The following is a 69326-nucleotide window of genomic DNA, read 5'->3' as shown; positions in this document are numbered from 1 at the left end:
GGCAAAGAGTCAACACAAGACTAAGATCGAATCCTACTACACCGGCTCTGACGCCCGTCGGATGTGGTAGGGCTTGCAAACTATCACGTATTACAAAGGGAAACCCAGCCGCGAACTGCCTTCTATGCTCGCTTTGAGGCAAGCAACACTGAACCATGCATGAAAGCACCAGCTGTTCCGGACGACTGTGTGATCACGCTCTCCGCAGCCGATGTACAGTATCTCACAAAAGTGAGTACACCCCTCACATTTTTGTAAATATTTCATTATATCTTTTCATGTGAAAACACTGAAGAAATGACACTTTGCTACAATGTAAAGTAGTGAGTGTACAGCTTGTATAACAGTGTACATTTGCTGTCCCCTCAAAATAACTCAACACAGCCATTAATGTCTAAACCACTGGCAACAAAAGTGAGTACACCCCTATGTGAAAATGTCCAAATTGGGCCCAATTAGCCATTTTCCCTCCCCGGTGTCATGTGACTCGTTATGTTACAAGGTCTCAGGTGTGAATGGGGAGCAGGTGTGTTAAATTTGGTGTCATCGCTCTCACACTCCCTCATACTGGTCACTGGAAGTTCAACATGGCACCTCATGGCAAAGAACTCTCTGAGGATCTGAAAAAAATAAGTGTTGCTCTACATAAAATGGCCTGGGCTATAAGAAGATTGCCAAGATCCTGAAACTGAGCTGCAGCACAGTGGCCAAGACCATACAGCAGTTTAACAGGACAGGTTCCACTCAGAACAGGCCTCGCCATGGTCGACCAAAGAAGTTGAGTGCACGTGCTTAGTGTCATATCCAGAGGTTGTCTTTGGGAAATAGACGTATGAGTGCTGCCAGCATTGCTGCAGAGGTTGAAGGGGTGGGGGGTCAGCCTGTCAGTGCTCAGACCATACGCCGCACACTGCATCAAATTGGTCTGCATGGCTGTCGTCCCAGAAGAAAGCCTCTTCTAAAGATGATGCACAAGAAAGCCCGCAAACAGTTTGCTGAAGACAAGCAGACGAAGGACATGGATTACTGGAACCATGTCCTGTGGTCTGATGAGACCAAGATAAACTTAATTGGTTCAGATGGTGTCAAGCGTGTGTGGCGGCAACCAGGTGAGGAGTACAAAGACAAGTGTGTCTTGCCTACAGTCAAGCATGGTGGTGGGAGTGTCATGGTCTGGGGCTGCATGAGTGCTGCCGGCACTGGGGAGCTACAGTTCATTGAGGGAGCCGTGAATGCCAACATGTACTGTGACATACTGAGCAGAGCATGATCCCCTCCCTTCGGAGAGTGGGCCGCAGGGCAGTATTACAACATGATAACGACCTCAAACACATCTCCAAGACGACCACTGCCTTGCTAAAGAAGCTGAGGGTAAAGGTGATGGACTGGCCAAGCATGTCTCCAGACCTAAACCCTATTGAGCATCTGTGGGGCATCCTCAAACGGAAGGTGGAGGAGTGCAAGGTCTCTAACTTCCACCAGCTCCGTGATGTCGTCATGGAGGAGTGGAAGAGGACACCAGTGGCAACCTGTGATGCTCTGGTGAACTCCATGCCCAAGAGGGTTAAGGCAGTGCTGGAAAATGATGGTGGCCACACAAAATATTGACACTTTGGGCCCAATTTGGACATTTTCACTTAGGGGTGTACTCACTTTTGTTGCCAGCAATTTAGACATTAATGGCTGTGTGTTGTGTTATTTTGAGGGGACAGCAAATGGTCGTCGGGTGAGGGTGAGGTCGTCGGGTAAGCTTGGCTTGGGTAAGCTTGGCTTGGCTTTATACATAGTTTGGGCTTTGTCGAGTAAGGCTTAAACTATGTATTTAGATTGTAGTTAGGTATTGTAGTTAGGTATTGTAGGTAGTTATCGTGGGTTGTTGTATGTAATTATTGTAGGTTAGCATTGTATTCGGCTGAGCCCGGTGTAGCACGAAGCTAGCTGGCTAACCCACTACCTAGCGGGTAGCTACTGGCAACTATTAGCAACGGTATAGTTGTTTCACGCCTGAGAGTGCCTGTAATTACGCCAGCTGGCTGCCTACAGTAATTACATACAATATTTGCCTACCATTCAGCTGTTTTCTAACCTCATTGTCTGAACCGTTAACGTTAGGTAGTAAGTGGCTACTGTGCTTGAAATTTAGCTAGCTTGTTGCTACCTGGATAGCAACTAGTAAACAATAGCTGGAACGACCTGGCGAACAGACGCGAACTGGCTGAGTCAATTCAGTGGCTAGCTTTGCACTTGGCTAGCTAACAGTAGCTGCTAGGGGTAAGTCATAACCTACATTTGTGTTTTATTTTTACATATTGGTAGCTAGAGTCGTTCAATGAATTCGGGACATGGGTGACTAGTTAACGTTAGTTTTACTCTCTCTGTGTGTTCGTGCCGTGAAAGGAGGGGTTTCTTCTTTGTCTGAAAGCAATGGCTAGCTAGTATGGTAACTATTCTAGCTAACTAACTGGCTGAATAAGTTGACGACGGACTCGCTCAAGCTGTCGGGACTAACACACAACGTTAGACACGGACACGAACGATCTGCTTGGCGTGTTGACACACTGGTAGTTTGTTGTGGCCGAGTATTGGTGCTAAACCGTGTTGTTGGAGTCCGGCATGCTAGCTGGCTGTGGCGTCTTATGACTAGGTGCCCTGGACGATTTTCACGGAAGAGTACTGTACCTAAACTAAGTTAGTCTATTCCTAGAAAACATTGAACCGCTGTAGTTTACAACAATTATAGTTTCTGAGGTGGAAGTTGGGAGAGTTATATTTTGGGTGTTGTGGTGAGGGAGGCCCCGCTCTCTCCTTTCCCAGATGTTTAGTTCATTTCATTCCGATCTCCTTTGCATTATTGTAGCCATTTTCTGCAGCCTGTCAACTATGCCTCTGCCTATCCCTGTTCTCTCCTCTCCGCACAGGCTATACAAACGCCTCACACCGCGTGGCTGCTGCCTCTCTAACCTGGTGGTCCCTGCACGCACCACCCACATGGAGTTCCAGGTCTCAGGCAGCCTCTGGAACTGCCGTTCTGCTGCCAACAAGGCAGAGTTCATCTCAGCCTATGCTACCCTCCAGTCCCTCGACTTCTTGGCGCTGACGGAAACATGGATTACCACTGAAAACACTGCTACTCCTACTGCTCTCTCCTCGTCTGACCATGTGTTCTCGCATACCCCGAGAGCATCTGGTCAGCGGGGTGGTGGCACAGGAATCCTCATCTCTCCCAAATGGACATTCTCTATTTTTCCCCCTGACCCATCTGTCTATCTCCTCATTTGAATTCCATGCTGTCACAGTCACTAGCCCATTTAAGCTTAATATCCTTGTCATCTATCGCCCTCCAGGTTCCCTTGGAGAGTTCATCAATGAGCTTGACGCCTTGAGAAGTTCCTTTCCTGAGGATGGCTCACCCCTCACAGTTCTGGGGGACTTCAACCTCCCTACGTCTACCTTTGACTCATTTCTCTCTGCCTCCTTCTTTCCACTCCTCTCCTCTTTTGACCTCACCCTCTCACCATCCCCGCCTACTCACAAGGCAGGCAATACGCTTGACCTCATCTTTACTAGATGCTGTTCTTCTACTAATCTCACTGCAACTCCCCTCCATGTCTCCGACCACTACTTTGTATCCTTTTCTCTCTCGCTCTCCTCCAACACTACTCACTCTGCCCCTACTCAGATGGTAATGCGCCGTCGCAACCTTCGCTCTCTCTCTCCCGCTACTCTCTCCTCTTCCATCCTATCATCTCTTCCCTCTGCTCAACCCTTCTCCCTCCAATCTCCTGATTCTGCCTCCTCAACCCTCCTCTCCTCCCTTTCTGCATCCTTTGACTCTCTATGTCCCCTATCCTCCCGGCCGGCTCGGTCCTCCCCTCCAGCTCCGTGGCTTAATGACCCATTGCGAGCTCACAGAACAGGGCTCCGGGCAGCCGAGCGGAAATGGAGGAAAACTAGACTCCCTGCGGACCTGGCATCTTTTCACTCCCTCCTCACTACATTTTCTTCATCTGTTTCTGCTGCTAAGGCCACTTTCTACCACTCTAAATTCCAAGCATCTGCCTCTAACCCTAGGAAGCTCTTTGCCACCTTCTCCTCCCTGCTGAATCCCCCCCCCCTGTGTAACGGAGGCTCTCCGCACTGCTAAAGCTAACTCTCTCTCCTCTGCTCTTGTCCTTCTAGACCTGTCTGCTGCCTTTGATACTGTGAACCATCAGATCCTCCTCTCCACCCTCTCCGAGCTGGGCATCTCCGGCGCGGCTCACTCTTGGATTGCGTCCTACCTGACCGGTCGCTCCTACCAAGTGGCGTGGCGAGAAGCTGTCTCCGCACCACGTGCTCTCACCACTGGTGTCCTCCAGGGCTCAGTTCTAGGCCCTCTCCTATTCTCGCTATACACCAAGTCACTTGGCTCTGTCATATCCTCACATGGCCTCTCCTATCATTGCTACGCAGACGACACACAACTAATCTTCTCCTTTCCCCCTTCTGATAACCAGGTGGCGAATCGCATCTCTGCATGTCTGGCAGACATATCAGTATGGATGACGGATCACCACCTCAAGATGAACTTTGGCAAGACGGAGCTGCTCTTCCTCCCGGGGAAGGACTGCCCGTTCCATGATCTCGCCATCAAGGTTGACAACTCCGTTGTGTCCTCCTCCCAGAGTGCGAAGAGCCTTAGCGTGACCCTGGACAACACCCTGTCGTTCTCCGCTAACATCAAGGCGGTGACCCGATCCTGTAGAATCATGCTCTACAACATTCGGAGAGTACGACCCTGCCTTACACAGGAAGTGGCACAGGTCCTAATCCATGCACTTGTCATCTCCCGTCTGGATTACTGCAACTCGCTGTTGGCTGGGCTCCCTGCCTGTGCCATTAAACCCCTACAACTCATCCAGAATGCCGCATCCCATCTGGTGTTCAACCTTCCCAAGTTCTCTCACGTCACCCCGCTCCTCCGCACACTACACTGGCTTCCAGTTGAAGCTCGCATCTGCTACAAGACCATGGTGCTTGCCTACGGAGCTGTGAGGGGGACGGCACCTCCGTACCTTCAGGCTCTGATCAGTCCCTACACCCAAACGAGGGCATTGCGTTCATCCACCTCTGGCCTGCTGGCTCCCCTACCTCTGCTGAAGCACAGTTCCCGCTCAGCCCAGTCAAAACTGTTCGTTGCTCTGGCACCCCAATGGTGGAACAAGCTCCCTCACGACGCCAGGACAGCGGAGTCACTCACCACCTTCCGGAAACATTTGAAACCCCACCTCTTTAAGGAACACCTGGGATAGGATAAAGTAATCCTTCTAACCCCCCCTTACCCCCCCAAAAAAAAAAAACATATTGTAAAGTGGTTATCCCACTGGCTATAAGATGAATGTGCCAATTTGTAAGTCGCTCTGGATAAGAGCGTCTGCTAAATGATGTAAATGTAAATGTAATGTAAATGTACACTGTTATACAAGCTGTACACTCACTACTTTACATTGTAGCAAAGTGTAATTTCTTCAGTGTTGTCACATGAAAAGATATACTCAAATATTTACAAAAATGTGAGGGGTGTACTCACTTTTGTGAGATACTGTAAGTAAGACCTTCAAATAGGTCAACATTCACAAGGCCGCGTGCCAGACGGATTACCAGGACACGTACTCAGAGCATGCGCTGACCAGCTGGCAAGTGTCTTCACTGACATTTTCAACCTCTCCCTGACCCAGTCTGTAATACCTACATGTTTCAAGCAGACCACCATAGTCCCTGTGCCCAAGAACATGAAGGTAACCTGAACCTAAATGACTACGCCATAGCACTCACATCTGCATTGCTCACATCAACACCATCATCCCAAAAACCCTGGATCCACCACTACAATTCGCATACCGCCCCAACAGATCCATAGATGACGCAATCTCTATTGCACTCCACACTGCCGTTCCCCACCTGGACAAAAGGAGCACCTACGTGAGAATGCTGTTCATTGACTACAGCTCAGCGTTCAACACCATAGTGCCCTCCAAGCTCTTCACTCAACTAAGGACCCTGGGACTGAACACCTCCCTCTGCAACTGGATCCTGGACTTCCTGACAAGCCACCCCCAGATGGTGAGGGTAGGCAACAACACATCCACCACGCTGACCCTCAACACGGGGGGACCCCTCAGAGGTGTGTGCTTAGTCCCCTCCTGTACTCCCTGTTCGCCCACAACTGCTTGGCCACGTACGACTCCACACCATCATTAAGTTTGTCGACGACACAACGGTGGTAGGCCTGATCACAGACGACGATGATACAGCCTATAGGGAAGAGGTCAGTGTGGTGCCAGGACAACAACCTCTCCCTCAATGTAAGCAAGACAAAGGAGCTGATCGTGGACTACAGGAAAAGGAGGGCAGAGCACGCCCCCATTCACATCGAGGGGGTTGTAGTGGAGTTGTTTGAGAGCTTCAAGTTCCTTGGTGTCCACATCAGTAAGGACTTATCATGGTCCAAACACACAGTCCAGCTCCGGTCAGCTGCTCCACTCCAGTGCCAGAGCAGTCTACTCCACCGGGGTCCAGTTCAGCTCCGGTCAGCGGCTCCACTCCAGTGCCAGAGCAGTCTGCTCCACCGGTGCCCAGTCCTGCTCCGGTTATCTGCTCCCTACCAGATCCGGGGCAGTCCACTTCACCGGTGCCCAGTCCGGGTCCGTCGTCTACTCTTCCTCCATGCCGGAGCCATCTGCTCCACCGGGGTCCGAGCCGGAACCAGACGTCAACCCCTCTCCAGGATCGGGGCCTCCCACACTAGGGTCCAGACAGGACTTGGTGCATCACGGGAGGACTGCCGAGCCGGAACCAGACGTCAACGCCTCTCCATGGTCGAGGGCTCCCACACCAGGATCCAGACAGGGCTTGGTGCATCGTGGACTGAGAGGGGAAGCATCGCGCCGGGGTCCAGACCGGACCAGATGTGCTACGGGGAGGCAGGAAAGGAGAGGAGTTTACGGTGTCCGGAGCCGCCACCGAGGCTAGATGCCCACCCGGACTCTCCCCTAATAAGTCAGGTTTTTGCGGCCGGAGTCCGCACCTTTGGGGGGTACTGTCACGCCCTAACCTTGATAGCCCTGTTATTTCTCTAGTTAGTTTGGTCAGGGTGTGAATGCTAGTTGATCTATGTTATATATTTCTATGTTGGCCGGGTGTGGTTCCCAATCAGAGGCAGCTGTCGATCGTTGTCTCTGATTGGGGATCATACTTAGGCAGCCATTTTGCCTACCTTAGTTGTGGGATCTTGTTTCAGTTTAGGCTTGTTGCTGTTAGCCTTTAGAACTTCACGTTCAGTTGCTTTTGTTATTTTGTCAAATATTTATTTAATAAATTAAACATGTATGCATACCACGCTGCACCTTGGTCCGATCCTTAATACAACGAACAAGACACTCCAACACAAACATCTTCACATATGCTGCTACTCTTTGTTTACTATCTATGCCTAGTCGCTTTACCCCTACCTACATTTACATATTACCTCAATTACCTTGACTAACTCGTACCCCTGCACATTGACTCTGTACCTTTACCCCTTGTATATAGCCTCATTATTGCTATTTTATTATGTTACTATTTTTCCTTTAGTTTATTTAGCACATTTTTCTTATTTACTTTTTAAAAACTCTGAATTGTTGGTTAAGGGCTCGTAAGTAAGCATTTCACAGTAAGGTCTACACCTGTTTTATTCGGCGCATGTGAGAAAGAACATTAGATTTGATTTGAATATTCTGTTCACGAACACTTGGGATGCAGGGGCAGAAACCAGATCCAGTGCCACAGGGCACAGCTTTGAATAAACAGCCATCCTTGCCTGCCAGAACTGGAGAGGTGACTCAACATGCCCCCCTTTACCTCTTCCAGGTATTTCCGCAGCTCACACAGGGCACTTAATGCCCTGCCAGGTTGACCCTCTGGCTGGACAGTGACCTCAGACAGAATCTTCGATGCGAGGAAGCTATATTTCTGAAGCACTGTGGTCGAGATGCTTGCTGGATTCATCATGCTGACATCTTCCTGGGGTCCTGCTGCGCAATGTTGAGACGGCACGGCACCACATCAGACAGCGACTGGCTGTCAGTTTGAAGTTGGTTGGTGTGGATTGCGAATGGCTCCAGCAACTTCACAACCTGTTCTAGCTTGTCCCAGTCACACTCTGTGCTCGCCCTCAGATTTCTTCCCTGTTAGCTGCCCACTGGGTTAAAACTATTTGAATCAATGCTATTTCCACGTCATTTCAACCGAAAAATTCAAAGTGAAGACGTTGAATCAAAGTGGAAATCTGATTGGATTTGCAAAAAGTACTCAACTGAAGGGGATTTCGTCTTTTTTTCACCTAACTTTTAACTTCAATCCAATGACAGGGTGATATTTTTGGTTGATTCCACGTTGAATTCACATTAGTTGAAAACTCAACCAAATGTAAATCAAAAGTAGACGTTGAACTGACATCTGTGCCCAGTGGGTAGTGATAGCTAGTGACAGTGATGCACAAGCTAGGCCTATTTGAAACATCTGCATCTACTGACAGCATTTATCCGCCAGATTCAGAAGATCGAAAATCCCATTAGATTTTTGTCTAAAGTTTAGAAGAAAAAAACTCTAACTAAACATAATTTATGATGGTTTTCGTTTTATTTAATTTTGCAGTCAAAGATAAGTGCGTAAAAATCATCTGTCCTCAGTTCCAAACTGTCTCTGGAAGCAACGTCATCACAATATTTCGCTGCCATTGGACTCTGGAGCAGTGGAAACACGTTCTCTGGAGTGATGAATCACGTTTCATCATCTAGCAATCCAACTGACTAATCTGGGTTTGGCGGATGCCAGGAGAACGCTACCTGCCCCAATGCATAGTGCCAACTGTCAAGTTATATATATATTTTTTTAAGGGGGTAGATCAGCTTAATATTGCAGATAGATTGTAACTTCCATCAATGTAATTGTCTGCATCACTTCCAATCCCCCATGTTTATATATATACAGTGGGGAGAACAAGTATTTGATACACTGCCGATTTTGCAGGTTTTCCTACTTACAAAGCATGTAGAGGTCTGTAATTTTTATCATAGGTACACTTACATTTTTACATTTACATTTTAGTCATTTAGCAGACGCTCTTATCCAGAGCGACTTACAGTTAGTGAATACATATTTTTTTTTATACTGGCCCCCCGTGGGAATCGAACCCACAACCCTGGCGTTGCAAACGCCATGCTCTATCAACTGAGCTACATCCCGGCCGGCCATTCCCTCCCCTACCCTGGACGACGCTGGGCCAATTGTGCGCCGCCCATGAGTCTCCCGGTCGCGGCCGGCTGCGACAGAGCCTGGATTCGAACCAGGATCTCTAGTGACACAGTTAGCACTGCGATGCAGTGCCTTAGACCACTGCGCCACTCAGGAGTACTCTCACTTCAACTGTGAGAGACGGAATCTAAAACAAAAATCCAGAAAATCACATTGTATGATTTTTAAGTAATTAATTTGCATTTTATTGCATGACATAAGTATTTGATACATCAGAAAAGCAGAACTTAATATTTGGTACAGACACCAGGTTTGCACACACTGCAGCAGGGATTTTGGCCCACTCCTCCATACAGACCTTCTCCAGATCCTTCAGGTTTCGGGGCTGTCGCTGGGCAATACGGACTTTCAGCTCCCTCCAAAGATGTTCTATTGGGTTCAGGTCTGGAGACTGGCTAGGCCACTCCAGGACCTTGAGATGATTCTTACGGAGCCACTCCTTAGTTGCCCTGGCTGTGTTTCGGGTCGTTGTCATGCTGGAAGACCCAGCCACGACCCATCTTCAATGCTCTTACTGAGGGAAGGAGGTTGTTGGCCAAGATCTCGCGATACATGGCCCCATCCATCCTCCCCTCAATACGGTGCAGTCGTCCTGTCCCCTTTGCAGAAAAGCATCCCCAAAGAATGATGTTTCCACCTCCATGCTTCACGGTTGGGATGGTGTTCTTGGGGTTGTACTCATCCTTCTTCTTCCTCCAAACACGGCGAGTGGAGTTTAGACCAAAAAGCTCTATTTTTGTCTCATCAGACCACATGACCTTCTCCCATTCCTCCTCTGGATCATCCAGATGGTCATTGGCAAACTTCAGACGGGCCTGGACATGCGCTGGCTTGAGCAGGGGGACCTTGCGTGCGCTGCAGGATTTTAATCCATGACGGCGTAGTGTGTTACTAATGGTTTTCTTTTAAACTGTGGTCCCAGCTCTCTTCAGGTCATTGACCAGGTCCTGCCGTGTAGTTCTGGGCTGATCCCTCACCTTCCTCATGATCATTGATGCCCCACGAGGTGAGATCTTGCATGGAGCCCCAGACCGAGGGTGATTGACCGTCATCTTGAACTTCTTCCATTTTCTAATAATTGCGCCAACAGTTGTTGCCTTCTCACCAAGCTGCTTGCCTAATGTCCTGTAGCCCATCCCAGCCTTGTGCAGGTCTACAATTGTATCTCTGATGTCCTTACACAGCTCTCTGGTCTTGGCCATTGTGGAGAGGTTGGAGTCTGTTTGATTGAGTGTGTGGACAGGTGTCTTTTATACAGGTAACGAGTTCAAACAGGTGCAGTTAATACAGGTAATGAGTGGAGGAGGGCTTCTTAAAGAAAAACTAACAGGTCTGTGAGAGCCGGAATTCTTACTGGTTGGTAGGTAATCAAATACTTATGTCATGCAATAAAATGCAAATTAATTACTTAAAAACCATACAATGTGATTTTCTGGATTTTTGTTTTAGATTCCGTCTCTCACAGTTGAAGTGTAGCTATGATAAAAATTACAGACCTCTACATGCTTTGTAAGTAGGACAACTTGCAAAATCGGCAGTGTATCAAATACTTGTTCTCCCCACTGTATGTATGTATGTATGTATATATATAATTTTTTATAAATAGTGGAAGATATCTGAAATCTATGATCATAGTGCCCTCTACTTGTGACAGGAAAAATTGAATCTGATATATTCTAGTGTTAATCTAGGTCCGTCTTCTGACATTTGAATTCAACATTGATCGTCCATGTTCAATGATGGGCTGCAATGTGAAAATTCAATCTCCAGCTTCTCTAATTAGTAACTATGGTTACAAAATTCTGGTAACTTTCCCAACATTCTAATGTAGGTGGATAATTGCCAGAATTGTTCAACTCTATTAGTAAGGGAAAAGAAAATAAACAGTGACATAATTGTATAAAAAGTTTTAATTTCAATTATTTAATTAACCCAAAAAACAGAAACCACAATTAACATGGAAAACAAAGTTAAAACTGCAGCCTCGGGAGGATAGGATAAAATAAAAAGTGATGCAAAATGAACTGGGAGATCAGGGAGAGGTATTTAAAATAAAAAACGGTCAGATTCTTTTTTGATTCTCCCTCGCCGAAAAAGACAGGTACAGAGGGGTGTACACATGTCGTCTTCACTGGTCAGGGGGCGATCTTCATCTGGACTGTTCAACTGAAATGAGAAAAGGTGAGAGAAGAGGGAGATGTTAGTTTACAGCATCAAACATAGTGTACCCACATAAAATTACTTGCAGATGCTGGGTACAAAAAATAACCTAAAAATAAAATGGATGCCTGCAGCATAACATAGCTATACAGACCACATATTCCCATGACTACGTAATAATCAAATGCTCTAAAGTGACTCAAAATGTCCTTTGAAGGTACAATTGCAAGCAGCACTGGCATTGCAAGCAGCACTGTATTAATGAAGGATCTTCCAAAACCCAAAGGAATAAATGAGAAGTGAAAACGTGGCTGTCTGAAATGGCATCCAATTTCCTATATAGTGCACTACTTCTGATCAGAGCCTATGTGGCTCTGGTAAAAGGTAGTGCCCTATATAGGGAATAGGGTGACATTTCAGACAAAAACCATGAAAAAGAACTGAGGCAGCACATGAAATCCAAATCAGTGCTAGACTAGTTTGTTGGATATAGCTTACTGTAGGTGGAAATGTCAATCTCTTCTGGGAGCTCTGCCACGTTGACCTCGAAGCGGTCCTGCACATCGTTCAGGGTCTTGGCGTCGGTCTCGTCGGACACAAAGGTCACGGCCAGACCTTTCGTCCCGAACCTGCCGGCACGTGCCACTCTGTGCAGGTAGGTGTCGGAATCCTCGGGCATGTCGTAGTTGAAGACAATGTTGACGCGCTCAATGTCCATCCCTCGGCCAAACAGGTTGGTGGCCACCAGGATCCGCCTCTGGAAGTCCTTGAACTGCTGGTACCGGGAAAGCCTGGGTGAGGAAGGGGGGCATTCATAGATTTAGAATGAGTAGAACAGGCATAATGCTTCCTGCTTCACTCCTGTGGGTACACAAACTGACCAACAAACATGTCTGAGTGAAAGTTATTGTTCAGTCCCTCCGGATAACAGCTTCTGCTATTATAGAAAACATGCACGTAAATGGAAGATTCTCAATTTGATTGCTCATCTCAGTCCTCTCGCCTCCTTTTGAAAAAAGGTCAAAAGTAACCGAGGGGAGGAAATGTGGAAACAAATGCGCTTGTATGAAAATGAGACTCCATCATTTGCGCGTCATCATGCAAATAATGTTTACAGGGGTGGAATGGCATAAAATAAACGTTTTGGTTCACCAGCCACTGTGGCAGGTAGATTAAAAAATCTACCAGCCACCCCCCCCCCCTAAAATGACACCAAAAAATAATGGATGAGCATGCTTTGTAATGTTTCTAAAACAATAAATGTATTACTAGTAAGAAGTAATGTGGTATATTGTTTAATTTCATTTTTTGTGACCCAAGTCTTTTAACCAAAATACCACAGACAAGACAACATGTTCACCTGCCCTTTTAAGGGCTGGAGGTTACCGTGGATACACAACTCAAGTCATGTTTGTGCCTGTGAGATTGAGTCTGACTAGCAATAGAAGAGTTGTCTGTTCCCTAGCAGTTGAAACTCAAACATAGAAAAACAACCTAGCTTGTGAACAAAACAATGTAAATAGCCAAGAAACCCAAGGACAAAGTCTCACTTCAGTAGACTTCAGTTTCAAGTAAATTAGACCAGCCAGGCCGTGTTGCAGTGCGAGGTGGAATAGGCTATATAGAATTCATAGTTCTTTGACTTAATTTACCAGCTATGAAACAAAATGGCAGAAATACTTTGAAAACAGCTACTGCAGCATTTATTTTACTATAAAATGTGATCATACTTTTAATTCACAAATGCGAGTGAAATGCTCACACTGTGGAGCCCTGACCACCCGCCAACGAGGCTGGTGAAAGACATCTTACCCGCCAATGCCAAATCTACCCGCATTTGGCAGGTGTTAATTTTAGGCCCTGGGTGGAATCCCAAATTAAACGTGTAAAGTAGTAAGACATTTAGTTAGTTGTGCTAGACATTTTATAGATAAAACAATAAGTAGCATATCGTTTTTAAATATGTGCATGCTTTTCTCCGTCGAGTAAACAGCTGATTCAAAGGGGGAGTGGCAAATCTCAAAATTCTTCCACGAAGGACACTTGTGCTTCCTCACGCCTCTGTTTGCCTACTAACTAATTGACACACTATTCGACCGGTTATCGGTTTACGGATGAGAGAGGAGTCGAGGAGAGGACATTCTTTTGCCCAAATCAGAATTTCCCAATGAAAGCAGAGACCCAATCCCAAATCGACCCCTAAACCCTACGCACTTGTTGAAAAGTGAGAGGATTTGAAGTGTACGCAGTATCGTAATATTTGATAGGGTAGGGGGATGTTTCACAATACTGCTTACACCAATCAAAGCCTCTCAGATTTCAACAAGTGCATTCCCCTCCATCAGAACCCACCTCTCCTCCTGGGCCATGCCCCTGTGGATGGCGATGGCAGGGAAGTTCTGCTCCACCAGCAGCTGAGACAGAGCCACACAGCGCTGCACTGACTTCACAAAGATCACCACCTACATACAGGGGGAAGAGAACGGCAGTAAGACAATGAAGACAAACACGGGCCACAAAACCCATGCTGCATCTGATATGGCACCCTGGCTTTACCCTGGTCAAATAGATGTACACTGAAGACGAAAAACATGGGGCATAAAACTAACACAGGCAGAAACCATGTCGGCTCATAGACTTAGTTAACTTGAATGAGTACAATTGTATTTAACGTGACTTTCAAATCCAGGGATGAAACACATTCAACTCACTCAGATTAAAAACAAAAATCAATGACGTTTTAGCATTAAAACCTCTGAAAATATCAATTTTGTCCGTACCTGGTTGAACTCGAGCACGTCGAGCAGGTCGAAGAGCTTGCGGTTCTTCTCGCTGTCCTTCAGCTTGCAGTAGTACTGCTGCAGGCCGTGCAGCGTCAGCTTGGTCTCATCGTCCACAAACACCTCCATGGGCTACAGGAGGAAGGAGATATTCATTAAGCACCAAACATAACAGAAAACAGGGAGAGACTACCTGGACTTTCATTGCAAACGTGTGCCCTAATGAATACAACATTGGGAAATCGTCACTAGGTGTTCCAGTTCTATAAACCTAGCTACATTAAGTGAATACAGGAGTAAACCACAATCTGTGTTGGTGAATGAAGAACTACAAATGTGATTTTGTGAACGTCAATTACTAGTACTAGAGTCTGGATGGAACTTTCTTTTCGTTATAGAAGAGTTCTGTTATAGCTTTAATGCAAGGACAGTTCCTCCCGAAAATGTCCAGAGGCAGGGGTAGAGCCCCAGACCCCGGTTTTAAGAGATGGTAACTCTGCACCCCTGATATGGCCACTTGTGACACAGACAGTCACGAGCAGGCAAAGCTTAGAGGGGCTTGACTGGAACTTCATACTTGGATATTAAACCATATCCAAAATCACTTAACTACCCCTCAGCAGTTTCCACATCCAAATGCCTCATGAGCTTAGTTCAACTGTCGTAACCCATCAGAAGCCAAAACATAAGCTTGTTTCACTCCAATGTTTGTAAACAACGCAAACTATATATATATATATATATATACACAGGTAAAAGTCAGTAAATTAGAATATTTTGAAAAACTTGATTTATTTCAGTAATTGCATTCAAAAGGTGTAACTTGTACATTATATTTATTCATTGCACACAGACTGATGCATTCAAATGTTTATTTCATTTAATTTTGATGATTTGAAGTGGCAACAAATGAAAATCCAAAATTCCGTGTGTCACAAAATTAGAATATTGTGTAAGGGTTACATTTTGAAGACACCTGGTGCCACAAACTAATCAGCTGATTAACTCAAAACACCTGCAAAGGGCTTTAAATGGTCTCTCAGTCCAGTTCTGAAGCCTACACAAACATGGGGAAGACTTCAGATTTGACAGCTGTCCAAAAGGCGACCATCGACACATTGCACAAGGAGGGAAAGACACAAAAGGTTATTGCAGAAGAGGCTGGCTGTTCTCAGAGCTCTGTGTCCAAACACATTAATAGAGAGGCAAAGGGAAGGAAAAACTGTGGTCAGAAAAAGTGTACAAGCGATAGGGATCACCGCGCCCTAGTCAAGATTGTGAAAAAAACCCATTCAAAAATGTGGGGGAGATTCACAAGGAGTGGACAGCTGCTGGAGTCAGGGCTTCAAGATCCACCACCAAGAGACGCTTGAAAGACATGGGTTTCAACTGCCGCATACCTCGTGTCAAGCCACTGTTGACCAAGAAACAGCGCGAAAAGCGTCTCACCTGGGCTAAGGAAAAAAAGAGCTGGACTGCTGCTGAGTGGTCTAAAAGTCATGTTTTCTGACGAAAGCAAATTTTGCATTTCCTTTGGAAATCGAGGTCCCAGAGTCTGGAGGAAGACAGGAGAGGCACAGGATCCACGTTGCCTGAAGTCTAGTGTAAAGTTTCCACCATCAGTGATGGTTTGGGGTGCCATGTCATCTGCTGGTGTCGGTCCACTCTGTTTCCTGAGATCCAGGGTCAACGCAGCCGTCTACCAGCAAGTTTTAGAGCACTTCATGCTTCCTGCTGCTGACCTGCTCTATGGAGATGGAGATTTCAGGTTCCAACAGGACTTGGCGCCTGCACACAGCGCAAAATCTACCCGTGCCTGGTTTACGGACCATGGTATTTCTGTTCTAAATTGGCCAGCCAACTCCCCTGACCTTAGCCCCATAGAAAATCTGTGGGGTATTGTGAAAAAGGAAGATGCAGAATGCCAGACCCAACAACGCAGAAGAGTTGAAGGCCACTATCAGAGCAACCTGGGCTCTCATAACACCTGAGCAGTGCCAGAAACTCATCGACTCCATGCCACGCCGCATTAATGCAGTAATTGAGGCAAAAGGAGCTCCAACCAAGTATTGAGTATTGTACATGCTCATATTTTTCATTTTCATACTTTTCAGTTGGCCAACATTTCTAAAAAAATCCCTTTTTTGTATTAGCCTTAAGTAATATTCTAATTTTGTGACACACGGAATTTTGGATTTTCATTTGTTGCCACTTCAAATCATCAAAATTAAATGAAATAAACATTTGAATGCATCAGTCTGTGTGCAATGAATAAATATAATGTACAAGTTACACCTTTTGAATGCAATTACTGAAATAAATCAAGTTTTTCAAAATATTCTAATTTACTGACTTTTACCTGTATATATAAAAAACTCTGGAAAAAATTAAGAGACCACTGCAAATATTTCTTAAATCAGCATCTCAACATGTATGACAGCCAATCCATTCCAGTGTCTGTTGAATTCCAACACAGGCACACCTCATTCTACTGAATTAGGTACTGATTAGGTGATCACCTGAACCAAATCTTATTTAATGAGGAAAAGTATAAAAACCACTGCTGTGGTCATCACTATCCTCTTGCAATAGGACCAGCTGGATGGCAAAAACAGTGCTAATAGTACCTCAAAAAGTAATATTAATAAATAAAATAACTATTTACCATGCCAAAAGAGTTGAAAAGGAAAGTTTTGAGTGAGGAAAAGAAGGGTTCAATTCTGGCTTTACTGGCAAAGGGATACAGTGAGCGTCAGGTTGCTTCCATCCTTAAAATTTCAATGACGGCGGTTCATAAGAACAAGTTCAAGCAGCAGACATTGGGGACAACAAAGCTACAGACCGGCAGAGGGCGAAAACGACTCTCCTGACCGGGATGACCTCCAACTCATTCGAATGTCACTCAACAACCGTAGGATGACATCAAGTGACCTACAAAAAGAATGGCAAACGGCAGCTGGGGTGAAGTGCACGGCGAGGACGGTTCGAAACAGGCTCCTAGGGGCAGGGCTGAAGTCGTGCAAAGCTAGAAAAAAGCCCTTCATCAATGAGAAGCAAAGAGCCAGGCTGAGGTTTGCAAAAGACCATAAGGATTGGACCGTAGAGGACTGGAGTAAGGTCATCTTCTCTGATGAGTCCAATCTTCAGCTTTGCCCAACAACTGGTCGTCTAATGGTTAGATGGAGACCTGGAGAGGCCTACAAGCCACAGTGTCTCGCAACCACTGTGAAATTTGGTGGAGGATCTGTGATGATCTGGGGGTGCTTCAGCAATGCTGGAATCGGGCAGATTTGTCTTTGTGAAGGACGCATAAATCAAGCCACGTACAAGGTTGTCCTGGAAGAAAACTTGCTTCCTTTTGCTCTGACATTGTTCCCCAACTCTGAGGATTGGTTTTTCCAGCAGGACAATGCGCCATGCCACACAGCCAGGTCAAATCAAGGTGTGGATGGAGGACCACCAGATCAAGACCCTGTCATGGCCAGCCCAATCTCCAGACCTGAACCCAATTGAAAACTTTTGGAATGTGATCAAGAGGAAGATGGATGGTCACAAGCCATCAAACAAAGCAGAGATTCTTGAATTTTTGCGCCAGGAGTGGCATAAAGTCACCCAACATCAATGTGAAAGACTGGTGGAGAGCATGCCAAGACGCATGAAAGCTGTGATTGAAAATCAGGGTTATTCCACCAAATATTGATTTCTGAACTGTGTTGTTTAAAAATGAACATGAACTTATTTTCTTTGCATTATTTGAGGTCTGACAACACTGCATCTTTTTTGTCATTTTGACCAGTTGTCATTTTCTGCAAATGAATGCTCTAAATGACAATATATTTTTTTGGAATTTGGGAGAAATGTTGTCAGTAGTTTATAGAATAAAACAAAAACTTTATTTTTACCCAAACACATACAGTGAGGGAAAAAAGTATTTGATCCCCTGCTGATTTTGTACGTTTGCCCACTGACAAAGAAATGATCAGTCTATAATTTTAAATGGTAGGTTTATTTGAACAGTGAGAGACAGAATAACAACAAAATCCAGAAAAACGCATGTCAAACATTTTATAAATTGATTTGCATTTTAATGAGGGAAATAAGTATTGACCCCATCTCAATCAGAAAGATTTCTGGCTCCCAGGTGTCTTTTATACAGGTAACGAGCTGAGATTAGGAGCACACTCTTAAAAGGAGTGCTCCTAATCTCAGCTTGTTACCTGTATAAAAAAAGACACCTGTCCACAGAAGCAATCAATCAATCAGATTCCAAACTCTCCACCATGGCCAAGACCAAAGAGCTCTCCAAGGATGTCAGGGACAAGATTGTAGACCTACACAAGGCTGGAATGGGCTACAACACCATTGCCAAGCAGCTTGGTGAGAAGGTGACAACAGTTGGTGCGATTATTCGCAAATGGAAGAAACACAAAAGAACTGTCAATCTCCCTCGGCCTGGGGCTCCATGCAAGATCTCACCTTGTGGAGTTGCAATGATCATGAGAACGGTGAGGAATCAGCCCAGAACTACACGGGAGGATCTTGTCAATGATCTCAAGGCAGCTGGGACCAGTCACCAAGAAAACAATTGGTAACACACTACGCCGTGAAGGACTGAAATGCTGCAGCACCCGCAAGGTCCCCCTGCTCAAGAAAGCACATATACAGGGCTGTCTTAAGTTTGCCAATGAACATCTGAATGATTCAGAGGAGAACTGGGTGAAAGTGTTGTGGTCAGATGAGACCAAAATCGAGCTCTTTGGCTTCAACTCAACTTGCCGTGTTTGGAGGAGGAATGCTGCCTATGACCCCAAGAACACCATCCCCACCGTCAAATATGGAGGTGGAAACATTATGCTTTGGGGGTGTTTTTCTGCTAAGGGGACAGGACAACTTCTCCGCATCAAAAGGGACAATGGACAGGGCCATGTACTGTCAAATATTGGGTGAGAACCTCCTTCCCTCAGCCAGGGCATTGAAAATGGGTCGTGGATGGGTATTCCAGCATGACAATGACCCAAAACACACAGCCAAGGCAACAAAGGAGTGGCTCAAGAAGAAGCACATTAAGGTCCTGGAGTGGCCTAGCCAGTCTCCAGACCTTAATCCCATAGAAAATCTGTGGAGGGAGCTGAAGGTTCGAGTTGCCAAACGTCAGCCTCGAAACCTTAATGACTTGGAGAAGATCTCCAAAGAGGAGTGGAACAAAATCCCTCCTGAGATGTGTGCAAACCTGGTGGCCAACTACAAGAAACATCTGACCTCTGTGATTGCCAACAAGGGTTTTTCCACCAAGTACTAAGTCATGTTTTGCAGAGCGGTCAAATACTTATTTCCCTCGTTAAAATGCAAATCAATTTATAACATTTGACAAGTTTTTCTGAATTTTTTTGTTGTTATTCTGTCTCTCACTGTTCAAATAAACCTACCATTAAAATTAGACTGATCAAGTCTTTGTCAGTGGGCAAACGTGCAAAATCAGCAGGGGATCAAATACTTTTTCCCCCCCCTCACTGTACCTATAAATAGTAAAACCAGAGAAAATGATAATTTTGCAGTGGTCTCTTAAATTTTTTCCAGAGCTCTGTGTGTGTGTATATATATATATATATATATATATATATAAGCCTCAAAACGATAATTCTGATATCATGGATGGTCAGTCCTTGCATCCATAGCTCTACGAATTTGAGAGTGGTTACATTTCTCCAGACCTATCCCTCAGCTTTTTACTGAAAACAGGGGCGAGGAAAACGCTTCATTATTCTTTCTACTGCTGATTGCCGCTTTAAAAGTGCAATTTAGGGAGACTGGTTAATCTGTGTGTGTAAAACTGCTACTTTAAGATTCAGAACATGTACATCACTTGTGGTTATTGAAACCCCTTCCAACTTACATCCTGCATGAACTTGCGGCAGACAGGGCGGATCTCTTTGCTTAGGGTGGCGCTGAACATCATGCACTGCTTCTCGTGGGGTGTGAGCCTGAAGATGTCCTGAACATCACGCCTCATGTCTGAGGGAGAGACGATAGGAAAAGAATGTCAGTCACAAAAAAGTCAACACCCTCAGCCTGAAATCTGAGTACTACATACAGCAAAAAAAGGTTTAAATACACTATTGACAGTCTACGTTTTGGCTAAATCCTTACTTAAGTCACACCATCTATCACAATCTGTTCCAAGATCCACCACTACTTAGTATGAAACAGTGAATTAGATGTCCATTCTAAGTGGTATGTACAGTACCAGTCAAAAGTTGACACCTACTCTTTCAAGGGTTGTTCTTTTTACTATTTTCTACATTGTAGAATAATAATGAAGACATCAAAACTATGAAATAACACATATGGAATCATGTTGTAAACAACAAAAGTGTTAAACAAATCAAAATATATTTTATATTTGAGATTCTACAAATAGCCACCCTTTGCTTTGACAGCTTTGCACACTATTGGCATTCTCTCAATTGGGATTGTGGAGGCCTGGTCATCTGATGCAGCACTCCATCACTCTCCTTCTTGGTAAAATAGCCCTTACACAGCCTGGAGGTGTGTTGGGTCATTGTCCTGTTGAAAAACAAATTATAGTCCCACTAAGCCCAAACCAGATTGGATGGCGTATCGCTGCAGAATGCTGTGGTAGCCTTGCTGGTTAAGTGTGCCCTGAATTCTAAATAAATCACAGACAGTGTCAACAGCAAAGCATCCACACACCATAACACCTCCTCCATGCTTTACGATGGGAACTACACATGGAGATCATCTGTTCACCCACACCGCTTCTCACAAAGACACGGCAGTTGGAACCAAAAATATACCATTTGGACTCCAGACCAAAGAACACATTTCCACCGGTCTAATGTCCATTGCTCATGTTTCTTGGCCCAAGCAGGTCTCTTCTTAGTAGTGGTTTCTTTCCAGCAATTCGACCATGAAGGCCCGATTCACGCAGTCTCCTCTGAACAGTTGATGTTGAGATGTGTCTGTTACTTGAACTCTGTGAAGGGTGCTATTTGAAGAATCTCAAATATATTTTGATTTGTTTAACACTTTTTGGGTTACTACATGATTCCATGTGTTATTTCATAGTTTTGATGTCTTCACTATTATTCTACAATGTAGAAACTAGTAAAAAATAAAGAAAAAGGTGTCCAAACTTTTGACTGGTAGTGTACATTGAAACATGTTTTCAATTGACCGTTCATCTTTGACGTTTCAACGTACTCCTTGCTCCCGTCACTCACATTCTCACACATCTGGCACCATCCCCCCTGTCCTACTCACCCAGCTGCTCCAGCATCTTGTCACACTCGTCCAGGACAAAGTGCTTGACGTTCTTCAGGTTGAGAGTCTTGTTGCGGATGAGGGCCAGGATGCGGCCGGGCGTTCCGACCACGATGTGGGGGCAGTTCTTCTTCAGCACGTCCTCGTCCTTCTTGATGGACAGGCCCCCGAAGAACACGGCCGCCTTGACGGTGGGCATGTACTTGGAGAAGCGCTCGTACTCTTTGCTGATCTGGAAGGCCAGCTCTCGTGTGTGGCACATCACCAGCACAGACACCTGGTAGACCGAGAGAGAGGTAGGGGAGGATGTTTAATACAGAGCTCTCTGGACATCAGAGAAACAAAAGGCACACACACAAGATTATCCAATAGAAAAGTGCTGTGTAAACAGTGGGATTAAAAGGAGAACAAATTCAGACTGCAATAGTGTTGGCGATTAGAAGTAAACACTTTCTTATGCAAGTCTCCCTCCACGCCCCTTGTCTCTAAGGGGTGGTTTCCCGGATACAGATTAAGCCTATTCCTCAACTAAAAAGCACTCAATGGATTCTCCATTGAAATGGCTGCTTCCACAATGTAGAGGTGAATTTCATTTTTCAACCACTCACCTGCCCGTCCACGGGCTCAATCTGCTGCAGGGTGGCCAGTACAAACACAGCTGTCTTGCCCATACCAGACTTGGCCTGGCACAGGATGTCCATGCCCAGGATGGCCTGTGGGATGCACTCGTGTTGGACTGAAAGACAGAAACACATGCTTGAAGGGGCATACATGTATAACTCATAGTCTGAGTCCCAAATGACACCCTATATAGTGGATTACTTTCGACCAGGGTCCATATATAGCGCACTACTTTTGACCAAAGCCCCATGGGCCCTGGTCAAAAGTATTACACTAAAATCAGGAATAGGTTGCCATTTGAGACACACATAGAACAAACTAAGTCAGAGACGGTCCTTGGTTGAAGGTGGGCAGTGCCTGTGAGACTCACCTTCAGAGGGATGTTCAAATCCACAGTCGACAATGGCGCGGAGCAGCTCTGGTTTGAGCAGGAAGTCTCGGAAGCCGGAGCTGTGGATGGAAACGTAAGAGCCCTTTACCTCCTTCTTGCCCGCTGGTGTGGCAGTCTCTGGGGCAACCTGTGGCTCCTCATCCTCTTCATAGTCCAACAGCTCGTTGTCAACGTCGTTCTCTGCCATGCTACAGAAGGAGTAGTTGTGTTAGTTGAAACTAGGAAAGACTGGAGACTAGTGGGGGGGGGGGCTGTATCAACAATACAGTATATTCAGAAGGTAAATTGAAATGCCAATTCAATAATCTATATAAAATTCCTCACCATCTATCAATCAAAGCTTGATGATGATTTCATTATTTGAAATCAGCTGTATAGTGCTACGGCAAAAACCAAAACGTGCACCCCTTGGGGTCCCTAGGTTCGAGTTTGGGAAACGCTGGTCTAACATGTATTCCTACATAGCATTGGCTAGCTGCTAATAACGCTAGTAGCAGGCCACACTCACAGCACCGCTTGTCACCGCCAAAGTTGGATAGTATGCAAAATGGGAAGCGAATACATTTTGCACATAATCATAACAATTTACCTAGCTAGAAACAAGGATTGGACCAGCGACCACCCTGTAACGTTAGTTAACCAGTTGCCCAATTCAATCAAGTTGAACAGGGAGTCATGCCTCACTCTCCGCACAAACAATGGCAGCCGTCTCCTCTCATTCAAACTTTGTGGCAGCAAAGTGCTATAAGGTCCATAATAGGTTCAAAATGCAAGGTGCATATTCAGAAATAACGTTGGCTCAAATTAATAACGAGTAAGACATTTCTAGTGTCTAACTTGACCTAATGTAATTCTCGGAACCAACCTGCGACACACTGCTAGCATAAATTAACTGCTAACTGACATGACCGTGTTAGTACTAGCTCGACGCAATGCTAAATGTGTTAGCTAGCCAGATCGCACAAGGTTTTAGCAAAGATTACAACACAAATATACTCAAACATGGCTGCTATTTATGGGCGTTATGGAAAGAGAAATAGATGTTTCAACTTTACAATCCATGCAGATATAGAAAATTACTCAATACAGTGCATTTGTTATGCAATTAAAATACACTTACTTTTCGGTGTTAATTCAAATCGGCTTCTAGTATCACTGCTAGCTACGTTCACAGTGGCAGTCCTCAAGTACTTTCGTCCGGAAGCGCTGGGTTACTGTATTCGTAGCCACTATTGGTAAATTTTTAAGACAATCTCCCCAAACCGGTCTGAAAACTAACCATGATTGGCCTATTCAAATGCCGATCTTGAAAATGCCAGCAAAGAAGGCGGGATTTCACCAGCTCCCCTAAACTTAATTGTGGGCATCATCTCTCGTTTGATAACACTGGCATGAAAAAAGTACACTGTGATAGCCTTATTCAGCAATAATGTAAATTATAGCTACGTATGACTAGGTTTCATCTTCCAGAAATGATGTCTGAATTTAGATTAGATTAGTTTATTAGTCACATACATAGGGTCGCAGATGTAATTGCAGGTTACAGTGAAATTCTTAAGCTCTGAACTCCAACAATGCAGGTCAAAAAGATAAGTGAATGAAACAATAATTAAAAATAATAATCATATACATAATATATACATATTTATTTACAACATTTACAAATAAACAGCCTGCATTCATCCAGTTTGTATACATTATGATAGATGTGTGACATGAAGCTATATGAGGCATTTTGGGCATAGAGGTAACAATGACTGTCTTGAACAAATAGGCATTTGGCTTAAAACATTTATTCATAATTGGCAATATGTGGGCCTGCCCTGATCATATCAGCTTACCACATCTGTCTTCCCTCACGAAACCCATCAATGATTTGATTTATTTGACTATAATAATTTGATTGTTCCACATTATTGACACTAAATAGATGTTATTTTAACTGTAGCTATTAAAAGTCCAACAGTGGGAGTGTGCAGAGTGCAGACTGATGATGGCGACTTTAATTCCTGACTATTTCAGTTATTGTCAAAAGAGGGCAACATTTATCCATTAAATAGAATAAAACCTCAATGAACCAAAGTGAATTGGGTTACATTGTAAACTTTTTTAGAGATTTCGTATGTGATCAGAAACAATGCATTAATTTCCCGGAGTGGTCGCTCTGCGCTGTGTTAGTTGACGTAATCATGTACAATGGCATGACGTAATCTAGGAGCCTATGACGTAAACGCACTCAAGAAAAGGTTCAGTGCCTACTTTTGGCTCAGTTGAGTTGATGATTTGCAAAGGACAGTCATCCTCATGTTCAAATAAATTACTTTGAGTGGACAAAGAAGAAATTATGTGTGAGTACAGCAAAACTGGCCAGGATTTTATAAAAATAAAATGTAAATGTATTTTTAAATGTAATTGTTTATTTTTTTTAATGTCAGGTCCAATCTGAAGGGTGCCTGAAAGCACAATGGATAGAAATCATAAACGGTTGAGAAGAATTCTTCTAAAAGTGAGTCTCATAAGTGAAAAAAAATGCTTGTTTATTCTGGGGCTATCTCTCTTGATATGTAATGAGGATATCTTCTTGGTAGTATAGCCTATATGCTGTAAAAACGGATTGATATGATTTATTGTTGGAAAAGTGGGCATAATAATGGAGGGCTCAAGTTAAATGTATTTCCTTATGTTCCTCTACCCCAGGCTGGGACCCTCCAAGCTAGTCCTGGAGAGCAGGTGCTCCAGACAAGCATCCATGCCACTGGCCATGATGGACTAAGGCTGCCATCCCTGGTAGATTGCCCCAAGGACGGCCCCCTAAAGGTCAGAAACTGCTTTTAGTTCTGTTGCAAAACGTCTGGTTGTAACGGAGACCAGTTGGTTGTAATCTAGTAATATGACGTGTTGAAAACCAGTTTACAACGAGATAATGACGCCAGTAAGACACATGGGTCACCTACTAGTTAGAACTAATTGTATTGGAATTCTGATTTTAATTCTAATTCTAATTCTAAGGTTAACCCTTATGTGACATGTCACTCAGTACCATCATGCCTATGGTGAAAGAGGTGGTTTCTATGGTGATATGATTTTCCCCACTGTTGTTATTTGTCTCAGAACCTTGTGCCGAAGCCCCCACATGGCCCCAGGCCCAGCCGAGAGGCCAAGATGGCCAAGGCAGAAAAGAAGGCCAGAGAGGCTATCAAGGCTAGAAGGGCTAGGGAGGCTAAGGCAGGGGTGAAAAAACCAAGCCACCAAGTAGTTGGTGTATTGGCACTGCCTCCACCTCTTCTATCTCCAACAACCAGTTACAGTGAGTATTGATCACCACTTCCAAAAAACATGGATTTATTGATAGAATTCTAAAAGGATATATGGTGGAAGGACTATGAGTTATACATGTATGCCCCTTCAAGCATCACATCATACTTGGACTCTCCTCTTTCTGTAGGTGTCCTGCCAGCTATCAAGAAGGGCACTAAAGTGACTAAAGTGGAGACAACAGGTGGGTGTTGGTGACACAGTGTTTATTCCTGATTGCACAACCTCAATAGAATCGTTGCTGTGGTAACTAGCTTGTTCGGTGGTAATTCTGATTGCCTTATGTTTTAGAACCCCCAGGTCCCGTGACACCTGAGGACGGGGAGATAATGATCTCCTTTCCATCTGTTGATGACCCCCTGACACCAAAGAGTGATGTCACCTCTGAGGCGGAGCGCGATGATGCTTCCCATCCAATTTCACCTGAGGAGTTCTCTCTAACAGACTACCTGAAGTCTCACCCGTGAGTCCTGCTGTGAACCTTATTATGTGCAGAAAAAATATAATCTATGTAAACACTAGTTTAAGTTGCCAATGATTCCTGGTGTTTGTTTGTTTTCCAGTCAGAGAAAGCTTATCAGGAAGTTCCTCAAACAAATGGTAAGTTCCCCATTTCTTCTTCTTTACCGACGGTTATCATGGAAAAAAATTATCTTGTAACATAAAACCTTCTAGCTGTCAGTTTGTTGTTTCCTGTTTCTCTTTCTAAGAACATGACAATAGGCGACCTGGACGAGGTAATCGAGTGGGTGGTGTGTGTCTCCAATGAGGTGTTCCTCCCAGCGATGACTCTGCGCAGGACCTCCAGTCCAGAGTCGTCAGATTCGTCCCGCTGGGGGTCAGGTGTGATCCAGATCATCTCGGAGAAGTTCCACCAGCGGAGTTCTGAGCTGAGGAAAAGGCTCCTGGGCGGGCAGCCACCCACTCCCCCTTCTGAGACCAACAAGGAGCTTCAGGGCACAGCAAATGTGTTTGTGAGTAACATCCTGAAAAGGGCCAAGGAGGACCTCTTCTCTTCTGGTGAGGATGACCTGGAGACCACCAATCCAGGCACCACTCTGACCGTAGAGAGGCTCTCCAGCATCTTCTCACAGCTGTTCAGGGACGCGTCTGAGAGTGCCCAGGAGAACGCCAGACGCATCCACCACATGAGGTCCGGGAGTAGGAACAACAGTCGGAGTAGGAGTCTCACTGGGTCATCACAGGGATCGAGCCGGTACAACATGCCAGAGTTGGCGTTAAACCTCTGTCAGCTGGTAGAGTGCGTGGATGCTGAACCAAACCCCATGCTATCTCTGGAACATCCAAGTGTGTCCTGCTCTGACAGCAGTGGCCTGCACCCCCTTCCAGAGCAGGGCTGGATGGAGGAGCATATTGGCTCAGCCCTACTAGGTCAGTTGTCCACCATTCAGGCAGACATGGGCGAGTTAGAGAACCTCACCAGACCTCTGCCACTGGCAAATGGAGACGACAGCTCATCCAATAGGTCGTCAGGGTCGTCTACTGCCGCATCTCCATCCACCTGCTTGTATTCTCCAGATGTGGCCTCAGAGGGAAGGGCCCTCTACAGCTGGAGTCGCTCTGGGTCTTCACAGGGATCAAGATGGTTCAACCTCTGTCATCAGGCAGAGGAGATGGAGAGGTTTGACCTCCAGAGAGACCCACTCTGCTCCAGCGTCAGTGTGGTAGAACTGGGGTCAGTAAGGTGGCCCAAGGGAAGGGGCGTCCATAAAGCCCTTAGCGAGGGGTCCCTCCCTGTCTTTGCCCTGCTTGGGGAGAGGCCAGGGGAAGTTGGGGAGACAAGCAGCCCTGCTGGGGAGATGGACGAGACCCAGACTGCCAGCACTCCCAGCATTCCCAGGTCTGGGCATGGCGGCAGAAGAAGCAGCCAGACCACCACTCCCACCACTGGCCACAGAGAGGCAGGAGTCACAACCAGTAACATCTTTGATGTTATTAATCATCTGACGCACTCCGACACTGACCGGAAACTCAACCAGGAGTTCAGCAGTGAGGATGATGTTTCACTGAATGATATCATGGACATGAAGTTCACCCCGGCAGTGGAACCCCTGGGGCAGATCCTGTCCTCATGGAGGCTGGTCAACAGGATCTTCAGGAGGAAGGTCCACTACTTTGGGAAGGAGCTCATCTGCAAGGTGTATCAGATGCTTCTGGACACCGGTATGGGCAGGAAGCCAATGGCCCGCCAGAGCAGGTCCGAGCCCATCCTGAAAGACCTGGCTGCCAACCATAGGCTCTCCAATGAATTCTTCACAGATGTGCTGTATATGTTCATCCAACGGGCCATTAAGAATCTGCTGGAGAACTTCTTGGGTCTGCCGACCACCCCACCGGGTAGAGACATTATGTGGAATGACAACTTCAACTGGATGTTTAGGGATGGCTGTGGGGACACCTGCACATCCAGCGAAGAGGAGTTGTGGGACAGTGACTCCACCTGGTCACGTGGGCTTGGGGAGGAGGAGGGGGCAGAGCCTCTTGGGAGGTGGGCCGCTCAGTTGGAGAGGGGCAGCTCCCTGACCCTCCAGTCCTCCGGCTCCCTCTCCGATGACAACAAGGAGGCACTAGGTTAGTTATTATGTTGTTTATATCGTCTTTTGCCCCTCCCATTCCCCTTCTCTCTTTTCCCTTATTGTCATGAAGGGTATTTTCCTTTTCTCTCTCCTCTTTTTTTCTATAAAGTGTTTGGAGACATTTTGTTTGTGAAGTAACACTTTTAATCACGTGTGTCAAACTCATTCCACGGAGGGCCGGGTGTCTGCGGGTTTTCACTCCACACTTGATTGATGAATTAAGGTCACTATTTAGTAAGAAACTCCCCTCACCTGGTTGTCTAGGTCTTAATTGAAAGGAAAAAACAAAAACCTGCAGACACTCGGCCCTCCATGGAATGAGTTTGACACCCCTGCTTTAAATAAATGTTGATTTGACTAGGGGCCATCTGCCAGGTCCTGACCACCATGGTGGGAGACATCCTGAACAGGACCTGCAACGACGATTACAAGGCCAGGCTCATCATCCAGAAAAGGTACATTTATAACCTGTTTTACCCATATGACCAGTAATAACCATGTAATAACCAGTGTATTATCATTATAGTAAATGTACTGGATACTGTATAGTGCTATACATGGATGTGGCTTTGAATCAGTTCAGAGTATTAGTGTATTTTCTTAGGATTGGATTCCGGTGCCAGGGACAGGTTCCCTGACACTCCGTGTCCTTCTTCATCAGAGGAAGAAGAGGAGTTGGTCACGAGTGTCATGACTGTCTCATACCCTAAACCATCCACCTCAACCCAGGCAGCATGGACTCTGGACGTTTTTCTGCCCAGACCCTGCCAGGATGAAGAGAAGGTGGTCCCTAACCTCACGAAGGTCAAACCCTTCCTTGATGAAGAAGAGGTAGTTCCCAGCACCTCCATGAAGGACGACTCTGTGACGACCACCCATGCAGCACGGGCAGCTCCTTCCCAGACCCTGGAAGAAGAGGTGGGGGGAGCTGAGGTCTCTGAGGTGAGTGACAGCTCCCTGATGCCCACCAAGGCCAGGCAGGACCTCCTGGAGAAGATTCCCTCCCTACTACCGGGCGAGAGCCTTATTGAGGAGGACATCCTCCTTCGCAGCACTCCCTGTGCCACCGTCATGAGCCCACATACCCTGAAGTTTATCCTCCAGGGCATCATGTGCCGACTGGAGGCCTCAGAGTCCCCCCAGGCAAGGAGGGCCAATGACCCCTTCAGGCTGATGAAGAATCTCTTTCTGGAGGTCCAGCATGCCCTGAAGTATGCTGACATCTCTGTCCTCTTCGGCCTGGAGGAGAGCATCCAATTCAGGGGGAAGGATACGGTGAAGGCCATCGTGAAGACTGCGGCTAAAAGGTTGTGTCTGCGTTCGGACTCCAACCGGGCTCAACTGCGTGCCGCACGCTCTGGTGGCGAGGGAGCCATCGGGTGCATGGCGGACACCATCGCACAAGTCATAGATGACTATTCCGAGGACTGGAGTTCCGACGGCCATTTTGGAGCCAGGAGGAGCCGTGCAAGTGGGAGGTCACGCTCCTTAACCTCCTCAAGGAGTGACGTCACCCTCACCAAGGAGCTCCTGGCCCGGAGGGAAACCCTGGAAGATGACCTAGAGGAGATGGCTGATGACAGCACTGGTTTGGAGAAGACCAGTGTAAGCTCAGCCATCTCTGAGAGGTCCCAGGTAATTAGCTACCCTTCTGAGAGCACCGAGGCCAGTAGCAGCGCCCTCTCCACAGACCTCGAGGACAGCACCTCCACACAGGTGAGACAGCCAAGAACCAGTAGATTGTTTAGTTAATTGGGCAGTTTGATTGTGAGGCATCGACTCATATCTGTTTCTCTCTCTACTAAGAAGAAAGAGGCTATGAAGGAAGAAGTGAGGAAGTCAGGAGAGAGGAAGCGAGGAAATAACAAGGACCAGAAGAAGAACAAGGTGGCTCCTCTTGGCAATGATAGTAAGTCCTCATTTCTGTCAGTCAACATGTGCATCTGTCTTCAGCACACTATTGTAATGTAAGGACGGGAGACTATGATGAAGTTATCAGGGTCTTATTCATTAGCCACTAACTGGAAGACAACAGACTAAAACAGGGAGGAACTTCCTTGAACTTGCCAATAACAAATGCCTGTGTGCCCTAATGAAGACAACCCTGATTTCATGCCCTGTTCTCTGTCACCTGTTCAGGTACCATGGCTGCAGATGAGCCGAAGAAAAAACAGGCTCTCCTCCCGCGGATCACAGCCGCCCTGGCAAAACTATTTTGCTTCCCCTGCAAAAAAAGATGCAAAAAGTAACTGTGCAGAAGACGAGTTTGGGAAACCCGTTTAATTCAATAAAAAAAATTTTTACAGACCCACCTGCATGCTATAGATTCTTAAGGTCAATTTGCTGTCTACTGTATCATTGTTATGAGTATGTTCACTGTGCCAGTCATATCCCAGTATAGGATTTTTCTTTTGTTTGCCTGTTAGTGGGCAAATTTAGTGGGCGCTCATGGTGGGTGTCTTTTAGCAGTGGTGTATAGTACTTAAGTAAAAATACTTGAAAGTACTACTTAAGTAGTTTTTTGGGGTCTGTACTTTACTATTTATATTTTTGACTACCGTAATTTTCGGACTATAAGCCGCGCCTTTTTCCCCATTTTTCGACCCTGCGGTTTATATAACGGTGCGGCTAATCTATGGATTTTTACAGCTAACGGCCACTAGAAGACCTCCTAAATCTATGGATTTTACAGGTTACAGTCCACCAACTTTAACTCTATGGGCTCTATGACCTGTCCGCGCCCCCCACCTTTAAGCGGCGGGCTCCAGCAGGAAAAGCTGGAGGCCGGAAAAGAGTGAGACAGGTAGCGCGCAAAAGTAAAAGTGGAACCGAGAGTGGTAAGAGAGACAGAACGAGAGACAGAACGAGAGCAAGACAGACAGACATTACGAGAGCGAGACAGTTTGTGCAAAGGAAGTTTTCATGCACAAACCCTCATTATGGAAAACAAACGTAGAAATGCATATGATGCAGCTTTTAAGTTAAAGGCAGTCAATCTGGCTGTAAAAGAAGGAAATAGAGCTGCTGCACGTAGCCTTGGCATCAATGAGTCAATGGTGAGACGTTGGAGACGCCAGCGGGAAGAACTGTCTCAATGCAAAAAGTCAAAAAAAGCTTTTAGAGGTAATAAAAGCAGATGGCCCGAACTTGAAGACTTTCTTGAAGATTGGGTGAACACACAGAGAGCAGACGGCCGAGGTGTTTCCACCGTGCAGATCCGACTGAAAGCTGAAACAGTCGCCACCGAAATGAAAATTGTAGAGGTGGACCATCCTGGTGTTTCAGATTTATGAGACGAAAGGGACTGTCCATCAGGGCGCGGACGACTGTGTGTCAGCAACTCCCTCCCGACTACCAGGAAAAAAATTACAAACTTTGGCGAATTCACACAAAGAAAGATGGAATATTCCTCTATCGGACCGGACCAGATCATAAATATGGATGAAGTGCCTTTGACGTTTGACCTGCCTCTCACTAGGACTGTTAACAAGAAAGGTGAATCGTCCATCACGTTGAGAACCACTGGCCACGAGAGAACAAATTTCACTTGTCTTCTTGACTGCACAGCATCTGGATTAAAGCTTCCGCCAATGGTGATTTTTAAGCGGATTACAATGCCAAAAGAAAAGATCCTGAACGGCATCTCCTTTAAAGTCAACAAGAAAGGGTGGATGATGGAAAGCGTAATGAATGAGTGGCTGAATGAGTGCTACGTCAAAGCGCCCTGGAGGATTCTTTTCGCCAAAAAAAGCTTTGCTCGTTTTGGACAGCATGAGGGCCCATATAACGGATTATGTGAAAGCAGCCATCAAGAGCACAAACTCGATTCCAGCTGTGATTCCTGGGGGCACAACGAAGCATCTGCAGCCACTCGACATCAGTGTCAATCGTACGTTCAAAGTGGCACTACGCGTTCAGTGGGAGGCGTGGATGACTAGCGGCGATAAATCATTCACCAAAACTGGTCGCATGCGAAAAGCAACTTTCGCTCAAGTTTGCGAGTGGATCCTGATAGCGTGGAGGAGTGTCAAAACATCCACGATCATTAACGGGTTCCGAAAGGCTGGACTGCTGCGTGATGAAGAGGAGGACGCCGCCACAGCTGAGGCCCTTCAGAGGCTGTTCGATTCCGACAGTGAAGATGAGGACTTTGGTGGTTTTAGTACGCAGGAAGAAGACGGAGATGAGGATTAATGACTTGACTTTTCTGGTTACAGCCGTGTACTGCACCTTAGCCTAAAAGATGAAGACGAGGATTAATGACTTTTCTGGTAGGCTGATTACCGTATATTTTAAGCAGCCATGTTGCTGCAACTTTAGGCTTACGTGCTTACTGTCGTGTTACAGGCACTTTATTTTGCACTTTTAAAAAAACACATTTAATTTAGCCATTGATATTGCCTCGTCAAGCGCTGTAAGCTTTGTTTTTTGTTATGGTACTACTGTAGGCTATAATGTAGATAAATATTCAAAGATGTGCACACTTTTTCAAGGTTTTTCAAAAATAACCAAAGTTAAGTGGTTAAATGATTGTGACGCTATTAACTAATTTTGCTGGGGAACCCCTAGCACTCCCTCAAGGACCACTGGTTGAAAACCACTGCTGTAGATCACTGCCGTATGTAGCGCTGGGAGCGCACCGTTTAAGTTTGAAAGTTGAAAAGTTTGTGTGTCTGAAACGCTATGTGATACAGTACAGTTTACACAGCACAGTATATGTTCTGTAGCTACTATTGCACTAAATGGTAACACTTGAATACGTTATGCAAATATGCAACTTGTTTGTTGAAATGTTAATAAATGGGAGCTTCCTCAAGCAGCCATCTCTTTCCCGACAATCCCCTCTGTGCACGAACCCTTACATATGGTAATTAAACATTAAAACACCTGCGGCTTATAGTCCAGTGCGGCTTATATATGTACACATCATTCAATTTAGCTGCTGCGGCTTATACTCCGGTGCGCCTTATAGTGCGGAAAATACGGTCCTTTACTACATTCCTAAAGAAAATGATGTACCTTTTACTCCATACATTTCCCCTGACACCCACAAGTACTCATTACATTTTCAATGCTTAGCAGGACAGGAAAATGGTGTAATTCACACACTTATCAAGAGAACATCCCTGGTCATCCCTACTGCCTCTGATCTGGCAGACTCACTAAACACATGCTAAGTTTGTAAATTATGTCTGAGTGTTGGAGCGTGCCCCTGGCTATCTGTAAATAAATAAAAAACAAGAAAATGGTGCAGTCTGGTTAGCTTAATATAAGGAATTTGAAATGATTTATACTTTTACTTTTGATACTTAAGCACATTTTAGCAATTATATTTACTTGTGATACTTAAGTATATTTTAAACCAAATACTTTTAGACTTTTACTCAAGTAGGATTTTACTGGGTGACTTTCACTTGAGTCATTTTTTATTAAGGTATCTTTACTTTTACTCAAGTATGACAATTGGGTACTTTTTCCCACCACTGTCTTTTAGGTCCCAGTTGTTGCTAGTCAACTTTCAGTGGACAACCCCATGAGTGTCTTTCAGAACCCCTCCTAAAACCCCACCTGTTTTGTTTTATTTCTTGTCAGTGACTTTATTAGTTCCCCCTTCTGTTTGAGTGAAAAAAATGTTGGTTGTCTTGATGGGGAATGTAACAGTGAGCTTGATATGTTTTTTAGTAGATAATTAATCCAGTGTGATGACCATTGCATACCATACAATGCCCATATTGTGCCATCTTAAAATATGGGTTAAAATATTTGGTTATTCTATATTACAGTGAGCTAACATAAATAAATTTGAACACCGTAAAAATGGATGGTAAACATTTTGTCACGTGCGACACGAGTACATCAATAATACAGAGTGATTAACATAGCACACCATTGCTTCCTTGTGATCTTGGTGGAGAAGTTGAAGAAGATGAGAGGAGATGAGGATGAACACCATTGAAGCCAACTAACAGAAGAGGAGCAGAAGAGACTCCAACCTGACTGCTGAAAGAGGAGAGGACACATACACCAGTTCTCTGTAGCCTCTTGCATGGTGATTGTTTCAATACTTGCCCCCTGGAACTGTCATTAAGATGAACCTCTCGTCTCTCTATTTCCCTTACAGGTTTCCTAGGGGAATTATGAGGCGCAAACACAAGAGAGTCATCACGCAGATGACAGGAGAAAAGAGAGGGAGGGGATGAGGTGTTGCCCAGCGACTGAAGACACGCCCGAACCAGCCCCTTGCACTCCTGATCTGAGGACACACATACACGTTAGTTATTTCATTATTTTCTGGTTTGTATAGTGTAGTAGAGTTCTTAAGCTATCTAGAATAGTATCATGTTGGGGGTTAAGACAATGAGATGATTCTATAAGGTTTTCCGGAAAGCAAATTTTCAGAAAGTGTCCCACTTTGCCAATACTCACCCTACTTAAAAGGAAAACCTATCCTTCACATATTCAGTCAGTTTATCTACTGTCTACTCTTTATTATTTATCTTGTGGATGTAAATTCTGGTGTTATACGTAGACTAATAGGTGATCATTTGGAAAGGCGGAATTATACTTTACAAAAAATATTACTACGCAACAATTTCAAAGATTTTACTGAGTTACAGTTCATATAAGTAAATCAGTCAATTGAAATGAATTCATTAGGCCATAATCTATTGATTTCATATGACTGAGAATACAGATATGCATCTGTTGGTCAGAGATACCTTTTAAAAAAAGTGTGGATCAGAAAACCAGTCAATATCTGGTGACCACCATTTGCCCCATGCAGCGCAACACATTTCCTTCGTATAGAGTAGATTAGGCTTTTGATTGTGGACTGTCAATGTTGTCCCACACCTCTTCAATGGCTGCTGCTGTATATTGGCGGGAACTGGAATCCGCTGTTGTACACGTCGATCCAGAGCATCCCTAACATGCTCAACGGGTGACATGTCTGGTGAGTATGCAGGCCATGGAAGAACTGGGACATTTTCAGCTTCCAGGAATTATGTACAGATCCTTGCAAAAACCCTTGAATGTGGGTAACTGGCTTCCAAGGTGTTCTAAAACGTTTTACCGGTTGTGTGTGTGTGTGTGTGTGTGTGTGTGTATACAGTGGGGAGAACAAGTATTTGATAAACTGCCGATTTTGCAGGTTTTCCTACTTACAAAGCATGTAGAGGTCTGTTATTTTTTATCATATGTACACTTCAACTGTGAGAGACGGAATCTAAAACAAAAATCCAGAAAATCACATTATGATTTTTAAGTAATTAATTTGCATTTTATTGCATGACATAAGTATTTGATACATCAGAAAAGCAGAACGTAATATTTGGTACAGAAACCTGTGTTTGCAATTACAGAGATCATATGTTTCCTGTAGGTCTTGACCAGGTTTGCACACACTGCAGCAGGGATTTTGACCCACTCCTCCATACAGACCTTTCTCCAGATCCTTCAGTTTTCGGGGCTGTCACTGGGCAATACGGACTTTCAGATCCCTCCAAAGATGTTCTATTGAGTTCAGGTCTGGAGACTGGCTAGGCCACTCCAGGACCTTGAGATGCTTCTTACGGAGCCACTCCTTAGTTGCCCTGGCTGTGTGTTTCGGGTCGTTGTCATGCTGGAAGACCCAACCACGACCCATCTTCAATGCTCTTACTGAGGGAAGGAGGTTGTTGGCCAAGATACATGGCCCCATCCATCCTCCCCTCAATACGGTGCAGTCGTCCTGTCCCCTTTGCAGAAAAGCATCCCCAAAGAATGATGTTTCCACCTCCATGCTTCACAGTTGGGATGGTGTTCTTGAGGTTGTACTCATCCTTCTTCTTCCTCCAAACACGCGAATGGAGTTTTTACCAAAAAGTTCTATTTTGGTTTCATCTGACCATATGACATTCTCCCAATCCTCTTCTGGATCATCCAAATGCACTCTAGCAAACTTCAGACGGGCCTGGACATGTACTGGCTTAAGCAGGGGGACACGTCTTGCACTGCAGGATTTGAGTCCCTGGCGGCGTAGTGTGTTACTGATGGTAGGCTTTGTTACTTTGGTCCCAGCTCTCTGCAGGTCATTCACTAGGTCCCCCCGTGTGGTTCTGGGATTTTTGCTCACCGTTCTTGTGATCATTTTGACCCCACAGGGTGAGATCTTGCGTGGAGCCCCAGATCAATGGAGATTATCAGTGGTCTTGTATGTCTTCCATTTCCTAATAATTGCTCCCACAGTTGATTTCTTCAAACCAAGCTGCTTACCTATTGCAGATTCAGTCTTCCCAGCCTGATGCAGGTCTACAATTTTGTTTCTGGTGTCCTTTGACAGCTCTTTGGTCTTGGCCATAGTGGAGTTTGGAGTGTGACTGTTTGAGGTTGTGGACAGGTGTCTTTTATACTGATAAGTTCAAACAGGTGCCATTAATACAGGTAACGAGTGGAGGACAGAGGAGCCTCTTAAAGAAGAAGTTACAGGTCTGTGAGAGCCAGAAATCTTGCTTGTTTGTAGGTGACCAAATATTTATTTTCCACCATAATTTGCAAATAAATTCATTTAAAATCCTACAATGTGATTTTCTGGATTTTTTTTCTCAATTTGTCTGTCATAGTTGACGTGTACCTATTATGAAAATTACAGGCCTCTCATCTTTTTAAGTGGGAGAACTTGCACAATTGGTGGCTGACTAAATACTTTTTTTCCCCACTGTAGCTATACAGACCACATACTCCCATGACTACGTAATAATCAAATGCTCTAAAGTGACTCGACATTTCCTTTGAAGGTACAATTGCAAGCAGCACTGGCATTGCAAGCAGCACTGTATTAATGAAGGCTCTTCCAAAACCCAAAGGAATAAATGAGAAGTGAAAACGTGGCTGTCTGAAATGGCATCCAATTTCCTATATAGTGCGCTACTTCTGATCAGAGCCTATGTGGCTCTGGTAAAAGGTAGTGCCCTATATAGGGAATAGGGTGACATTTCGGACAAAAACCATGAAAAAGAACTGCGGCAGCACATGAAATCCAAATCAGTGCTAGACTAGTTTGTTGGATATAGCTTACTGTAGGTGGAAATGTCAATCTCTTCTGGGAGCTCTGCCTCGTTGACCTCGAAGCGGTCCTGCACATCGTTCAGGGTCTTGGCGTCGGTCTCGTCGGACACAAAGGTCACGGCCAGACCTTTCGTCCCAAACCTGCCGGCACGTGCCACTCTGTGCAGGTAGGTGTCGGAATCCTCGGGCATGTCGTAGTTGAAGACAATGTTGACGCGCTCAATGTCCATCCCTCGGCCAAACAGGTTGGTGGCCACCAGGATCCGCCTCTGGAAGTCCTTGAACTGCTGGTACCGGGAAAGCCTGGGTGAGGAAGGGGGGCATTCATAGATTTAGAATGAGTAGAACAGGCATCATGCTTCCTGCTTCACTCCTGTGGTACACAAACTGACCAACAAACATGTCTGAGTGAAAGTTATTGTTCAGTCCCTCCGGATAACAGCTTCTGCTATTATAGAAAACGTGCACGTAAATGGAAGATTCTCAATTTGATTGCTCATCTCAGTCCTCTCGCCTCCGTTTGAAAAAAGGTCAAAAGTAACCGAGGGGAGGAAATGTGGAAACAAATGCGCTTGTATGAAATGAGACTCCATCATTTGCGCGTCATCATGCAAATAATGTTTACAGGGGTGGAATGGCATAAAATAAACGTTTTGGTTCACCAGCCACTGTGGCAGGTAGATTTAAAAATCTACCAGCCACCCACCCCCCCGCTAAAATGACACCAACAAAATAATGGATGAGCATGCTTTGTAATGTTTCTAAAACAATAAATGTTTTACTAGTAAGAAGTAATGTGGTATATTGTTTAATTTCATTTTTTGTGACCCGAGTCTTTTAACCAAAATACCACAGACGAGACAACATGTTCACCTGCCCTTTTAAGGGCTGGAGGTTACCGTGGATACACAACTCAAGTCATGTTTGTGCCTGTGAGATTGAGTCTGACTAGCAATAGAAGAGTTGTCTGTTCCCTAGCAGTTGAAACTCAAACATAGAAAAACAACCTAGCTTGTGAACAAAACAATGTAAATAGCCAAGAAACCCAAGGACAAAGTCTCACTTCAGTAGACTTCAGTTTCAAGTAAATTAGACCAGCCAGGCTGTGTTGCAGTGCGAGGTGGAATAGGCTATATAGAATTCGTAGTTCTTTGACTTAATTTACCAGCTATGAAACAAAATGGCAGATATACTTTGAAAACAACTACTGCAGCATTTATTTTACTATAAAATGTGATCATACTTTTAATTCACAAATGCGAGTGAAATGCTCAAACTGTGGAGCCCTGACCACCCGCCAACGAGGCTGGTGAAAGACATCTTACCCACCAATGCCAAATCTACCCGCATTTGGCAGGTGTTAATTTTAGGCCCTGGGTGGAATCCCAAATTAAACGTGTAAAGTAGTAAGACATTTAGTTAGTTGTGCTAGACATTTTATAGATAAAACAATAAGTAGCATATTGTTTTTAAATATGTGCATGCTTTTCTCCGTCGAGTAAACAGCTGATTCAAAGCGGGAGTGGCAAATCACAAAACTCTTCCGCGAAGGACACTTGTGCTTCCTCACGCCTCTGTTTGCCTACTAACTAATTGACACACTACTCGACCGGTTATCGGTTTACGGATGAGAGAGGAGTCGAGGAGAGGACATTCTTTTGCCCAAATCAGAATTTCCCAATGAAAGCAGAGACCCAATCCCATATCGACCCCTAAACCCTACGCACTTGTTGAAAAGTGAGAGGATTTGAAGTGTACGCAGTATCGTAATATTTGATAGGGTAGGGGGATGTTTCACAATACTGCTTACACCAATCAAAGCCTCTCAGATTTCAACAAGTGCATTCCCCTCCGTCAGAACCCACCTCTCCTCCTGGGCCATGCCCCTGTGGATGGCAGGGAAGTTCTGCTCCACCAGCAGCTGAGACAGAGCCACACAGCGTTGCACTGACTTCACAAAGATCACCACCTACATACAGGGGGAAGAGAACGGTTCTGTCTACCCTGTGGACTGTTGAAAAACAAATTATAGTCCCACTAAGCCCAAACCAGATTGGATGGCGTATCGCTGCAGAATGCTGTGGTAGCCTTGCTGGTTAAGTGTGCCCTGAATTCTAAATAAATCACAGACAGTGTCAACAGCAAAGCATCCCCACACCATAACACCACCTCCATGCTTTACGATGGGAACTACACATGGAGATCATCTGTTCACCCACACCGCTTCTCACAAAGACACGGCAGTTGGAACCAAAAATATACCATTTGGACTCCAGACCAAAGGACACATTTCCACCGGTCTAATGTCCATTGCTCATGTTTCTTGGCCCAAGCAGGTCTCTTCTTAGTAGTGGTTTCTTTCCAGCAATTTGACCATGAAGGCCCGATTCACGCAGTCTCCTCTGAACAGTTGATGTTGAGATGTGTCTGTTACTTGAACTGTGTGAAGGGTGCTATTTGAAGAATCTCAAATATATTTTGATTTGTTTAACACTTTTTGGGTTACTACATGATTCCATGTCTTATTTCATAGTTTTGATGTCTTCACTATTATTCTACAATGTAGAAACTAGTAAAAAATAAAGAAAAACCCTGGAATGAGTATGTGTCCAAACTTTTGACTGGTAGTGTACATTGAAACATGTTTTCAATTGACCGTTCATCTTTGACGTTTCAACGTACTCCTTGCTCCCGTCACTCACATTCTCACACATCTGGCACCATCCCCCCTGTCCTACTCACCCAGCTGCTCCAGCATCTTGTCACACTCGTCAAGGACAAAGTGCTTGACGTTCTTCAGGTTGAGAGTCTTGTTGCGGATGAGGGCCAGGATGCGGCCGGGCGTTCCGACCACGATGTGGGGGCAGTTCTTCTTCAGCACGTCCTCGTCCTTATTGATGGACAGGCCCCCAAAGAACACGGCCGCCTTGACGGTGGGCATGTACTTGGAGAAGCGCTCGTACTCTTTGCTGATCTGGAAGGCCAGCTCTCGTGTGTGGCACATCACCAGCACAGACACCTGGTAGACCGAGAGAGAGGTAGGGGAGGATGTTTAATACAGAGCTCTCTGGACATCAGAGAAACAAAAGGCACACACACAAGATTATCCAATAGAAAAGCGCTGTGTAAACAGTGGGATTAAAAGGAGAACAAATTCAGACTGCAATAGTGTTGGCGATTAGAAGTAAACACTTTCTTATGCAAGTCTCCCTCCACGCCCCTTGTCTCTAAGGGGTGGTTTCCCGGATACAGATTAAGCCTATTCCTCAACTAAAAAGCACTCAATGGATTCTCCATTGAAATGGCTGCTTCCACAATGTAGAGGTGAATTTCATTTTTCAACCACTCACCTGCCCGTCCACGGGCTCAATCTGCTGCAGGGTGGCCAGTACAAACACAGCTGTCTTGCCCATACCAGACTTGGCCTGGCACAGGATGTCCATGCCCAGGATGGCCTGTGGGATGCACTCGTGTTGGACTGAAAGACAGAAACACAAGTCAGAAGTATGATGTGATGCTTGAAGGGGCATACATGTATAACTCATAGTCTGAGTCCCAAATGACACACTATATAGTGGATTACTTTCGACCAGGGCCCATATATAGCGCACTACTTTTGACCAAAGCCCCATGGGCCCTGGTCAAAAGTATTACACTAAAATCAGGAATAGGTTGCCATTTGAGACACACATAGAACAAACTAAGTCAGAGACGGTCCTTGGTTGAAGGTGGGCAGTGCCTGTGAGACTCACCTTCAGAGGGATGTTCAAAGCCACAGTCAACAATGGCGCGGAGCAGCTCTGGTTTGAGCAGGAAGTCTCGGAAGCCGGAGCTGTGGATGGAAACGTAAGAGCCCTTTACCTCCTTCTTGCCCACTGGTGTGGCAGTCTCTGGGGCAACCTGTGGCTCCTCATCCTCTTCATAGTCCAACAGCTCGTTGTCAACGTCGTTCTCTGCCATGCTACAGAAGGAGTAGTTGTGTTAGTTGAAACTAGGAAAGACTGGAGACTAGTGGGGTGGGGGGGGGGGGGGCTGTATCAACAATACAGTATATTCAGAAGGTAAATTGAAATGCCAATTCAATAATCTATATAAAATTCCTCACCATCTATCAATCAAAGCTTGATGATGATTTCATTATTTGAATCAGCTGTATAGTGCTACGGCAAAAACCAAAACGTGCACCCCTTGGGGTCCCTAGGTTCGAGTTTGGGAAACGCTGGTCTAACATGTATTCCTACATAGCATTGGCTGGCTGCTAATAACGCTTGTAGCAGGCCGCACTCACAGCACCGCTTGTCACCGCCAAAGTTGGATAGTATGCAAAATGGGAAGCGAATACATTTTGCACATAATCATAACAATTTACCTAGCTAGAAACAAGGATTGGACCAGCGACCACCCTGTAACGTTAGTTAGCCAGTTGCCCGATTCAATCAAGTTGAACAGGGAGTCATGCCTCACTCTCCGCACAAACAATGGCAGCCGTCTCCTCTCATTCAAACTTTGTGGCAGCAAAGTGCTATAAGGTCCATAATAGGTTCAAAATGCAAGGTGCATATTCAGAAATAACGTTGGCTCAAATTAATAACGAGTAAGACATTTCTAGGGTCTAACTTCACCTAATGTAATTCTCGGAACCAACCTGCGACACACTGCTAGCATAAATTAACTGCTAACTGACATGACCGTGCTAGTACTAGCTCGACGCAATGCTAAATGTGTTAGCTAGCCAGATCGCACAAGGTTTTAGCAAAGATTACAACACAAATATACTCGAACATGGCTGCTATTTATGGGCGTTATGGAAAGAGAAATAGATGTTTCAACTTTACAATCCATGCAGATATTGAAAATTACTCAATACAGTGCATTTGTTATGCAATTAAAATACACTTACTTTTCGGTGTTAATTCAAATCGGCTTCGAGTATCACTGCTAGCTACGTTCACAGGGGCAGTCCTCAAGTACTTTCGTCCGGAAGCGCTGGGTTACTGTATTCGTAGCCACTATTGGTACATTTTTAAGACAATCTCCCCAAACCGGTCTGAAAACTAGCCTATTCAAATGCCGATCTTGAAAATGCCAGCAAAAATGGCGGGATTTCACCAGCTCCCCTAAACTTAATTGTGGGCATCATCTCTCGTTTGACAACACTGGCATGAAAAAAGTACACTGTGATAGCCTTATTCAGCAATAATGTAAATTATAGCTACGTATGACTAGGTTTCATCTTCCAGAAATGATGTCTGAATTTAGATTAGATTAGTTTATTAGTCACATACATAGGGTCGCAGATGTAATTGCAGGTTACAGTGAAATTCTTAAGCTCTGAACTCCAACAATGCAGGTCAAAAAGATAAGTGAATGAAACAATAATTAAAAATAATCATATACATAATATATACATATTTATTTACAACATTTACAAATAAAAAGCCTGCATTCATCCAGTTTGTATACATTATGATAGATGTGTGACATGAAGCTATATGAGGCATTTTGGGCATAGGGGTTAACAATGACGGTCTTGAACAAATAGGCATTTGGCTTAAAACATTTATTCATAATTGGCAATATGTGGGCCTGCCCTGATCATATCAGCTTACCACATCTGTCTTCCCTCACGAAACCCATCAATGATTTGATTTATTTGACTATAATAATTTGATTGTTCCACATTATTGACACTAAATAGATGTTATTTTAACTGTAGCTATTAAAAGTCCAACAGTGGGAGTGTGCAGAGTGCAGACTGATGATGGCGACTTTAATTCCTGACTATTTCAGTCATTGTCAAAAGAGGGCAACATTTATCCATTAAATACGATAAAACCTCAATGAACCAAAGTGAATTGGGTTACATTGTAAACTTTTTTAGAGATTTCGTATGTGATCAGAAACAATGCATTAATTTCCCGGAGTGGTCGCTCTGCGCTGTGTTAGTTGACGTAATCATGTACAATGGCATGACGTAATCTAGGAGCCTATGACGTAAACGCACTCAAGAAAAGGTTCAGTGCCTACTTTTGGCTCAGTTGAGTTGATGATTTGCAAAGGACAGTCATCCTCATGTTCAAATAAATTACTTTGAGTGGACAAAGAAGAAATTATGTGTGAGTACAGCAAAACTGGCCAGGATTTTATAAAAATAAAATGTAAATGTATTTTTAAATGTAATTGTTTATTTTTTTAAATGTCAGGTCCAATCTGAAGGGTGCCTGAAAGCACAATGGATAGAAATCATAAACGGTTGAGAAGAATTCTTCTAAAAGTGAGTCTCATAAGTGAAAAAAAATGCTTGTTTATTCTGGGGCTCTCTCTCTTGATATGTAATGAGGCTATCTTCTTGGTAGTATAGCCTATATGCTGTAAAAACGGATTGATATGATTTATTGTTGGAAAAGTGGGCATAATAATGGAGGGCTCAAGTTAAATGTATTTCCTTATGTTCCTCTACCCCAGGCTGGGACCCTCCAAGCTAGTCCTGGAGAGCAGGTGCTCCAGACAGACGTCCATGCCACTGGCCATGATGGACTAAGGCTGCCATCCCTGGTAGATTGCCCCAAGGACGGCCCCCTAAAGGTCAGAAACTGCTTTTAGTTCTGTTGCAAAACGTCTGGTTGTAACGGAGACCAGTTGGTTGTAATCTAGTAATATGACGTGTTGAAAACCAGTTTACAATGAGATAATGACGCCAGTAAGACACATGGGTCACCTACTAGTTAGAACTAATTGTATTGGAATTCTGATTTTAATTCTAATTCTAAGGTTGACCCTTTTTATTTATTTTTATGTGACATGTCACTCAGTACCATCATGCCTATGGTGAAAGAGGTGGTTTCTATGGTGATATGATTTTCCCACTGTTGTTATTTGTCTCAGAACCTTGTGCCAAAGCCCCCACATGGCCCCAGGCCCAGCCGAGAGGCCAAGATGGCCAAGGCAGAAAAGAAGGCCAGAGAGGCTATCAAGGCTAGAAGGGCTAGGGAGGCTAAGGCAGGGGTGAAAAAACCAAGCCACCAAGTAGTTGGTGTATTGGCACTGCCTCCACCTCTTCTATCTCCAACAACCAGTTACAGTGAGTATTGATCACCACTTCCAAAAAACGTGGATTTATTGATAGAATTCTAAAAGGATACAGTGGGGGAAAAAAGTATTTAGTCAGCCACCAATTGTGCATGTTCTCCCACTTAAAAAGATGAGAGACGCCTGTAATTTTCATCATAGGTACACGTCAACTATGACAGACAAATTGAGAAAAAAATATCCTGAAAATCACATTGTAGGATTTTTAATGAATTTATTTGCAAATTATGGTGGAAAATAAGTATTTGGTCACCTACAAACAAGCAAGATTTCTGGCTCTCACAGACCTGTAACTTCTTCTTTAAGAGGCTCCTCTGTCCTCCACTCGTTACCTGTATTAATGGCACCTGTTTGAACTTGTTATCAGTATAAAAGACACCTGTCCACAACCTCAAACAGTCACACTCCAAACTCCACTATGGCCAAGACCAAAGAGCTGTCAAAGGAAACCAGAAACAAAATTGTAGACCTGCACCAGGCTGGGAAGACTGAATCTGCAATAGGTAAGCAGCTTGGTTTGAAGAAATCAACTGTGGGAGCAATTATTAGGAAATAGAAGACATACAAGACCACTGATAATCTCCCTCGATCTGGGGCTCCATGCAAGATCTCACCCCGTGGGGTCAAAATGATCACAAGAACGGTGAGCACAAATCCCAGAACCACACGGGGGGACCTAGTGAATGACCTGCAGAGAGCTGGGACCAAAGTAACAAAGCCTACCATCAGTAACACACTACGCCGCCAGGGACTCAAATCCTGCAGTGCCAGATGTGTCCCCCTGCTTAAGCCAGAACATGTCCAGGCCTGTCTGAAGTTTGCTAGAGTGCATTTGGATGATCCAGAAGAGGATTGGGAGAATGTCATATGGTCAGATGAAACCAAAATAGAACTTTTTGGTAAAAACTCAACTCGTTGTGTTTGGAGGACAAAGAATGCTGAGTTGCATCCAAAGAACACCATACCTACTTTGAAGCATGGGGGTGGAAACATCATGCTTTGGGGCTGTTTTTCTGCAAAGGGACCAGGACGACTGATCCGTGTAAAGGAAAGAATGAATGGGGCCATGTATCGTGAGATTTTTAGTGAAAACCTCCAGCAGGGCATTGAAGATGAAACATGGCTGGGTCTTTCAGCATGACAATGATCCCAAACACACCGCCCGGGCAACGAAGGAGTGGCTTCGTAAGAAGCATTTCAAGGTCCTGGAGTGGCCTAGCCAGTCTCCAGATCTCAACCCCATAGAAAATCTTTGGAGGGAGTTGAAAGTCTGTGTTGCCCAGCGACAGCCCCAAAACATCACTGCTCTAGAGGAGATCTGCATGGAGGAATGGGCCAAAATACCAGCAACAGTGTGTGAAAACCTTGTGAAGACTTACAGAAAACGTTTGACCTGTGTCATTGCCAACAAAGGGTATATAACAAAGTATTGAGAAACTTTTGTTATTGACCAAATACTTATTTTCCACCATAATTTGCAAATAAATTCATAAAAAATCCTACAATGTGATTTTCTGGATTTTGATAAATTACAGGCCTCTCTCATCTTTTTAAGTGGGAGAACTTGCACAATTGGTGGCTGACTAAATACTTTTTTTCCCCACTGTATATGGTGGAATGACTTTGAGTTATACATGTATGCCCCTTCAAGCATCACATCATACTTAGACTCTCCTCTTTCTGTAGGTGTCCTGCCAGCTATCAAGAAGGGCACTAAAGTGACTAAAGTGGAGACAACAGGTGGGTGTTGGTGACACAGTGTTTATTCCTGATTGCACAACCTCAATAGAATCGTTGCTGTGGTAACTAGCTTGTTCGGTGGTAATTCTGATTGCCTTATGTTTTAGAACTCCCAGGTCCCGTGACACCTGAGGACGGGGAGATAATGATCTCCTTTCCATCTGTTGATGACCCCCTGACACCAAAGAGTGATGTCACCTCTGAGGCGGAGCGCGATGATGCTTCCCATCCAATTTCACCTGAGGAGTTCTCTCTAACAGACTACCTGAAGTCTCACCCGTGAGTCCTGCTGTGAACCTCATTATGTGCAGAAAAAATATAATCTATGTAAACACTAGTTTAAGTTGCCAATGATTCCTGGTGTTTGTTTGTTTTCCAGTCAGAGAAAGCTTATCAGGAAGTTCCTCAAACAAATGGTAAGTCCCACAAGGAGCTTCAGGGCACAGCAAATGTGTTTGTGAGTAACATCCTGAAAAGGGCCAAGGAGGACCTCTTCTCTTCTGGTGAGGATGACCTGGAGACCACCAATCCAGGCACCACTCTGACCGTAGAGAGGCTCTCCAGCATCTTCTCACAGCTGTTCAGGGACGTGTCTGAGAGTGCCCAGGAGAACGCCAGACGCATCCACCACATGAGGTCCGGGAGTAGGAACAACAGTCGGAGTAGGAGTCTCACTTTGTCATCACAGGGATCGAGCCAGTCCAACATGCCAGAGTTGGCGTTAAACCTCTGTCAGCTGGTAGAGTGCGTGGATGCTGAAACAAACCCCATGCTATCTCTGGAACATCCAAGTGTGTCCTGCTCTGACAGCAGTGGCCTGCACCCCCTTCCAGAGCAGGGCTGGATGGAGGAGCATATTGGCTCAGCCCTACTAGGTCAGTTGTCCACCATTCAGGCAGACATGGGCGAGTTAGAGAACCTCACCAGACCTCTGCCACTGGCAAATGGAGACGACAGCTCATCCAATAGGTCGTCAGGGTCGTCCACTGCCGCATCTCCATCCACCTGCCTGTATTCTCCAGATGTGGCCTCAGAGGGAAGGGCCCACTACAGCTGGAGTCGCTCTGGGTCTTCACAGGGATCAAGATGGACTGCCAGCACTCCCAGCATTCCCAGGTCTGGGCATGGCGGCAGAAGAAGCAGCCAGACCACCACTCCCACCACTGGCCACAGAGAGGCAGGAGTCACAACCAGTAACATCTTTGATGTTATTAATCATCTGACGCACTCCGACACTGACCGGAAACTCAACCAGGAGTTCAGCAGTGAGGATGATGTTTCACTGAATGATATCATGGACATGAAGTTCACCCCGGCAGTGGAACCCCTGGGGCAGATCCTGTCCTCATGGAGGCTGGTCAACAGAATCTTCAGGAGGAAGGTCCACTACTTTGGGAAGGAGCTCATCTGCAAGGTGTATCAGATGCTTCTGGACACCGGTATGGGCAGGAAGCCAATGGCCCGCCAGAGCAGGTCCGAGCCCATCCTGAAAGACCTGGCTGCCAACCATAGGCTCTCCAATGAATTCTTCACAGATGTGCTGTATATGTTCATCCAACGGGCCATTAAGAATCTGCTGGAGAACTTCTTGGGTCTGCCGACCACCCCACCGGGTAGAGACATTATGTGGAATGACAACTTCAACTGGATGTATAGGGATGGCTGTGGGGACACCTGCACATCCAGCGAAGAGGAGTTGTGGGACAGTGACTCCACCTGGTCACGTGGGCTTGGGGAGGAGGAGGGGGCAGAGCCTCTTGGGAGGTGGGCCGCTCAGTTGGAGAGGGGCAGCTCCCTGACCCTCCAGTCCTCCGGCTCCCTCTCCGATGACAACAAGGAGGCACTAGGTTAGTTATTATGTTGTTTATATCGTCTTTTGCCCCTCCCATTCCCCTTCTCTCTTTTCCCTTATTGTCATGAAGGGTATTTTCCTTTTCTCTCTCCTCTTTTTTTCTTCTTTTTCTATAAAGTGTTTGGAGACATTTTGTGTGTGAAGTAACACCTTTAATCACGTGTCAAACTCATTCCACGGAGGGCCGGGTGTCTGCGGGTTTTCACTCCACACTTGATTGATGAATTAAGGTCACTATATAGTACGAAACTCCCCTCACCTGGTTGTCTAGGTCTTAATTGAAAGGAAAAAACAAAAACCTGCAGACACTCGGCCCTCCATGGAATGAGTTTGATACCCCTGCTTTAAATCAATGTTGATTTGACTAGGGGCCATCTGCCAGGTCCTGACCACCATGGTGGGAGACATCCTGAACAGGACCTGCAACGACGATTACAAGGCCAGGCTCATCATCCAGAAAGGTACATTTATAACCTGTTTTACCCATATGACCAGTAATAACCATGTAATAACCAGTGTATTATCATTATAGTAAATGTACTAGATACTGTATAGTGCTATACATGGATGTGGCTTTGAATCAGTTCAGATTATTAGTGTATTTTCTTAGGATTGGATTCCGGTGCCAGGGACAGGTTCCCTGACACTCCGTGTCCTTCTTCATCAGAGGAAGAAGAGGAGTTGGTCACGAGTGTCATGACTGTCTCATACCCTAAACCATCCACCTCAACCCAGGCAGCATGGACTCTGGACGTTTTTCTGCCCAGACCCTGCCAGGATGAAGAGAAGGTGGTCCCTAACCTCACGAAGGTCAAACCCTTCCTTGATGAAGAAGAGGTAGTCCCCAGCACCTCCATCAAGGACGACTCTGTGACGACCACCCATGCAGCACGGGCAGCTCCTTCCCAGACCCTGGAAGAAGAGGTGGGGGGAGCTGAGGTCTCTGAGGTGAGTGACCGCTCCCTGATGCCCACCAAGGCCAGGCAGGACCTCCTGGAGAAGATTCCCTCCCTACTACCGGGCGAGAGCCTTATTGAGGAGGACATCCTCCTTCGCAGCACTCCCTGTGCCACCGTCATGAGCCCACATACCCTGAAGTTTATCCTCCAAGGCATCATGTGCCGACTGGAGGCCTCAGAGTCCCCCCAGGCAAGGAGGGCCAATGACCCCTTCAGGCTGATGAAGAATCTCTTTCTGGAGGTCCAGCATGCCCTGACGTATGCTGACATCTCTGTCCTCTTCGGCCTGGAGGAGAGCATCCAATTCAGGGGGAAGGATGCGGTGAAGGCCATCGTGAAGACTGCGGCTAAAAGGTTGTGTCTGCGTTCGGACTCCAACCGGGCTCAACTGCGTGCCGCACGCTCTGGTGGCGAGGGAGCCATCGGGTGCATGGCGGACACCATCGCACAAGTCATAGATGACTATTCCGAGGACTGGAGTTCCGACGGCCATTTTGGAGCCAGGAGGAGCCGTGCAAGTGGGAGGTCACGCTCCTTAACCTCCTCAAGGAGTGACGTCACCCTCACCAAGGAGCTCCTGGCCCGGAGGGAAACCCTGGAAGATGACCTAGAGGAGATGGCTGATGACAGCACTGGTTTGGAGAAGACCAGTGTAAGCTCAGCCATCTCTGAGAGGTCCCAGGTAATTAGCTACCCTTCTGAGAGCACCGAGGCCAGTAGCAGCGCCCTCTCCACAGACCTCGAGGACAGCACCTCCACACAGGTGAGACAGCCAAGAACCAGTAGATTGTTTAGTTAATTGGGCAGTTTGATTGTGAGGCATCGACTCATATCTGTTTCTCTCTCTACTAAGAAGAAAGAGGCTATGAAGGAAGAAGTGAGGAAGTCAGGAGAGGAAGCGAGGAAATAACAAGGACCAGAAGAAGAACAAGGTGGCTCCTCTTGGCAATGATAGTAAGTCCTCATTTCTGTCAGTCAACATGTGCATCTGTCTTCAGCACACTATTGGAATGTAAGGACGGGAGACTATGATGAAGTTATCAGGGTCTTATTCATTAGCCACTAACTGGAAGACAGACTAAAACAGGGAGGAACTTCCTTGAACTTGCCAATAACAAATGCCTGTGTGCCCTAATGAAGACGACCCTGATTTCATGCCCTGTTCTCTGTCACCTGTTCAGGTACCGTGGCTGCAGATGAGCCGAAGAAAAAAAACAGGCTCTCCTCCCGCGGATCACAGCCGCCCTGGCAAAACTATTTTGCTTCCCCTGCAAAAAAAGATGCAAAAAGTAACTGTGCAGAAGACGAGTTTGGGAAACCCGTTTAAGTCAATCAAAAAAATGTTTTACAGACCCACCTGCATGCTATAGATTCTTAAGGTCAATTTGCTGTCTACTGTATCATTGTTATGAGTATGTTCACTGTGCCAGTCATATCCCAGTATAGGATTTTTCTTTTGTTTGCCTGTTAGTGGGCAAATTTAGTGGGCGCTCATGGTGGGTGTCTTTTAGCAGTGGTGTATAGTACTTAAGTAGTACTTTCAAGTATTTTTACTTAAGTAGTTTTTTGGGGCATCTGTACTTTACTTTACTATTTATATTTTTGTCTACTTTTACTTCACTACATTCCTAAAGAAAATGATGTACCTTTTACTCCATACATTTCCCCTGACACCCACAAGTACTCATTACATTTTCAATGCTTAGCAGGACAGGAAAATGGTGTAATTCACACACTTATCAAGAGAACATCCCTGGTCATCCCTACTGCCTCTGATCTGGCAGACTCACTAAACACATGCTAAGTTTGTAAATTATGTCTGAGTGTTGGAGCGTGCCCCTGGCTATCTGTAAATAAATAAAAAACAAGAAAATGGTGCAGTCTGGTTAGCTTAATATAAGGAATTTGAAATGATTTATACTTTTACTTTTGATACTTAAGCACATTTTAGCAATTACATTTACTTGTGATAAAGTATATTTTAAACCAAATACTTTTACTCAAGTAGGATTTTACTGCGTGACTTTCACTTTTACTTGAGTCATTTTTTATTAAGGTATCTTTACTTTTAATCAAGTATGACAATTGGGTACTTTTTCCACCACTGTCTTTTAGGTCCCAGTTGTTGCTAGTCAACTTTCAGTGGACAACCCCATGAGTGTCTTTCAGAACCCCTCCTAAAACCCCACCTGTTTTGTTTTATTTCTTGTCAGTGACTTTGTTAGTTCCCCCTTCTGTTTGAGTGAAAAAAAATGTTGGTTGTCTTGATGGGGAATGTAACAGTGAGCTTGATATGTTTTTTAGTAGATCATTAAACCAGTGTGATGACCATTGCATACCATACAATGCCCATATTGTGCCATCTTAAAATATGGGTAAAAATATTTGGTTATTCTATATTACAGTGAAACTTGAGCTAACATAAATAAATTTGAACACCGTAAAAATGGATGGTAAACATTTTGTCACGTGTGACACGTGTACATCAATAATACAGAGTGATTAACATAGCACACCATTGCTTCCTTGTGATCTTGGTGGAGAAGTTGAAGAAGATGAGAGGAGATGAGGATGAACACCATTGAAGCCAACAAACAGAAGAGGAGCAGAAGAGACTCCAACCTGACTGCTGAAAGAGGAGAGGACACATACACCAGTTCTCTGTAGCCTCTTGCATGGTGATTGTTTCAATACTTGCCCCCTGGAACTGTCATTAAGATGAACCTCTCGTCTCTCTATTTCCCTTACAGGTTTCCTAGGGGAATTATGAGGCGCAAACACAAGAGAGAGTCATCAGGCAGATGACAGGAGAAAAGAGAGGGAGGGGATGAGGTGTTGCCCAGCGACTGAAGACACGCCCGAACCAGCCCCTTGCACTCCTGATCTGAGGACACACATACACGTTAGTTATTTCATTATTTTCTGGTTTGCATAGTGTAGTAGAGTTCTTAAGCTATCTAGAATAGTATCATGTTGGGGGTTAAGACAATGAGATGATTCTATAAGGTTTTCCGGAAAGCAAATATTCAGAAAGTGTCCCACTTTGCCAATCCTCACCCTACTTAAAAGGAAAACATATCCTTCACATATTCAGTCAGTTTATCTACTGTCTACTCTTTATTATTGATCTTGTGGATGTAAATTCTGGTGTTATACGTAGACTAATAGGTGATCATTTGGAAAGGCAGAATTATACTTTACAAAAAATATACTACGCAACATGCAACAATTTCAAAGATTTTACTGAGTTACAGTTCATATAAGTAAATCAGTCAATTGAAATGAATTCATTAGGCCATAATCTATTGATTTCATATGACTGGGAATACAGATATGCATCTGTTGGTCAGAGATACCTTTAAAAAAAAGTGTGGATCAGAAAACCAGTCAATATCTGGTGACCACCATTTGCCCCATGCAGCGCAACACATTTCCTTCGTATAGAGTAGATTAGGCTTTTGATTGTGGACTGTCAATGTTGTCCCACACCTCTTCAATGGCTGGTGCTGTATATTGGCGGGAACTGGAATCCGCTGTCGTACACGTCGATCCAGAGCATCCCTAACATGCTCAACGGGTGACATGTCTGGTGAGTATGCAGGCCATGGAAGAACTGGGACATTTTCAGCTTCCAGGAATTATGTACAGATCCTTGCAAAAACCCTTGAATGTGGGTAACTGGCTTCCAAGGTGTTCTAAAACGTTTTACCGGTTGTGTGTGTGTGTGTGTGTGTGTGTGTGTATACAGTGGGGAGAACAAGTATTTGATAAACTGCCGATTTTGCAGGTTTTCCTACTTACAAAGCATGTAGAGGTCTGTTATTTTTTATCATAGGTACACTTCAACTGTGAGAGACGGAATCTAAAACAAAAATCCAGAAAATCACATTATGATTTTTAAGTAATTAATTTGCATTTTATTGCATGACATAAGTATTTGATACATCAGAAAAGCAGAACGTAATATTTGGTACAGAAACCTTTGTTTGCAATTACAGAGATCATATGTTTCCTGTAGGTCTTGACCAGGTTTGCACACACTGCAGCAGGGATTTTGGCCCACTACTCCATACAGACCACCTCCAGATCCTTCAGTTTTCGGGGCTGTCGCTGGGCAATACGGACTTTCAGCTCCCTCCAAAGATTTTCTATTGGGTTCAGGTCTGGAGACTGGCTAGGCCACTCCAGGACCTTGAGATGCTTCTTACGGAACCACTCCTTTGCCCTGGCTGTGTTCGTTGTCATGCTGAAAGACCCAGCCACGATCCATCTTCAATGCTCTTGCTGAGGAAGGAGGTTTTCACTCAAAATCTCACGATACATGGCCCCATTCATTCTTTCCTTTACACGGATCAGTCGTCCTGGTCCCTTTGCAGAAAAACAGCCCCAAAGCATGATTTTTCCACCCCCATGCTTCACAGTAGGTATGGTGTTCTTTGGATGCAACTCAGCATTCTTTGTCCTCCAAACACAACGAGTTGAGTTTTTACCAAAAAGTTCTACTTTGGTTTCATCTGACCATATGACATTCTCCCAATCTTCTTCTGGATCATCCAAATGCACTCTAGCAAACTTCAGACGGGCCTGGACATGTACTGGCTTAAGCAGGGGGACACGTCTGGCACTGCAGGATTTGAGTCCCTGGCGGCGTAGTGTGTTACTGATGGTAGGCTTTGTTACTTTGGTCCCAGCTCTCTGCAGGTCATTCACTAGGTCCCCCCGTGTGGTTCTGGGATTTTTGCTCACCGTTCTTGTGATCATTTTGACCCCACGGGGTGAGATCTTGCGTGGAGCCCCAGATCGATGGAGATTATCAGTGGTCTTGTATGTCTTCCATTTCCTAATAATTGCTCCCACAGTTGATTTCTTCAAACCAAGCTGCTTACCTATTGCAGATTCAGTCTTCCCAGCCTGGTGCAGGTCTACAATTTTGTTTCTGGTGTCCTTTGACAGCTCTTTGGTCTTGGCCATAGTGGAGTTTGGAATGTGACTGTTTGAGGTTGTGGACAGGTGTCTTTTATACTGATAACAAGTTCAAACAGGTGCCATTAATACAGGTAACGAGTGGAGGACAGAGGAGCCTCTTAAAGAAGAAGTTACAGGTTTGTAGGTGACCAAATACTTATTTTCCACCATAATCTGCAAATAAATGCATTAAAAATCCTACAATGTGATGTTCTGGAGAAAAAAAATCTCAATTTGTCTGTCATAGTTGACGTGTACCTATAATGAAAATTACAGGCCTCTTTTTAAGTGGGAGAACTTGCACAATTGGTGGCTGACTAAATACTTTTTTCCCCCCACTGTAGCTATACAGACCACATACTCCCATGACTACGTAATAATCAAACGCTCTAAAGTGGCTCAACATTTCCTTTGAAGGTACAATTGCAAGCAGCACTGGCATTGCAAGCAGCACTGTATTAATGAAGGATCTTCCAAAACCCAAAGGAATAAATGAGAAGTGAAAACGTGGCTGTCTGAAATGGCATCCAATTTCCTATATAGTGCGCTACTTCTGATCAGAGCCTATGTGGCTCTGGTAAAAGGTAGTGCCCTATATAGGGCATAGGGTGACATTTCGGACAAAAACCATGAAAAAGAACTGCGGCAGCACATGAAATCCAAATCAGTGCTAGACTAGTTTGTTGGATATAGCTTACTGTAGATGGAAATGTCAATCTCTTCTGGGAGCTCTGCCTCGTTGACCTCGAAGCGGTCCTGCACATCGTTCAGGGTCTTGGCGTCGGTCTCGTCGGACACAAAGGTCACGGCCAGACCTTTCGTCCCGAACCTGCCGGCACGTGCCACTCTGTGCAGGTAGGTGTCGGAATCCTCGGGCATGTAATAGTTGAAGACAATGTTGACGCGCTCAATGTCCATCCCTCGGCCAAACAGGTTGGTGGCCACCAGGATCCGCCTCTGGAAGTCCTTGAACTGCTGGTACCGGGAAAGCCTGGGTGAGGAAGGGGGGCATTCATAGATTTAGAATGAGTAGAACAGGCATAATGCTTCCTGCTTCACTCCTGTGGGTACACAAACTGACCAACAAACATGTCTGAGTGAAAGTTATTGTTCAGTCCCTCCGGATAACAGCTTCTGCTATTATAGAAAACGTGCACGTAAATGGAAGATTCTCAATTTGATTGCTCATCTCAGTCCTCTCGCCTCCGTTTGAAAAAAGGTCAAAAGTAACCGAGGGGAGGAAATGTGGAAACAAATGCGTTTGCATGAAATGAGACTCCATCATTTGCGCGTCATCATGCAAATAATGTTTACAGGGGTGGAATGGCATAAAATAAACGTTTTGGTTCACCAGCCACTGTGGCAGGTAGATTTAAAAATCTACCAGCCACACCCCCGCTAAAATGACACCAACAAAATAATGGATGAGCATGCTTTGTAATGTTTCTAAAACAATAAATGTATTACAAGTAAGAAGTAATGTGGTATATTGAGTCTGACTAGCAATAGAAGAGTTGTCTGTTCCCTAGCAGTTGAAACTCAAACATAGAAAAACAACCTAGCTTGTGAACAAAACAATGCAAATAGCCAAGAAACCCAAGGACAAAGTCTCACTTCAGTAGACTTCAGTTTCAAGTAAATTAGACCAGCCAGGCTGTGTTGCAGTGCGAGGTGGAATAGGCTATGTAGAATTCGTAGTTCTTTGACTTAATTTACCAGCTATGAAACAAAATGGCAGAAATACTTTGAAAACAGCTACTGCAGCATTTATTTTACTATAAAATGTGATCATACTTTTAATTCACAAATGCGAGTGAAATGCTCACACTGTGGAGCCCTGACCACCTGCCAACGAGGCTGGTGAAAGACATCTTACCCGCCAATGCCAAATCTACCCGCATTTGGCAGGTGTTAATTTTAGGCCCTGGGTGGAATCCCAAATTAAACGTGTAAAGTAGTAAGACATTTAGTTAGTTGTGCTAGACATTTTATAGATAAAACAATAAGTAGCATATTGTTTTTAAATATGTGCATGCTTTTCTCCGTCGAGTAAACAGCTGATTCAAAGGGGGAGTGGCAAATCTCAAAACTCTTCCGCGAAGGACACTTGTGCTTCCTCACGCCTCTGTTTGCCTACTAACTAATTGACACACTACTCGACCGGTTATCGGTTTACGGATGAGAGAGGAGTCGAGGAGAGGACATTCTTTTGCCCAAATCAGAATTTCCCAATGAAAGCAGAGACCCAATCCCAAATCGACCCCTAAACCCTATGCACTTGTTGAAAAGTGAGAGGATTTGAAGTGTACGCAGTATCGTAATATTTGATAGGGTAGGGGGATGTTTCACAATACTGCTTACACCAATCAAAGACTCTCAGATTTCAACAAGTGCATTCCCCTCCATCAGAACCCACCTCTCCTCCTGGGCCATGCCCCTGTGGATGGCAGGGAAGTTCTGCTCCACCAGCAGCTGAGACAGAGCCACACAGCGCTAAACTGACTTCACAAAGATCACCACCTACATACAGGGGGAAGAGAACGGTTCTGTCTACCCTGTGGACTGTTGAAAAACAAATTATAGTCCCACTAAGCCCAAACCAGATTGGATGGCGTATCGCTGCAGAATGCTGTGGTAGCCTTGCTGGTTAAGTGTGCCCTGAATTCTAAATAAATCACAGACAGTGTCAACAGCAAAGCATCCCCACACCATAACACCTCCTCCATGCTTTACGATGGGAACTACACATGGAGATCATCTGTTCACCCACACCGCTTCTCACAAAGACACGGCAGTTGGAACCAAAAATATACCATTTGGACTCCAGACCAAAGGTCACATTTCCACCGGTCTAATGTCCATTGCTCATGTTTCTTGGCCCAAGCAGGTCTCTTCTTAGTAGTGGTTTCTTTCCAGCAATTCGACCATGAAGGCCCGATTCACGCAGTCTCCTCTGAACAGTTGATGTTGAGATGTGTCTGTTACTTGAACTCTGTGAAGGGTGCTATTTGAAGAATCTCAAATATATTTTGATTTGTTTAACACTTTTTTGGGTTACTACATGATTCCATGTGTTATTTCATAGTTTTGATGTCTTCACTATTATTCTACAATGTAGAAACTAGTAAAAAATAAAGAAAAAGGTGTCCAAACTTTTGACTGGTAGTGTACATTGAAACATGTTTTCAATTGACCGTTCATCTTTGACGTTTCAACGTACTCCTTGCTCCCGTCACTCACATTCTCACACATCTGGCACCATCCCCCCTGTCCTACTCACCCAGCTGCTCCAGCATCTTGTCACACTCGTCCAGGACAAAGTGCTTGACGTTCTTCAGGTTGAGAGTCTTGTTGCGGATGAGGGCCAGGATGCGGCCGGGCGTTCCGACCCCGGTGTGGGGGCAGTTCTTCTTCAGCACGTCCTCGTCCTTCTTGATGGACAGGCCCCCGAAGAACACGGCCGCCTTGACGGTGGGCATGTACTTGGAGAAGCGCTCGTACTCTTTGCTGATCTGGAAGGCCAGCTCTCGTGTGTGGCACATCACCAGCACAGACACCTGGTAGACCGAGAGAGAGGTAGGGCAGGATGTTTAATACAGAGCTCTCTGGACATCAGAGAAACAAAAGGCACACACACACAAGATTATCCAATAGAAAAGCGCTGTGTAAACAGTGGGATTAAAAGGAGAACAAATTCAGACTGCAATAGTGTTGGCGATTAGAAGTAAACACTTTCTTATGCAAGTCTCCCTCCACGCCCCTTGTCTCTAAGGGGTGGTTTCCCAGATACAGATTTAGCCTATTCCTCAACTAAAAAGCACTCATTGGATTCTCCATTGAAATGGCTGCTTCCACAATGTAGAGGTGAATTTCATTTTTCAACCACTCACCTGCCCGTCCACGGGCTCAATCTGCTGCAGGGTGGCCAGTACAAACACAGCTGTCTTGCCCATACCAGACTTGGCCTGGCACAGGATGTCCATGCCCAGGATGGCCTGTGGGATGCACTCGTGTTGGACTGAAAGACAGAAACAAAAGTCAGAAGTATGATGTGATGCTTGAAGGGGCATACATGTATAACTCATAGTTCGAGTCCCAAATGACACCCTATATAGTGGATTACTTTCGACCAGGGCCCATATATAGCGCACTACTTTTGACCAAAGCCCCATGGGCCCTGGTCAAAAGTATTAGACTAAAATCGGGAATAGGGTGCCATTTGAGACACACATAGAACAAACTAAGTCAGAGACGGTCCTTGGTTGAAGGTGGGCAGTGCCTGTGAGACTCACCTTCAGAGGGATGTTCAAATCCACAGTCGACAATGGCGCGGAGCAGCTCTGGTTTGAGCAGGAAGTCTCGGAAGCCGGAGCTGTGGATGGAAACGTAAGAGCCCTTTACCTCCTTCTTGCCCGCTGGTGTGGCAGTCTCTGGGGCAACCTGTGGCTCCTCATCCTCTTCATAGTCCAACAGCTCGTTGTCAACGTCGTTCTCTGCCATGCTACAGAAGGAGTAGTTGTGTTAGTTGAAACTAGGAAAGACTGGAGACTAGTTGGGGGGCTGTATCAACAATACAGTAAATTCAGAAGGTAAATTGAAATGCCAATTCAATAATCTATATAGAATTCCTCACCATCTATCAATCAAAGCTTGATGATGATTTCATTATTTGAAATCAGCTGTATAGTGCTACGGCAAAAACCAAAACGTGCACCCCTTGGGGTCCCTAGGTTCGAGTTTGGGAAAAGCTGGTCTAACATGTATTCCTACATAGCATTGGCTAGCTGCTAATAATGCTAGTAGCAGGCCGCACTCACAGCACCGCTTGTCACCGCCAAAGTTGGATAGTATGCAAAATAATCATAACAATTTACCTAGCTAGAAACAAGGATTGGACCAGCGACCACCCTGTAACGTTAGTTAGCCAGTTGCCCGATTCAATCAAGTTGAACAGGGAGTCATGCCTCACTCTCCGCACAAACAATGGCAGCCGTCTCCTCTCATTCAAACTTTGTGGCAGCAAAGTGCTATAAGGTCCATAATAGGTTCAAAATGCAAGGTGCATATTCAGAAATAACGTTGGCTCAAATTAATAACGAGTAAGACATTTCTAGGGTCTAACTTAGTCGCTCTGGATAAGAGCGTCTGCTAAATGACGTAAATGTAACTTGACCTAATGTAATTCTCGGAACCAACCTGCGACACACTGCTAGCATAAGTTAACTGCTAACTGACATGACCGTGCTAGTACTAGCTCGACGCAATGCTAAATGTGTTAGCTAGCCAGATCGCACAAGGTTTTAGCAAAGATTACAACACAAATATACTCGAACATGGCTGCTATTTTTGGGCGTTATGGAAAGAGAAATAGATGTTTCAATTTTACAATCCATGCAGATATTGAAAATTACTCAATACAGTGCATTTGTTATGCAATTAAAATACACTTACTTTTCGGTGTTAATTCAAATCGGCTTCGAGTATCACTGCTAGCTACGTTCACAGGGGAAGTCCTCAAATACTTTCGTCCGGAAACGCTGGGTTACTTTATTCGTAGCCACTATTGGTACATTTTTAAGACAATCTCCCCAAACCGGTCTGAAAACTAGCCTATTCAAATGCCGATCTTGAAAATGCCAGCAAAAATGGCAGGATTTCACCAGCTCCCCTAAACTTAATTGTGGGCATCATCTCTCGTTTGACAACACTGGCATGAAAAAAGTACACTGTGATAGCCTTATTCAGCAATAATGTAAATTATAGCTACGTATGACTAGGTTTCATCTTCCAGAAATGATGTCTGAATTTAGATTAGATTAGTTTATTAGTCACATACATAGGGTCGCAGATGTAATTGCAGGTTACAGTGAAATTCTTAAGCTCTGAACTCCAACAATGCAGGTCAAAAAGATAAGTGAATGAAACAATAATTAAAAATAATAATCATATACATAATATATACAATACAACATTTACAAACAAACAGCCTGCATTCATCCAGTTTGTATACATTATGATAGATGTGTGACATGAAGCCATATGAGGCATTTTGGGCATAGGGGTAACAATGACTGTCTTGAACAAATAGGCATTTGGCTTAAAACATTTATTCATAATTGGCAATATGTGGGCCTGCCCTGATCATATCAGCTTACCACATCTGTCTTCCCTCACCAAACCCATCAATGATTTGATTTATTTGACTATAATAATTTGATTGTTCCACATTATTGACACTAAATAGATGTTATTTTAACTGTAGCTATTAAAAGTCCAACAGTGGGAGTGTGCAGAGTGCAGACTGATGATAGCGACTTTAATTCCTGACTATTTCAGTTATTGTCAAAAGAGGGCAACATTTATCCATTAAATACGATAAAACCTCAATGAACCAAAGTGAATTGGGTTACATTGTAAACTTTTTTAGAGATTTCGTATGTGATCAGAAACAATGCATTAATTTCCCGGAGTGGTCGCTCTGCGCTGTGTTAGTTGACATAATCATGTACAATGGCATGACGTAATCTAGGAGCCTATGACGTAAACGAACTCAAGAAAAGGTTCAGTGCCTACTTTTGTCTCAGTTGAGTTGATGATTTGCAAAGGACAGTCATCCTCATGTTCAAATAAGTTACTTTGAGTGGACAAAGAAGAAATTATGTGTGAGTACAGCAAAACTGGCCAGGATTTTATAAAAATAAAATGTAAATGTATTTTTAAATGTAATTGTTAATTTTTTCAAATTTCAGGTCCAATCTGAAGGGTGCCTGAAAGCACAATGGATAGAAATCATAAACGGTTGAGAAGAATTCTTCTAAAAGTGAGTCTCATAAGTGAAAAAAAATGCTTGTTTATTCTGGGGCTCTCTCTCTTGATATGTAATGAGGCTATCTTCTTGGTAGTATAGCCTATATGCTGTAAAAACGGATTGATATGATTTATTGTTGGAAAAGTGGGCATAATAATGGAGGGCTCAAGTTAAATGTATTTCCTTATGTTCCTCTACCCCAGGCTGGGACCCTCCAAGCTAGTCCTGGAGAGCAGGTGCTCCAGACAGACGTCCATGCCACTGGCCATGATGGACTAAGGCTGCCATCCCTGGTAGATTGCCCCAAGGACGCCCCCCTAAAGGTAAGAAACGGCTTTTAGTTCTGTTGCAAAACGTCTGGTTGTAACGGAGATCAGTTGGTTGTAATCTAGTAATATGACGTGTTGAAAACCAGTTTGCAACGAGATAATGACGCCAGTAAGACACATGGGTCACCTACTAGTTAGAACTAATTATATTGGAATTCTGATTTTAATTCTAATTCTAATTCTAAGGTTAACCCTTATGTGACATGTCACTCAGTACCATCATGCCTATGGTGAAAGAGGTGGTTTCTATGGTGATATGATTTTCCCACTGTTGTTATTTGTCTCAGAACCTTGTGCCAAAGCCCCCACATGGCCCCAGGCCCAGCCGAGAGGCCAAGATGGCCAAGGCAGAAAAGAAGGCCAGAGAGGCTATCAAGGCTAGAAGGGCTAGGGAGGCTAAGGCAGGGGTGAAAAAACCAAGCCACCAAGTAGTTGGTGTGTTGGCACTGCCTCCACCTCTTCTATCTCCAACAACCAGTTACAGTGAGTATTGATCACCACTTCCAAAAAACGTGGATTTATTGATAGAATTCTAAAAGGATATATGGTGGAAGGACTATGAGTTATACATGTATGCCCCTTCAAGCATCACATCATACTTCGACTCTCCTCTTTCTGTAGGTGTCCTGCCAGCTATCAAGAAGGGCACTAAAGTGACTAAAGTGGAGACAACAGGTGACACAGTGGTTATTCAATAGAATCGTTATATTTACATTGACATTTTTGTCATTTAGCAGACGCTCTTATCCAGAGCAACTTACAGTTAGTGGGTGCATACATTTTTCATACTGGCCCCCCGTGGGAAACGAACCCACAACCCTGGCGATGCAAGCGCCATGCTCTACCAACTGAGCTACAGGAGACACTTACTTGCATCGAGTCATTCGCCATCGTTTTTCTAGCAGGCTTTGTGTGGTCGTGTTCCAGTGATGAAGCCGTTCTAGACCAGACCAACTGGACTGGAAATATGCGATTGTCCGGCGAATCCTCACAATGGTCTTCTCCACGAATTTAGGCAGCTAGATTGTCAATTCATCCAATTTTCGCGCAAATATGTGCTCTGTCCAAAAACTCACCACTATATTCTCTGAGATAAATTAACTTTTAAAAACAATTCATCGTTGCCATGGTTACTAGCTTGTTCGGTGGTAATTCTGATTCTCTTCTCTTTCAGTGCCACCAGGCCCCATGACACCTGAGGATGAGGTGAGAATGAACTCCTCTCCATCTGTTGATGACCCCCTGACCCCAGAGACCCCAGAGAGTGATGTCACCTCCGATACCACTTCTCTGGCGGACACACCCCGTGAGATGACACCTGAGAACGTAGAGGAGGCGTCCTCTCTAGAGGACTTCCTGAAGTCTCACCCGTGAGTCCTGCTCTGAACCGTGTTATGTGCAGTAGAAAAATGGAATCTAGTTGCCAGTCTACTAACCAATGATTCCTGATGTTTGTTTGTTTTCTAGTCAGAGAAAGCGCATCAGGAAGTTCCTCAAACAAAAGGTAAGTCCCACATTTTTTCTTCTTTACCCCATTTCTACTTCTTTACCGACTAATCATGCCAACAACAACAAAAACGTGTAACTTAAAGACTAAGAGGAAATGCTGTCATTTAAAAATGGTTGTTTTCCGTATTTCTTTCTAAGAATGTGACCATAGAGGACCTGGAGGACATGTCCTATGCGTTCCTCCTGCCAGCGATAGCTCTGCTCAGGATCTACAGTCCAGAATCATCCAACTGCTCCTTCCGCGGGTCAGGGGTGCTGAAGATCGTCTTTGAGACGTTCCACTGGCGGAGCTCTGAGCCAAAGGGGAGGCTCTGGGGCAGGCAGCCCCCCACGCCCAATTCTGAGACAGACAAGGAGCTTCAGGGTACAGCAGACATGGCTGTGAGTAACATCCTGAGGAATGCCCAGGAGGACCTCTTCTCCTCTGGTATGAGGACTCTGGGTCTCAGTATCTTCTCAGAGCTGTTTAGGGACGCCTGTGAGGTGCCCAAGCCGCCAGACGGAACCACCACGAGGTCCGGGAAGAGGCAACAAAAGCCGGAGTGGGAGTTGCTCTGGGTCATCACAGGGATCGAGCCGGTCCAACATGCCAGAGCTGGCAGAGTGTGTGAATGCTCAGCCACTATCTCTGGAACATCCAAGTGTGTCCTGCTCCAACAGAAGTAGCCTGCACCCCCTTCCAGAGCAGGGCTGGATGGAGAATATTGCTCGGGCCAGCTCATCCATAGTCGTCAGGTCATCTCTTACTCTTTTCCTCAGAGGGAAGGGCCCACACCTTATGCTAAACCCTCCAGGAGGACTCTCTGGTCCTCACAGGATCGAGACGGTTCGACCTCTGTCATCAGGCAGTGGAGATGGAGAGGGTTTATCTCCAGAGAGACACACCCCACTCCAGTGTCAGTGTGAGAGACCTGGGGCCAGTGAGGAGGGCCAAGAGAAGGGATGTCCATAAAGCCCTCAGTGAGGGGTCCCTCAATGTCTTTGCCCTGTTCAGGGAGAGGGCAGGGAGATTTGGCAGACCAGCACATGGGACATGGAGCAGACCCAGCCTCCCAGCACCCCCCACATCCAGCGAGGAGGATTTGTGGGACAGCGACTCCAGCTTGTCTCATGGGGTTGGGGAGGAGGAGAGGGGCAGCTCCCTGATCCTGACCCCCCAGGCCTCCACCTCACTCTCTGATCAAGACAAGAGGGCACTAGGTTAGTTATTATGTAGTCTTGTCTCCTTTTGCTCCCTTGTTATTATTGTTATTGCCATTTACAATGTGACCAAGATGTTTTGGGGTGGGGGTGCTGTCGATGGGGGTAGGGAGTATTTTTCATTTTCTCCGCTCATACAGGAGTCATAAAGGCCTAGTTCACTAATTTTGTGAAGAAAATCATCTATAAAAAATAATAATGATATATCTATATATACATTTTAAATAAATGTTGATTTGACTAGAGGACGTCTGCCAGATCCTGACCGCCTGGGTGGAAAAGATGCTGAACAGGACCTGCAACGAGAATTACAGGGCCAGTGTCATCATCCAGAAAGGTCCATTTATAACCTGTTTTACCAATATGACCAGTATTAACCCTGTTATAACCAGTGTAATAACCAGTGTATTATCATTATAGTAAATGTACTAGATACTGCATAGTGCTATACATGGATGTGGCTTTGAATCAGTTCAGAGTATTAGTGTGTTTTCTTAGGATTGGATTCTGGTGCCAGGGACAGGTTCCCTTACATTCAGTGTCCTTCTTCATCAGAGGAAGAAGAGGAGTTGGTCACGAGTGTCATGACTGTCTTACACTCAGAGCCCTCCACCTCAACCAAGGCAGCACGGGCAGCTCCTGCACAGACCCTGGAGTTCAACCCCTGTCTGGATGAAGATGAGGTGGTCCCCAGCACCTCCATGGGTGCGGGATTCCTGACGACCACTCAGGCAGCATGGGCAGCTCCTGCCCAGACCTTGGAAGAAGAGGTCGGGGAGCTGATGTCTCTGAGGTGAGTACCAGCTCCCTGACCCCCACTGAGGCCAGGCAGGGCCTCCTGGGGAAGATTCCCTCTCTCCTTCCGGGTGAGATCCTCATCGAGGAGGACATCTCCTTTCGCAGCACTCCCAGGAACACCGTCATGAGCCCCCAGACCCTGAAGCTTATCCTCCAGGGCATCATGCGCCGACTGGAGGCCTCAGAGTTCCCCCAGGCCATGATGGCCAACGACCCCTTCAGGCTGATGAAGAATCTCTTTGTGGAGGTCCAGCATGCCCTGAAGTATGCTGACATCTCTGTCCTCTTCAGCCTGGAGGAGAGCATCCAATTTAGGGGGGAAGATGCAATGAAGGCCATCGTGAAGGCTGCGGCTAAAAGGTTGTCCTTGCGTTCGGATTCCAACCGGCGTGCCGCACGCTATGGTGGCGAGGTAGCCGTCTGTTGCATGGCAGATACCATCGCGCACGTCATAGGCGACTACGCCCAGGACTGGAGTTCTGACGGCCATTTTGGAGCGAGGAGGAGCCTTGGTAGTGGGAGGTCACGCTCCTCCTCAAGCTCCTCAAAGAGTGACATCACCCTCACAGAGGAACTCTTGGCCCAGGGGGAAACCCTGGAAGAGGACCAAGAGGAGGTGGCTGCGATCGACGACAACAAGAAATGTGACTCTGCTAGCTTGGAGAAGGCCAGCAGCAGCTCCCTCTCCGCAGACCTTGTGGACAGCACCTCCACACAGGTAAGGAGTCTACCATTAACCAGTATGTTGTTTAGTTATTGGGGCTGTTTGATTGTGAGGCACCAACTCATATCTGTTTGTCTCTCTACTAAGAAGACAGTGAAGGATGAGGCTGTGAAGGAAGGAGTGAGGAAGTCAGGAGAGGGGAAGCGAGGTCGCAAGAAGACCCTGAAGAAGAACAAGGCGTCTCCCCTTGGCACTGATGGTAAGTCCTCCCTTCTGTCAGTCCACATGTCTATTTGTCTTCAACAAAATTATATTATTTCACCACATTGTAATGTTAGGGGAAGAGACTATGATGAAGTTATCAGGGTCTTATTCATTAAACGGAAGTAACAGGGAGGAACTTCCTTGAACAAAAAAAGGTGTTTTTGTTTTCCGTTGCAAAAGTTTTTTTTACGGTTTGTCCTAATGATGTCATGCCATGTTCTCTGTCACCTGTTCAGATACCGTGGCTGATGAGCCGGGGAAAAAACGATCTCTCCTCCTAAGGATTACAGCTGCCCTGGCAAAACTATTTTGCTTCCCCTGCAAAAAGAGAAGCGGCAAAAAGTAGTTGTGTGGGTATACCCACTTAGAGCACTTCAGTGCACTTGCCTCCTCTCCACAAACCCAGAGTCAACTCACAACCCATTTCATGATTCCAACCTTACCCCCACGCTATTGTGGCGAGGGAGCCATCTGTTGCATGGCGGACACCATCGCACACGTCATAGATGACCATGCTGAAGATTGGAGCTCTGACGGCCATTTTGGAGCCAGGAGGTAGTAGTGACATCACCCTCACCAGGAGCTCTTGGCTGAAAGGGCCAAGGAAGCAGACCAAGACGACGTGGCTGATGATGAAACTGGCATGACAATACCCCCCCCCAAATAACAAACCATTACAAACCATGATGATTCCTCCCATAGCCCGGCCCGGACCTATTTCATTCAATAAACATGTACTTGCATCTATTTTGAACCTCTTTTTTTGTTTTTAACAGGCCTACTGTAGACAACAAATTATTAAGTGCAAATTGATGTGTGTACTGCATCAATATTATGAGTTCACTGTGCCAGTCATTATGAGTTCACTGTGCCAGTCATTATAGTTAATCTAGGCTTTAACACTCTTAACTGTATTGGTATTGACACAATACGAGTTACATTTGAGTATTTTCTAAATTTGTGTTTCTGAGGGAATACATCTGCAATATACTGCTAATAATGTTAATCGAGAGGGGAAAATACTTCTGGAAATGTACAAAAAACAATAGATCATATTCTTGCCTTTGACAGTTTAGATCATTCAAATGTAATAGCTTCAGGGTTGTGGAGGTCATAGTCTCTTATGACGGCTACCAAAGTCCATCCTGCTTTCACCACTCGCTCACACTAGTCCAATATCTTAACATCTCCCTACCGGAACCTAATCGAGTAGCTGGCCCGGCACTCACGCAAGATTTGGTTCTGGGTTGCAGAGATTATGGAGGTGAAAACAAGGTCTATGGCTGCGTTTACACAGGCAGCCCAATTCTGATCTTTTCCACTCATTGGTATTTTGACCAATCAGATCAGCTCTTTTTCCAAGAATTGGGCAAACGATCATAATTGGACTGCCTGTGCAAACACAGCCTGTCATACAGGACCTGACCAGGAAAAACTCTGATCTGAAAAACTGTCAAAGGCAAGAACATGATCTATACTACTATTTCCAAAATTATTTTTCAATAAAGTTTAACATTATTAGCAGTATATTGCAGATGTATTCCCCATAATATACTCCAGCAAGCAAAAGCCTGGAAACGGAACAAGGTAAAATCAAATAAACTCCTGCCCTATACCCCACAAGGAAATAGGATGAAAGACTTGATGATGTGTATGTAGGCTATGTTTATTTAGCCTGCTCATTACTGCTATCAGATGTAAGCAGGCTATTTCTGGTGTGCATTTTCACAGCCTTTGTGTGATGTGTTTCACCTATCAACACCTATGACCAGGTGCTCCTTTGCTCTTCCGTCTCAGTCTACCTCTGGCAGTATCAAATTCTCTGTAAGCAAATCTCCCATTTGCATGCCCTGCGATTTGTTTTCGTTTTATTCAGCTATAGTTTGAGTTTCTGCTTATGTATCTCTCTCTCTCTCTCTCTCTCTCTCTCTCTTGTCTCTCTGCTCTCTCTCTCTCTCTCTCTCTCTCTCTCTCTCTCTCTCTCTCTCTCTCTCTCTCTGTGTCTCTGTCTCTGTCTCTGTCTCTCTCTTCTGCACAACACTGTACCTCAGTTAGTCTTTGGTACTATTGTTATGTATTGACCTAATGGCTTGTAGACTTTAGAAAAGTGGCATTTGCTTACTGTAGGCTAGTATGTATCCACTATATATTTGGGCTTGCTTTCAATATTAGATAATGAGTTTAACTTGTAGATTTCTGATATTAAATGCTGTACAGTCATATACTTTTTATTCTACTGTAACTGTACTCCATTTACAATATTGTGGTTGTGATTGTATGGGCACATTATTACTTGTAAACAGAGTAATAACAATAGGAGTTGTTTTGTGTGTGGCGAAATTGCAAATCTGGAATAGGGGAAGATGGAAATGACAAATCCATGGTCTGGACATGGTCACATGATACATTGGGCGCGCTCCTGCTACCTACCATACACATTGCGCCAGCGCAACCGCGCGCAGCTCCACCAGAAAAAAAAAAGTGTAGCCTCCCGCTCAAGCCATCATCGGCAATGCGCGGACAGACAAGGCGATATTCCTCTGCCCTCCAAAACCAAACGAAGAGCAAACAACAACGCTTTTACCGGTGACACTCTTCGGTAATATAAGGTAGTCCGTTTGTAACGCAAAATGGCTCAAAGCGGATTAAAAGAAGGCTTTTGTGTAATGTGATACTGGGAGACTGACGCTTGTTCATGTTTCACGGATGTTACAGTTCTTTTTGCCTCTGTAGTGTTGTATGTTAGCAATGGATCTCTATCCCTCTTCGGAGTCTGTTATGCGGATAGGGAGGGAGTCGTGCCGTTTGTTCCCCTTGTGCTCTAGCTGTTGATAGCTAGCCTCCAAAGAAAATAACAATGAACTGAATCAAACAGTTTTGTTTTAGGCTTTTACCCTGCTGATATTTTAAAGACACACCCGGGAACATTTTGTATTTGTTGAACGAACCTTTTGTTGAAACTAGACAAACATTTTGGGATCACCAGCTTCTTTGGGCAGTGGTGCGTTGAGGCGACACAACAATGGGATTATCTTTGACCATTGACTGAGAATTGTTTTTAAAAGTTAATTTATCTCAGAGAATATAGTGGTGAGTTTTTGGACAGAGCGCATATTTGCGCGAAATTTGGATGACTTGACAATCTACCTGCCTAAATTTGTGGAGAAGACCATTGTGAGGACTCGCCGGGCAATCGCATGTGTCCAGTCTAGTTGGTCTGGTCTAGAACGGCTTCATCACTGGAACACGACCACACAAAGCCTGCTAGAAAAACGATGGCGAATGACTCGATGCAAGTAAGTGTCCCCTGTAGCTCAGTTGGTAGAGCATGGCGCTTGCATCGTTTCGCTCTGGACAAGTCGCTCTGGATAAGCGCTTAGTAGTCGGACGTGTTTGTCTCGAGTTCTGCTACTCAGTTTAGCCGTTTGCCTACAACGACACCACGGCAGCATGCGAACGCTACTGGACAGCAGCTGGATAAAGTTTGGGCCAGCCGGCAGAGGGTCCATCGATTGGGTGACTGGGTCACCTTCTCCCCCCACGGTAGAGAGACAGTTACAGGTAAGGGATCATCAGCTTGTTGTTACTGAGTGAGTCTGATTCAGCAGTAGTCTTTACATGTA

General features: G+C 45.0%; 7 protein-coding genes across 10 annotated transcripts; 4 read left to right on the top strand and 3 right to left on the bottom strand.

The window, feature by feature from the left end:
- Nucleotides 1-11228: 11228 nt before the first annotated feature.
- Nucleotides 11229-23797, bottom strand: LOC121533195 (ATP-dependent RNA helicase DDX39A). The gene is made up of 9 exons (XM_041838999.1): nt 23690-23797; nt 22549-22757; nt 22166-22293; nt 21558-21834; nt 20170-20288; nt 14277-14408; nt 13849-13958; nt 11995-12287; nt 11229-11502 (listed from the first exon to the last, which is right to left on the bottom strand). Exons 2-9 carry the CDS (start codon nt 22754-22756, stop codon nt 11486-11488), a joined length of 1284 nt encoding a protein of 427 aa, XP_041694933.1. The 5' UTR covers nt 22757; nt 23690-23797; the 3' UTR covers nt 11229-11485.
- Nucleotides 23798-25664: 1867 nt separating this feature from the next.
- On the top strand, nt 25665-28977 carry LOC121532551. 3 transcript variants are annotated; one of them, XM_045215975.1, is made up of 4 exons: nt 25665-25876; nt 26015-26068; nt 26176-28476; nt 28843-28977. In XM_045215975.1, the coding sequence occupies exons 3-4, from the start codon at nt 26598-26600 to the stop codon at nt 28971-28973; spliced, it is 2010 nt and encodes a 669-aa protein (XP_045071910.1). In that variant the 5' UTR covers nt 25665-25876; nt 26015-26068; nt 26176-26597; the 3' UTR covers nt 28974-28977. The 3 variants fall into 3 exon arrangements, with proteins under 3 accessions (XP_045071910.1, XP_045071909.1, XP_045071908.1); XM_045215974.1 differs by having other exon boundaries at nt 25665-26068; XM_045215973.1 differs by having other exon boundaries at nt 25665-26347; nt 26448-28476.
- A 191-nt stretch (nt 28978-29168) lies between these two features.
- On the top strand, nt 29169-30955 carry LOC121533197. 2 transcript variants are annotated; one of them, XM_041839000.2, is made up of 2 exons: nt 29169-30197; nt 30291-30955. In XM_041839000.2, the coding sequence occupies exons 1-2, from the start codon at nt 29172-29174 to the stop codon at nt 30450-30452; spliced, it is 1188 nt and encodes a 395-aa protein (XP_041694934.2). In that variant the 5' UTR covers nt 29169-29171; the 3' UTR covers nt 30453-30955. The 2 variants fall into 2 exon arrangements, with proteins under 2 accessions (XP_041694934.2, XP_045071911.1); XM_045215976.1 differs by having other exon boundaries at nt 30288-30955.
- A 6543-nt stretch (nt 30956-37498) lies between these two features.
- Nucleotides 37499-42530, bottom strand: LOC121532989 (spliceosome RNA helicase DDX39B-like). Its single transcript, XM_045215983.1, has 7 exons — nt 42427-42530; nt 41279-41487; nt 40877-41004; nt 40269-40545; nt 39530-39537; nt 39392-39495; nt 37499-37829 (listed from the first exon to the last, which is right to left on the bottom strand). Exons 2-7 carry the CDS (start codon nt 41484-41486, stop codon nt 37514-37516), a joined length of 1041 nt encoding a protein of 346 aa, XP_045071918.1. The 5' UTR covers nt 41487; nt 42427-42530; the 3' UTR covers nt 37499-37513.
- Nucleotides 42531-47061: 4531 nt separating this feature from the next.
- LOC121532990 lies at nt 47062-50685 on the top strand. Its single transcript, XM_045215981.1, has 3 exons — nt 47062-48202; nt 48576-48668; nt 48818-50685. The coding sequence occupies exons 1-3, from the start codon at nt 47062-47064 to the stop codon at nt 49963-49965; spliced, it is 2382 nt and encodes a 793-aa protein (XP_045071916.1). The 3' UTR covers nt 49966-50685.
- A 1210-nt stretch (nt 50686-51895) lies between these two features.
- Nucleotides 51896-59651, bottom strand: LOC121532555 (ATP-dependent RNA helicase DDX39A). Its single transcript, XM_041838356.2, has 8 exons — nt 59583-59651; nt 58424-58632; nt 58022-58149; nt 57412-57688; nt 56686-56693; nt 56548-56624; nt 54830-55122; nt 51896-52050 (listed from the first exon to the last, which is right to left on the bottom strand). The coding sequence occupies exons 2-8, from the start codon at nt 58629-58631 to the stop codon at nt 51911-51913; spliced, it is 1131 nt and encodes a 376-aa protein (XP_041694290.2). The 5' UTR covers nt 58632; nt 59583-59651; the 3' UTR covers nt 51896-51910.
- Nucleotides 59652-64713: 5062 nt separating this feature from the next.
- Nucleotides 64714-66490, top strand: LOC121532556. Its single transcript, XM_045215980.1, has 3 exons — nt 64714-65493; nt 65587-65698; nt 66480-66490. The coding sequence occupies exons 1-3, from the start codon at nt 64714-64716 to the stop codon at nt 66488-66490; spliced, it is 903 nt and encodes a 300-aa protein (XP_045071915.1).
- The last annotated feature ends 2836 nt before the right edge of the window (nt 66491-69326 follow it).

This window comes from Coregonus clupeaformis, unplaced genomic scaffold (genome assembly GCF_020615455.1).
Source record: "Coregonus clupeaformis isolate EN_2021a unplaced genomic scaffold, ASM2061545v1 scaf0571, whole genome shotgun sequence".
Lineage (NCBI taxonomy): Eukaryota > Metazoa > Chordata > Actinopteri > Salmoniformes > Salmonidae > Coregonus > Coregonus clupeaformis.
Note: the sequence above shows the minus strand (reverse complement) of the source record. Positions and strands in the feature narration are given on the sequence as shown.

What these genes read in the sequence shown, in the direction of transcription:
- LOC121532989 (XM_045215983.1), bottom strand. Translation starts at nt 41,486, where the DNA reads ATGGCAGAGAACGACGTTGACAACGAGCTGTTGGACTATGAAGAGGAT. An exon ending in CTTTGAACATCCCTCTGAAG is followed by an intron (nt 41,005 to 41,278) that starts GTGAGTCTCACA and finishes TCTGTCTTTCAG; the next exon opens with TCCAACACGAGTGCATCCCA. An exon ending in TTGAGCCCGTGGACGGGCAG is followed by an intron (nt 40,546 to 40,876) that starts GTGAGTGGTTGA and finishes TCGGTCTACCAG; the next exon opens with GTGTCTGTGCTGGTGATGTG.
- LOC121533197 (XM_045215976.1), top strand. Translation starts at nt 29,172, where the DNA reads ATGACTGTCTCATACCCTAAACCATCCACCTCAACCCAGGCAGCATGG. An exon ending in AGGACAGCACCTCCACACAG is followed by an intron (nt 30,198 to 30,287) that starts GTGAGACAGCCA and finishes CTCTCTACTAAG; the next exon opens with AAGAAAGAGGCTATGAAGGA.
- LOC121532551 (XM_045215975.1), top strand. Translation starts at nt 26,598, where the DNA reads ATGACAATAGGCGACCTGGACGAGGTAATCGAGTGGGTGGTGTGTGTC. An exon ending in TGACAACAAGGAGGCACTAG is followed by an intron (nt 28,477 to 28,842) that starts GTTAGTTATTAT and finishes TGATTTGACTAG; the next exon opens with GGGCCATCTGCCAGGTCCTG.
- LOC121533195 (XM_041838999.1), bottom strand. Translation starts at nt 22,756, where the DNA reads ATGGCAGAGAACGACGTTGACAACGAGCTGTTGGACTATGAAGAGGAT. An exon ending in CAAGATGCTGGAGCAGCTGG is followed by an intron (nt 20,289 to 21,557) that starts GTGAGTAGGACA and finishes TCTCTCCCTCAG; the next exon opens with ACATGAGGCGTGATGTTCAG. An exon ending in GCCGCAAGTTCATGCAGGAT is followed by an intron (nt 14,409 to 20,169) that starts GTAAGTTGGAAG and finishes TTCCTCCTGTAG; the next exon opens with CCCATGGAGGTGTTTGTGGA.
- LOC121532990 (XM_045215981.1), top strand. Translation starts at nt 47,062, where the DNA reads ATGCCAGAGTTGGCGTTAAACCTCTGTCAGCTGGTAGAGTGCGTGGAT. An exon ending in TGACAACAAGGAGGCACTAG is followed by an intron (nt 48,203 to 48,575) that starts GTTAGTTATTAT and finishes TGATTTGACTAG; the next exon opens with GGGCCATCTGCCAGGTCCTG. An exon ending in CAGGCTCATCATCCAGAAAG is followed by an intron (nt 48,669 to 48,817) that starts GTACATTTATAA and finishes GTATTTTCTTAG; the next exon opens with GATTGGATTCCGGTGCCAGG.
- LOC121532556 (XM_045215980.1), top strand. Translation starts at nt 64,714, where the DNA reads ATGGGCAGCTCCTGCCCAGACCTTGGAAGAAGAGGTCGGGGAGCTGAT. An exon ending in TGGACAGCACCTCCACACAG is followed by an intron (nt 65,494 to 65,586) that starts GTAAGGAGTCTA and finishes CTCTCTACTAAG; the next exon opens with AAGACAGTGAAGGATGAGGC.
- LOC121532555 (XM_041838356.2), bottom strand. Translation starts at nt 58,631, where the DNA reads ATGGCAGAGAACGACGTTGACAACGAGCTGTTGGACTATGAAGAGGAT. An exon ending in TTGAGCCCGTGGACGGGCAG is followed by an intron (nt 57,689 to 58,021) that starts GTGAGTGGTTGA and finishes TCGGTCTACCAG; the next exon opens with GTGTCTGTGCTGGTGATGTG. An exon ending in GGCATGGCCCAGGAGGAGAG is followed by an intron (nt 55,123 to 56,547) that starts GTGGGTTCTGAT and finishes TTCCTCACCCAG; the next exon opens with GCTTTCCCGGTACCAGCAGT.